This window comes from Vigna umbellata, chromosome 7 (genome assembly GCF_029865625.1).
Source record: "Vigna umbellata cultivar VRB3 chromosome 7, Vumbellata_1.0, whole genome shotgun sequence".
Classification (NCBI taxonomy): Eukaryota; Viridiplantae; Streptophyta; class Magnoliopsida; order Fabales; family Fabaceae; genus Vigna; species Vigna umbellata.
In genome coordinates, this window is record NC_142171.1 from 47287956 (window position 1) to 47345432 (window position 57477).

Below are 57477 nucleotides of genomic sequence, written 5' to 3' on the forward strand. Positions count from 1 at the left end.
TTTTTTAAATAATTTTTAATGTAACTTTAATTATTTCATAAATTAAAATAATTATTTTATTATTTTTATCATTTCAATAATTATTTTTAAAATTCAAATAAGTATTTATAGTAAAACATATTTAACAAAAATAAATTATACATGTTATTTATTTTATAATTATTCTTAATAAAAATTATTCTATAATTTAATAATTTTTTACTAAAACAAAAAATAAACACAGGTATTTCAGTTATTTATTAAACTTATTCTTCAATAAACATTTTTTTATCAATAAAATTTGAACTTCAATTTTTGTTTAAAAGAGTTTAACGCGATTTACTCCAACCAATAATTTACTGGCCGCGGACTACATCATATCGTAAAAATATATTTTAAAAGTTAAGTTAAACTAAATTTTATCCTTAAATTTAAATCTAAGGGTGTTGCTCCCTCCACCCCCACACATCTCTTCCTCCACCTCCCCTTTACTATTTTGCCCCTTCCTCCACCTTTCCTTTACTATTTTGCCCCTCAGTAAAATTTTATTTTTAAAATTATTGTTTTTTAATTTTATTCATTTATAACATATTTCACTGATAACCTACGTAGTTTCTTGTATGAGTAAAATATTTTTCTACAAAGCTTGGTGATCGTGAAAAGAATTATCAAACAATCTTCTTCTTGTTCTCGGTGCAGTACGTGGTGCAGTGCGTTTATGGTGTAGTGTCCTTGTCGTGGTTCCTCTCCAGGTACATAGTCATAATCCTTCCAATAATCCTAAACCCTAAATCCTTCCCATACTTCCAATAATCCTTTTAATATCCAAGCCTATAATCCTTGCATGAGCCGCAAAACGTAGTAAAATAAAAACGAAACGTAAAAGGAACACTACCTATGGACGGATGACATCCTTCAACGGATGTCAACATCCGTTTAAGGCAAAACGGATGTCGACATCCGTTTAAGGCAAAACGGATGTCGACATCCGTTTTGCCTTCAACGGATGTTGACATCCGTTGAAGGATGTCATCCGTCCAGAGGCAGTGTTCCTTTTACGTTTTGTTTTTATTTTATTTGTTTATTTTATTTACAGTAATTTATATTTAAATTTATAATTTTAAATGTTATATATGGTTAGTTTTTAAACGTAATAATTTTGTTAAAATATGAATTTGTTAAAATATGAATTTGTTATAGGTGGAGAAGAAGCTTAACGGAAGAGAGAAAGGTAAACGAAAATGGAAGAGAGGAAGAGGTGCAGAGGGAAGTAAATCAGAAGTTTTAAATAAATTAAAATATTAAAATAATAAAAATAAAAAATTTTAACTTTTGAGGATATAATTGTCATTTTAGAAGGATATAATTGGCATTTTAGAAAATTGGGGAGGTGGAGGAAGAGACGTGTGGGGGTGGAGGGAGTAACACCCTAAATCTAAAATAGCATTATAATTTTTTTTTAATCAAATCTTTCTTACGTTAAAATATCTTAAATACAAATAAAGTTTAATTTTTGTTTTCTTTTTAATTTTTAAAATGCAGTCCAAATACTATCATATGTACTACTTAGAGAACCAAAAGTAGTATATCTTAAAATCAGAGTATTAAAAAACTAACAAGTATATTTTACCTTTATAAAATATATCCTGGTATTTGAAATTTTTAAATTAAAGTGAAAAGTTAGTAAAAATGTTTCAGTTATGTTTTAAGAAGTTAATTTGTTCGGCTATCTAAAAAACAAGGAAACCCAGTAATTTTTGTGCCTCCCTCTTTAGCCCAATATTGAGCTAATTGATCTGTTCAACGTCCTCAAGCCCATTGGGCTCAGTTTACTGAAAACCCATATTGTATAGGCTTTCATATTTAATGTCGACTTCATCACTCAATTTTGTTGGTTTGATTTTGTTTATTGTTATAATAATTAACAGACGTGTTTAAATGGCATTTTCTGTAAGTATTCTTAGAGAAGGAAAATAAATAAATTACAATTTTCCATAAATTAAAATCAATTCATACTTAAAAATAAATAAATAAATAAGAGAGCTTCTATAAATAAATTTTTGCATAAGTTAATTCTTATGGAGAAACTAATTTCAAATTTTCTTTTCTATTTTATTTCCTAGAAGGAATTTATTCTGAATTAATTCAAACAGATCCAATATGTATTTACTTATTTCTAATAACTTAAAAAATTAAGTTTTTGAATATTAATACTTGAATTATTTTTTCTATATTTGTAAATAAGTATAGCCTAATGTTTCAGATTTTAAATAGATATAGTCAACTTATTATCCAAATTTTGTGCATTTCAAATGTTTTGATTTACATATTTTTTTACCAAAACATTTGTGAATTAAACCCGTCCAGACATTGTAAGTATTCATTCAAAATCTACCAAATGTAAATTAATAGTTTATCAAATTATATAAAGGAAATTGATAAAAAAAAAACGACTTAATTAAGAATTGTGTAGAATTTATTGACAGACTAACATCACCGTAAATGATTGATCTTATCTTCACAACCCTTATTTCTTTTACTCCCATTTCACAACTCTTACCATTATTATTTTAATAATTTTTTATTACACTTAATTCCAAAAATACCCTTTATTGTATTTTTTTTTTATTAAAATAGTCAAATTAAGAGTTGCAACTCTGAAAAGTATCAAATATCATTTTTGTAAATTATATAATCTTAGTAAATTATATAATAGAGGGACCTTTTAAATCTATTGAAAACGTCTTAGTATCTCTTCATCCATTTCTTTAGACAAAGAAAAGCATTCTTACCAAAAACAAATTGAAGTAGGACTAGTTCTTAAAAAATATTAAACGATTTTAAAAAATCATTTTTATCAAAGTAAAATCAGTACTTACTTTTTTCCCACATTGATTTTATAATTAAACATAGAATTAGAGTTCAAAACTAAAACTAAAAACTAGTTCTAAACTCATTGATCCGTCACCAATTGAATCAGTATTATTATTAGTTTATTGTATAATCTAAAGCATATCTGAAGCAAGAAATTAGACAGTTGGAAATTTCATTCTTGAACTATAATGTTTGATATGCTTATCCATCAATACTAAAATGTAAGTTTGGTGGTAATAAATTTGTTCGTAATCATGCAGTGTTCATAAACATGCAGAAAGTTAACCAGAGACACAGAGAATAAGATACTAGTAAGATATAGGCTTTATGATGACATTACTGAAATCGGATAAGAAATTTATACACTAAATATCTTCAAAAATAAAAATAGAAGTAAAAAGAAAAAAGAAATATATGTTAAAGAAGACATTCACTAACTAAAAAGAATCAGTAGTGTTTATTAGCCTAGAATATGGTTAGAGTCAGGAATATACATTAAGACCGAAATCCAACTAATATCTAACTACTTCATTAAATTTGACCATACTCTAACCATTAATTGTCTTCCATGATTTAAGTCTCCATATTTCCATGTTATTTGGAATATTGGATTATGAGAAGACCAAGATTGGTTGGAAGTTGGAACAAGAACAGGTTGTGGTTGGGTACTCACTGGAGTAGATGAATCATGTTCCTGGTATGATGGAACTATTATGACATCATCTCAAACCCTGATAATTTTTTTTTTTTAATTTAAGATCTCTTTGGATACCTCCATAAGAAATTTTAGTAACCATTTCATGATTTTTCAAAATTTATGCTTTTTAACTCTGCACAATGTTCTATTTTTTCTTTCTTAGAAAGATTTATGGAATGTTTGTTGGGGTTGAAATATGTTTATGTTGGACATATTAATGAATCTCTCCTTTCAAGTTACCTGAAACTTAATCTGTTCAATTGAAATCTCACAATATACAAAAGGTAATATATAACTTATATCTCTTACCCCTCACCTTCTGACGTTAAAGATATAGGTTAGGTTGTAGAATATGCAAAATAGTTTAATAAGACCAATTGTAATCAAACAATGGAGAGTGTGTAATAAAGTATATATAGACTATATATGTTAAACAAAAAACACTATTTATTTATTAGATGTCGTGCCATCAATTCTACAAAAATAATGACAACATTCATGGCCACTTTTGATGGCGGGTTTAGGTTCATAAACATCTCTAATTAAATTTCCGAATTTCAGGAATAGAAATGGAAATTAAAAATCAAGTTCACTTCAGACTTGCCATGAAAAACACCATAGATGAAGGTGCTGTAGACCTTAAGCAGAAGCAGTAATGAATTGTATTGCCTCTTTGCATATACCAGTCATTGTAGCTTCTGGTCCATAAACCTGTGGGGAAGATAGATAACCAAAAACCTTAGACTGTTTCCTCAAGGCAAGTTTTCCTAACAGCATAAATTGGTTGTTCAATACTATGTCAATAATAAAGACATGGATTATGTTACCTCAATGGGGATGCCAATCTCCTCTCCAAGTGCACGCATTAAAGTTAGACCCTTCTGGTAGTTGGGCCCTCCTCTCCTCACATAGATGTTCATCCTTGCTGCTTTCAATTTTGACTCCTGAATAGCAAAATAACTCACATTGAATAACCCTGCTACAAGAAGATTCTCATCACATATCTGAACCAAGCTCCATGATCAAAGGCTTACCTTCTCTCTCAGAGCCCGAATTATACCGCTAAATGTAGCAGCAACATCAGTAAAGTTGGCTATGCCTCCTCCTATCACAAGAGCTCTCTTTTGGCCATCAGGGTTTGCAGTTGCACACTGGAAAGAAAGAAAGTAGATTATAATACATACAAGATGCCTGTGGTATCAGGTTCAATGTTACTATGAAAATCATAGGCTAATATATAATTAGACACTTCAAACAAGAATTGTCTTATCTTATAAGAACGAATATTGAATCGTTAAATCAATATTTAGGCCAATGATAAAGCAGGGATATAAGTTGATTACATCAATTACAACTCTGGCATACTGTAAGACTTCATCTTCTTTGGGTGCACCACTGTATTCAGCATAGTTTCCAAGCTCAGATGCAAAACCAAGATCTCCAACCTGTGTTAATATTGTATGAAATAAGATGCCACTTAATGCTACAAAATATGGATATTTTCCATGAATTTAGTTTTAATATAGAGAAACACACTGTATCAGCGTAGATGACACTGGCACCTCCCCCAGCTACCATTGTCCAAATTCGGCCCTTTGGGTTCAACACAGTGAATTTTAAAGATGCACTTGTCTGCAATATTAAATGAGCAAGCAAATTAACAATCATAATAAAAACTATAAGCAATAGTATTATTGCATTTATCAATACATTATTGATGACTGCTGTTAGAGAAGTATGAGTATTAAGACCAGGTGATACTGAGAACTATAAATGTTTTGGTTTGGGTAAATAGCTTAATTAAGCTCTATTTGATTACTTTTTATTAACTTGACCGCAAAACTTGATGAAGTTGTGAAGAGCTTATTTTGATATACTACACCAAGAGACTTATTTAAATAAGCCAAAATGAGCTTATATGAGTCATAAGTTATTTTCATAAGTGCAAATATGCTGCACCTACGAGTTCTTTCAATCCCCCCAAGACCTAAGTCATTTTTACTTCCCTGTATCCTCTGGCCAGATTTCAGAATGTTGAAATTGTAATAGTTTTAACAAAGGAAAAATTAGTATGTATTGTGTGTACACACAAACAAACAAATCTTACGGACAGAGTTTTAACTGAATGGAACAATTTTGTAAAATCAGTTCAAACATTTGTGCATCTATTCATTGAATCCATGAATAAAGATTCAATCATAAACAGGCCTTTTCATCTTACATGTTCATTACCCAGCTACAGAATTAGTAAGAAGGAAAAGAAAAACGCATGTACAATGTACACAGAGAGCCGCGCAAAAATGCAGACACACATCTTATGTACATGGTTTTAACTTGATTTAAAGATTGTACATGTGGGCTAACATTTGTGTACCTTTTCATCTAATCCATGAATGAAAGACTCGGTGGCAGTCATAACCCTTCCAAATGGCAGTGGAAATTCAATGTCTCCCCATCTACATATTCAATCACGTATGTTAACTTAAGAATATTAACAGCAAAACATACATCAATTTTTCATTAGGAAATAGGAATATAGTATTCTATGCTGGAAAATAACACTTGGCAATTATTAGAGGGTAAGAAAAGAACCCACTTCTTGAAGTTCTTGAAAGCAGCAGTGTCATCTAGCTCGCCCCTCATATCCAAAGGATAAGGCTTTCCATTAACCAATGTGAAAGGATTCATCTCTAAGAAAGTGAAATCCAGATCTAACACAAATGATAAGCAAATAAATAAATAAATACATGAAATAAAGGGAAATGGTACAATTTCAATGAAATTTTTAATAAAGATTACAGGATCCCAAACCAATAGTGTTTTGATAACTTGGTAGATATATTTTTGTATACCTTGAAACAGAATGAAAACCACTCTAAGAAATTCCTCAATTTCTCCCTTGATCTGTACAAAAAGTACAGGATTTAATTACACCGTCAGATTGGTTTACATCAAAAATCAAACTAAGATGCATAAAACAAGCATGTTAAAGACTCCAAAGTTAATCCGTTCATAAAACAAATTAGCAATTTAATTGAATTTACCTCCAAGGGAAGGGTTGCAACAAGTGGGGCAACAATTTCAGATGTAATAGACACTCCAGTTGGAATGAATACAGTCTTAACCTGAAATATGAATAAGCCACTCAGTAACTTAATTAAGGGAAAAATTTACAGCACAAAATATAGAATATTTAACATGAAATATGAAAAATATGCATGGTAGCATTGCAGTACCTTATCCCAGTTATCTTCAATTTCAATTCCTCCACATTCAGAAAAGCTTATGCTGTTGCCGAGTCTCTCAGAGACTATGTTAAGGTAAAACTCTTCGTCATGTGGGACAAAAGGTTCAACAATGAAAGTTGTTATGGGTCCTATGCATCCACCCATCTCAACCTATATATAGAGAAAACATGAATAAATAAATCAAGGGTTGAAAGGGAAACTCTCAGAACAATGGAAAAATAAAGTGGGAAAATCCCAAGAGTAGTAAAGCACCTCCTTTCCAAGACGCTCTTTCACAAATGAGACGACTTGTGCAAAATCCAAATTCAAAGCAACCAAACCGCTTTTGCCACGCTTTCCAAATAACATGTCAGGTTTCACAACCAATTTAGAAGATGAAAGCCAAGGTTCCTTCTCTTGTAACTCAGTGAAATCAGTTGATGCATTTATCTTGAGACAAAAAGAAACCAATTCATCAATCATTACTCAAGTTTGATATGCACCATCTACATGAGCCACATGCACAATGGTAAAAGATTATGAATTTAACCCGAATGTACCAACATTAAAATGATTTTTTCCCTGTTCTCCAAGTGACAAATCTATTGACATTTATAATAACTACTAAAGTCACACTTGAGATGATTTTAATTGTTTGACAATATAAATGAAGTTATTTTACATGGACAGTACATGGAAATTAAAGTCAGGAATTATTGATTTATAAAAACTGGAAATTTTTTTCATATGCATCTACATAAGCGCTTAATAATCACTAATACAGTGAAGGTTTTTTGCATGTTGATTGTTTGAATAAACTAGAGCAACATAACTTAAATGATATTATTCAATTAGAATTGAATTTATTATAGTTGATAGATCATAGATGAATGTTTATAATTCATTGTAATTTACTCATGATAAGATTACTCACTTGTGCAGACTTGATTGGCAACTCCTTGCCAGAGAGTCTCTTAAAGTGCTCCTTCAACAACCTCTTGGAGTCGTACTCTCTGATCTTCTTGCGCGCCATCTTTCTTACTCTATTTCATCAACAAAACAACCCAATCGTCAATGATTGATCATAAGTGAAAACAGATCTGAAGAACCACAACCACAAATTCAAACACCAAATCCCATCAGAAAAAAATAAGAAAGAACCCATCTCAAATTCGCTTCAGGGGGCACAAAATTCATATCAAAATCGAAGCTTGAAGGCTCGGAACATTGTACGGGAACATGAACATGCAGAAACATGAAAGAAGTGATGAGGGAGAAGAAATGGTGGGAATTACCGTTAGATGAGGAAAAGGGTGTGATGGTTGGTTAGATCTAACAAAGGAGTGAACGAATGAAGAGAGCTTCTGATGGGTGTGTGTATATATATATATATATATATAGTGCAAGATTTGATTAATCTAATAAGAAGAAAAGGGTGAAAAGAGAATGATAGGGTGGTTGGGTTGGTGAAGTGTGAGAATGAAGATGAATTAGGCAAGAGCAAGGCACACACATGAAGGGTTACCCACCTACTACTCCTTCCTTTGGACCAAAGTCTTAGCTTCAGCTTTCATTCAACCACTTGGTTACATAAATTTTCTCAAATCCAATGTATGTATATGGAACTTTTGTTAGCCACAATTTTTAACAAAAATGGCATGTAAGAATATAAAGATAAGAATATGATTGAAAATAAAAATGGAAGAAAGAAAATATATGTATAAAGAAAAAAAAAAATATTTTTAAGAATGATACTTTTATAGTTTTTCAGAAAGGTGTTTTCTTACTTATGGTATTTCTAATTAGTTAATAAAACATTTATTTTCACAAGAAAAACAAATCTTTCTATTGATTATTAAAGTGAAATTTATTTATTTCGATAAAATCTTTGTCGTCTATAAGTTCACAATCAAACTTGATCTCGTTCAACTATGTATTCTTTATTTATTTTTAGACTATTAGTTTAGTTTTGTGGGGTTGGGGACACATGTCAAATAAATTATTAACAGTAAATGAATAAAAAGTAAACAGTAAAATAGAAAAACCATCCAATATAAATTTATCCAAATAAATTAAAAACTAGTTTTAAATGAATATAAATGGTATTAAACATAAAAGTTAAACAAATTTAGTTTTGTCGTTTAACAAACATTATCACAACCAATTTGAATGCGATGCGTAAACGATAAACCAACCTACTTTACACGTGTACATTACAGCCTTGGATGTGAGAAAATTTCAAAATAATATTTATGATGTTAATAGAATTGAACTGGCCTCCTCTTTTGAACTCAATGATACTTGTAATTTGAACAAATTTTGAGTTTGGAAAATGTGTCACCAAATTCCTCCAACACGTGATGTAAATAAAAGTTAAAATCCACAATTTTTTTAACAACTTTTTTACAATAAACTATGTGTCACTATTTTATTAGTTTGTATATTTAAAACAGACTAATCACAAACTACCACATAAGCGGATGTAAAAAAATTAACAATATTAAAGAAATATATTCCTAACCAAAATTACTTATTACTTTTATAGTTTCCGTCTTTAAATATAAACACACTTAATTTAACATAAAGATCAATTATATGTTATATGTGTATTCTATGAATTTATCTATTCCGATTTCCTTTTATATTTATCAAATAAGGAGAGAATAAAAAAGAGTAGAAGCGTCTGTATCTAAGAGTATGTATTCAGGGGAGTACACAAGATAATATAGAATTATAGGGAGTTTCTCTGGATTCTTAGGGTTCATCTTAGGAGTTTATGTTTACATTCTTGTAATCTGTTTGTTTTAATAAAAATGGTTGAGTGTTGTTTATTTTTAGTGTTTATTTATTCATTGCTTATTTAAAATTTTATTTGTTTTTATTCGTATTTATCTGCATTTATGCAATATTCTTTCGACTGCCTTCATTGATAGCATGCAAAAGATAAAAAAAGAAAAGACTTAATACCTTATTTTGTCCCCAGTTTCGCTCGAAAATGTCAAATTAGTCCATCCTTTAAAAAATGTGTCAATTACGTCCTCACTTAATAAAATTTGCATCAATGAAATCCCTTCCGTTAAATCCGTAACGATCGTACTTAGGCGTCCACCCTGACTCTTTTCGGGGCGGTCGATCTGATTTATAGTCGTTGGTCGATCGCTTTGCGGTTTTCTTGACGTCGTGATTGGAGGTATCTTGTTGCTGCTTCTTCCGACAATTTCGGAGATCCTCGATGCGGATGAATTTTGCAATTGTGGATTGCAATTCTTCCATAGATGCTGGAGGGTCAGCATATAGTTGTTCTGCAAAATATCCTGGCCTTAAGCATGAAGGTAGATTGCTGATAATGAAGGTGTGATTGATATCTTTCACACGTCGGGCCGTCTCGTTGTATCGTTGCATGAACGCTTTCAGTGTTTCATCCTTTTCCTGCTTGGTATTTACCAACTCAGCGGCCGTCATCTCCGGTTTTCTGTTGGTTGCGTACTGTTTTCTGAATAGAGTTTCAATTGTCGCAAAACAGTCTACAGAATTCCGTGGAAGAGTGTGGAACCACTCCAAGGCCTCATCCTTGAGGGATAAGGAGAAAGCTCTGCAGATGACAGGGTCGTTATCTGTGTAGAATGCCATGGCGTCTACAAAGTTGCGCAGGTGATTGTCGGGATCGACGGAGCCATCATAACGTTCCAACGTTGGGGGAGGTTTGTCCGGCATGTGCGCTTGCATGATGGCCTCTGTGAACGGAAGCAGATTGGTGAGGCGCATGGAAGTAGGCCCTTCCTCCCCCCACCAGAAGGGTGAGATGGTCCTCCATGGTGACTCGATTCATTATTATCCTGCCGATTAGAGGCAGATACTTCTGGCGGTGGGCGTTGCGCCCTCAGTGTCGCCAGTTCCTCCGCCTGCTTGCGCTGGAGTTCCTGCTGCTCCCGTATAGTTTGTGCTTGTGCCTCGATCTGGGTTTGTAGTTGCTGGATTAAATCACGAGTGTTGAAGTCTTCCATAGCTCCGGTGGTCGTAGTTGGGATGTTAAATCTTGCCCCACGGTGGGCGCCAAAATGTTTCAGTAGGGATGCGGAGGCCGAGATACAAACCTAATAAAACTGAATTGCTTCTTCTTATGTTGTCTGTCACGATGCTTCCTTCCTCTCTTTACGTTCTGTTCCTTGGGAAAAGGTGGGCTGGGTACCTGCAAAGGCACTCCGACGCTCAAGTCAGAAAAGGGGTCACCTGAATCTTTTGGTTCAAAGTGATCAAGCAGAAGAGTAATTTCTCTCTCTTAATTTCTCTAAGGGGAAAAAACGTACCTTTTTTCTGGTGTGCTTTGTATATTTAAAACAGGAAAATAAACCGTTTACCTGGAAATCCGGACAGTTTACCGAAGTGGACTACTTGAAAGTTGTAACTGCTAGGTCGTGTTTGATACTGAGTCAAATACTTGCGTGATTCGTGGCGTGATTCGTGGCGTGATTCGTGGCGTGAGCTAATATTTGTAACTGCTTATTCTTAACTGCTGAATCGTTTACTATGATATCGTTCACTATATGTCGACCACTATTTGTGTCGACATAAACATATGAAACGTCGTGCGAGCGATACATGTCGGGACATCGTTGCTGGCTTGTCGACTACCAGTATGTCGACCTCAACAAAATGGGTGTCAACCTCAACAAACGAATTGACGTTAAGAAGTGTTCGCTACTCCTGCGATCGTGACATTGCGGTCGTAAGATGGGTCAACAATCTGTCGTCCGTGGTACCCGTCGACCGTTGGTGAATTTAGGTATCCTACGGTACATGCCCCCCGAGTCCTAGTAAACGATTACGGATTTTGCGTGTGAGTTTACTGAAGGACGTCGAGTGGTGGTGTACTGGGGAAATGATACGCACCGTTTCGGGATTGGAATTTTTAGGGTTTTCCCGCCTTTATGAGGAAGCGAAGAGACGAGAAATTATAACCGCTGGATGGGACTGGATCTGACGGCGCTGGATGTATCTGTGGTTTTGGCTTCTTTAATACGAAACGAAGATGAAAAGACGCGCTGTGCTTTCCAGAACTTGAGAACGTTATCTGTCTGCCGGTGAGAGCTATCCCGCGTGCTGCGAAATCGTTCAACCTGCTGACCTTCAGACGCAATACTCCAGGTAAATATCCAACTTTGTCTTCGTCCTCGTGTGGTTTGTTGTTAACCAAAAATGGAAGAAAAGGGGCGGAGCACCGGTACAGAACTACCGGGCCCGTCGTCATCGTCTGAATGTCCCGATGTCACCACTTTACCTTTCGGTGAAAACGCGTTTTTTTATGGAGATGTGGAGAGTGAAGGTCCAGAGGCGGGTGGAACATCGCCGGCTCGTGACGGCGATTATGCTTGGGTGGCGCGTGAAGTTGACGAATATAGTAGTTTATTTAGGAGTAGGGCCGTGTTAGCAGATTGGGTAGAAAATAGCTGTATTCTGAGAACCCTAGGGTACAAATCGTGTGTGAAGGTGGTGGCCTGTAGGGAGGATGAGAGGGTGTTTCACGGGAGGGAGAATAGCTCCCATGAGTTTTTTTACTGTTATGCGTCGCCGTTTTACGATTTGTATGTGAGAGTGCCCTTCACAACCTTCCAAATGGATGTGCTGAGGACCTTAAATGTCGCGCCTAGTCAATTGCATCCCAACAGTTGGGGATATCTGCAGGCATTTGCTATTCTGTGTCGAGCCTTGGCTATTAGGCCGACAGTGGCTTTGTTTTTACATTTCTTTAGGTGTCGACCTGCTGCGAAAAAGGGTTGGGTGTCGTTAATTTCTGAGCCGGGTAATGCTTTGTTGGAGCTGTTCCTGCAATCGTATAGGGGTTTTAAAAATAAATTCTTCAAAGTGTCGATCCTTGACACTAGACGGAGGCACTTTTTTGATGGAGAGGGAAACCCCAAGTTTCCATTGTACTGGACGCAGGATCCGCTGAGGTTTACCTCGTGGGCCGAGGATGTAATGACGATAGAGGAATTAGAGGCGTTGAACGTGTTGAGGGCCTTGCCACGCCCCTTTTCTTCCCGTCGGCTCATAAACTGCCTTGAACATGACGATGCTGAGTCGAGGGTGTTTGGTATGATCCTCTTCTTGTTATTTGTATTTGTTGTGTTGTAGTTGTTGACTTTCTAGGTTGACTTTTGTTGTGCAGAGATAATGGGAAGAAAGGGAAGTGGCCGTAATTGGTTCCACGCTATCGACAACGAGAAGACCGAAGGTGATCTTCCTGGGTCATCCTCTAGACGTATGCAGGGGCTACAACGTAGTCAAGTGCAACCAACCGGGCCAGTGGTGGCGGTGGCCTCGACTGACGAGATCACGACCGCTGAAGAGCAGCCCTTGATACGAAAAAGGAAAGGGAAAGTGGTCGACGCTAATGTTGTCGCGTCAAAGAAGAGGAAAGAGATTGTAGATGAGACAGAACGTCCCCTTCCTCTCGGTGTATGGGATCCCTCCTTTACCATGAGCCATAGGGTTGAACCCATTTTGGATAACTCGGAGAAGAAGGTGGTCGAGGGCATGACTGAGCAGCAAATGGCCGATGATTTGTTGGAAATGACGACTCGGTCACATATGCTAGCGTGGCATCTTGCATATGCCTCCGACAGAGGTGCGCTGCGGGGCGAGTTGGACAAGGCGCAGATTCAGCTGAAGGAGCTTACTGAGGCTCATGCTGGTTGTGATGCAAGGCAGAAACGGTCAGAGCAACTGCTGAGAGAGGCTCAAGTGCTGCTGAACGATGCCCGGGATGCTGGCTTGTCATTAAGGAAGGAGCGTGATGAACTGTTGATCGAGCTAGAAAGAGCCAAGAAAATAGGGGCGGCGGCGAGCAAGGAGCGGGATGCGCTAAGGGCAGAAGGGAAAGAGGACCGAGAGCTTATAGAAGAATTAAAGGAGGCGGTGATGATCGAACATACCAGGGGGTTTCGGAAAGGTGTGAGACAAGTTGCACACTTGCTGAAGGTGTCGACTGATGGAGTGGAGTTGGATGTCCGGAAAGATGTGTATGAGGGGGAACTGAAACCCCTTAATGAAATTCCCGAAGATGCCTTTATGGACGAAGAAGAAGATGAAGAGGCGGTTGTGACCGAGGAACCCGTGGAAGCAGTTGCTGTGGATGAACCAGCTGTTGAGGCAGTTAAAGATGTTGCTGGCAACCCACCCGACATTGTAATAAATTAGGAGTTTATAAACTGTGAAATGCTAAACTTGGATTGTTAAATGGTATACTTGGACTTGTTGAAATTTTAATGACTGTGAATGTCGAACTGTATTGAGTTTTGAATGTTTGACGTGGACGTAGAACTAGTTGAACTTCTTTGTATGTAGGGCGTTTAACTTTGCCGATTTTGCAATTTGTTTGTTGTAACGACCGCTGAGTGTCATTGTCGAGTGTGTGGATGACGCGGTGTATGACCGTTGAGAGTGAGGTTCGAGTAGGGTGTTCCAGGGAGAACATCTACCAGAGGGAGTGTATCCCAGGCGGACTGGGTGTTCAAGGGTGAACATCTACCAGTGGGAGTGTATCCTAAGCGAACTGGGTGTTCAAGGGTGAACATCTACCAGTGGGAGTGTATCCCAAGCGAACTGGGTGTTCAAGGGTGAACATCTACCAGTGGGAGTGTATCCCAATTCGTTTGTGTGCAAAAGTGCCCGAGATGGTGACCCTGGGACTCGACATGGTAGAAGTAATAAATGACACTAAGTATTAATCATAATGAAACGTACTCTTTATTTGGAAACGGAATTAGGAAATGTTGTAAAAATAACCAACAAGAAATGAATGCTAACTGAAGTAGTATTTAAGATGAGTGGCATTCTAAGTGTTGGGAACTGGTTGGCCATCAAGGAGCTGGAGTCGATATGCACCGTTCGACATGTCCTCTACAACTCTAAAGGGTCCTTCCCAGTTAGCTGCAAGCTTGCCGTGTGCTCGATTCTTCCTAGCCTCTCCCCGCTTTCGCCACACCAGATCTCCGCTTTTGAAGGCTCTGGGCTTGACCTTGGTGTTGTACCTTCGAGATAGCATTCGCTTCTGCGCCTCGGCACGGATGGTGGCGATCTCTCGACGTTCAGGAAGGACGTCGAGATTCGTCCGCAATTGTTCTTCATTAAGCGACATATCAGTGAGATGACGCCTCAATGAGGGCTCGCCCACCTCGACTGGGAGCATGGCATCAGTGCCGTAGGTTAAGTTGAATGGCGTGTCCCCTGTAGATCCATGGGGAGTGCATCTATATGCCCACAGAACCTCTGGTAGCTCTTCCACCCATAAACCTTTGGCTTCACCAAGTCGCTTCTTCAACTCTGTCAGAATGGCTTTGTTTGCGGCCTCGGCTTGGCCGTTTGTTTGAGGGTGCTCGACTGACGAGGTGACATGCTTGATGCCCAAATTGCTAAGGAAATCTTCTAACTTGCGTTCGATGAATTGGCGACCATTGTCGGTGATGATCTTCTGAGGGAGACCGAACCGACAGATGAGGTGCCAAATAAATTTCTGCACTCGTTGGGCACTGATAATGGACAACGGCTCGGCCTCTATCCATTTTGTGAAGTAGTCGACCGCCACGAGTAGGAACTTGTTTTGCGCCTTGGCGATCGGCAGTGGTCCAACTATGTCAAGACCCCACTGAGCGAACGGCCAAGGAGAGACAATATTGTGCAAATCTTCGGGAGGTGCATGGATGTCGTGACCATTGGCCTGACAGGAGATACACTTCTTGACAAATATTTCACAATCGTGGTCTAGTGTAGGCCAGTAATATCCTGCGCGGAGAACACGTGCTCTCAAGGTCCGCTTGCCAGAGTGAAAGCCGCATATCTCGGTGTGTAGCTCGCGCAGTACATAGTCTGCCTCTTCCTCTGATATGCATTTCAACAGAGGAGTGCTATGGCCGCGACAGTATAGGTCGTCACCTATACACACAAAACGTGCAATGCGTTTGGAATCAGCCACAGTAATGCTATCGCCTTTATCCTGCTTCTCCATGAGATCTTTGACCTTCTGCCGCCAGTCTGTTACGGGTGTCGACACATTGGTGACGAAAGCTTCCACCACAGGACGGTCGAGCGTCATCCTAATGATTGAGGATAACTGTGCTCGCTCCTTAGAATGAGTTAACTTAGACAAGAGATCTACTCTTGCGTTTTGCTCCCTGGGTACATGGATGACACTAAACTCGACGAAATGTTGGAGTAAGGTCTGAACGTTGTGGAAATAGCGCAATAGTTGATTATCCTTGACTTGATAGGTTCCGTTCACGTGGCTGACTACCAATTTTGAGTCCATCCGACACTCTAAACGATCGACCGAGAACTCTCTGGCCAGGGATAGGCCAGCAATCAAGGCTTCGTACTTGGCCTGGTTGTTGCTAGCTGGAAATTTGAATATGATGGCTTGTTCTATGACTAAACCGTCCGGTCCTTCTAGGACGACACCGACTCCTCCCCCCCTTTTGTCGGAGGAACCATCTACACTGAGTAACCACTTTGTAGTTGAGTCCTCTGGTGCAGGTATTAACTCAGCTGCAAAGTCTGCCAAATGTTGACCCTTGATGGACCCGCGTGGCTCGTAACGGCTCTAGTGGAAACTCTATCCTTGATGTAGTTTTGAAGGTAACCCGCACGGATAAGTCGCTCCAGTTCGTCTTTTACCATGTTGCATTCCTCGGTGTCGTGCCCATGGTTCATATGGAAGCGGCATGTTTTGCTGTTGTCTGCGTTTTTTGGGGTGGCATTGCGATCGTAAGATGGGTCAACAATCTGTCGTCCGTGGTACCCGTCGACCGATGGTGAATTTAGGTATCCTATGGTACACTAAACATTATCTGTCTACAAAGAGACAAAAGCAAAAAGAAACTTTTACTTGAATCAAGACAATACCATGAGCGATACAGACATGTCATCTTGTGATGAAGTATCTATGTGTTTGGTATATTCAAATTAAAAGAGCTTAATTGTAAAATGCTACCTAACGATAGGAAATAAAAAAACACTTTGTTGTTCTTAATAAATATTAAATGACATTACATGCTCAATGTTCAAAAACAATAAAAATGATAAGAAAAACATTAATTTACTTTAATTTTGCAGATAAAAGCTATTTTACACGCATCTGCAATGCTACAGATAAAATATCAAATGTGGACATGGAATGTTCCTCTCTTGAAGAAAAGTTGTTTTGAGCAAGCATTAAATGACATAAAATGCTCAACGTTCAAAAACAACAAAAGTGATAAGAAAAGTCATATATGATGCATGCATAGTTTACTCTACTTTTTGAAATATGTTATTCTACACGCATCCGCAATGCTACAGATCAAATATCAAATGTGGACGTTAGAGACGAAAGAAATAATCATGAAATGTTCTTCTCTTGAAGCAAAGTCTAAAAAGATCGTACAACCTACTTCAAGCAAAGGCTGAAAAAGCATGTATGCTCTGACAAAGTTGACTTACACAACGACTGTTGTGAAAAAAAGAAAGAGAAAACACAAGCATCAAGGCTACGAACTACAAACGTAGTCTAACGGACAAACATTCATACCGCCTATAAATAAAAGATATCTCAAGAAGAAAATCAAGAGGATAAAATAGAGGATAGCCAAAGTGCGTAAAACTTATAACGACATATTCTTACAACGACATATTCCTTCTAAAGAAAAAAAAAGGAGAGAAAAAAGTTCAAAGAAAAAAATACATTTGAGCGGAAAAAAAAAATACTTTCGAACTTAAGCGTCAAATTTCTTACTATTTTAATATTATAGAGATAAACACCTGCGAATATTTAAACTGTATTATATTATAATCAAATCTATCCTATCCTAGAGAGATTTAGTCTAAATTGCCGGTAAGCAATAGTTGATTTTAAGTTAATATATTAAAGAAAAATAATAACAGTATTAAGAAATAATTTAATGCTAACAATACAAACTATAAATATCATAAAAAAGAAAAAAAGAAAAAAGTGTATACAAAACATTTTAAAATAGTGATTACTTTAAAAAAATTCAAAAATTCGGTTAATAATTATATTTCTAAAAAATTCAGTTAAGAATTATATTATAAAGAATTAAAGAGAACTAAAAGTTGTGAAAAAAAATTGTCTTTATATTTTATATGTAAATATATATTATAAGAGGAAAAAGATATAAATAATAAAAAATAATTTAATGTTAAAGGAAAAACTACAAACATGACCAAGAAATAAAGAAGAGAAAACAAAATTCTAATAATTTAATACTATTATTTCAAATTAATAGTTATTTTTAAAAGGATCAGTAAATAATAATTATGTTTCTTAAAAGTTCAGTCTTTATATAAATATAGGCATGCAAAATATTTTCACTAGTTATAATTTAATGTATTACAATAATAAAATAAAATAGGAAATGTTTTATACAACACAAAAATCCTATAGATATTGATAATTAAATCTATAACCTTACAAAAAAATACTGTAAACTTATGCGCTGTCGTTTGGAATCATACTGATAAGAATTCCTGTTCGACACTCGACACGCCAGATCTGCAAATCGGTTTAGCGCTGTCGAAAACCGCCGTTTACGGCGGTAAAACTTGTCTCTGCATCTTCATTTTTGAGAATCAAGAGTTTTATCGGGCTTAATTCTCTGTATTGAGAATATCTAGGGCAACACTGAAAGGAAAGGCCAAAAACTCGAGTTCCCAATGGAAGAGTTGGAGCAGTGGAAGGAACAACTTTCTCACTTGTCGCATCTGGCCATGGATCGTCTTCGCGAGGTTCCCCCGAATCAGCTCTACGTTGCTGCTGCCATCGCGATTTTCACAACGCTGCTTCTTCTCTCTGGTAAATTCGCGTTGTTTTTTAATTCTTACTCTTCTAATCGTTTATTGGTGTTCATTATTGATTTGTGTTTGTAGTACGTTTGTTCAAGCGGTCAAAGTCAAACACCATTGTGTTGACGGGGCTCAGTGGGAGTGGAAAAACTGTTATTTTCTATCAGGTATTTGCTCCAAATCACAATTATTGAGTTCATTGCTTCTGATTTTAATCCTCGAATCAGTCTAGTTTAGTTTGTGGCTAGGTTTGGTTTCATTATTCTGAAAATTAGAAAATAAAATTGGCTTTTGCTCGTGGTGAAGAGGAACTTAGGGCCAGATTAGGTCATTGTTGACATGGTTTTCAAATGCATAGCCCAGTGCCTTCATCACAGTTTGAAATTTTAGTAACGATACCAACACGGTGTGAGATGGTTGATAGATAGCGTTGTCATTTAAGTATGTGGTTAGGATCTTTCAAGTTTGTGTGCATGAAAAATATTTGTTGGGACAATTGGAAGAGGTCAGATCCTTAAATGTATCTCAGTACCTTAAGGGATTAATCCTGTGTGGGTTGGTTTCTTTCTTTTAAAATGAAAACTGAAATAATTTTGTTTCCTTAGGTTTTACCCTTGGTTAGGAGGGACTCAGAGTCAAGTTATGTCATTGTTCACAAGTTTTTGAAATGTATAGCCTGGTGCCTGGATTGTTTGTTGTGAATTATAACAATGAGAATGAAAATGCATTAAAGGAAAAAGTTGTAATTAATTATGACCGATGGAGCTTATATGAGGACATTGTCTAGGGTCAAAATAAAAAAGTTCATGATAACATTTAAAAGTTCAGCACAGTTTTGAACCACATTTTGTGTTTTTCTATTGTTATTTCAATGTGCCTTGAGTTTTTCTTTTGTGCCGACTAATGTTGTATTCATGCAAGAACTGTTCAAAATCGAATTGTTTTTGTAACATTAGCAGTAGATTACATATTGGGATATAATCAGACTCCTTGGAAAGTGTTATTAGGCATTACTTTTTCTTTTATTGACATTTCCATATTAACATCATGTCTTGATTCACATTTCATGCCTACTGCAGCTTAGGGATGGCTCTACTCATGAGGGTACCGTTACATCAATGGAGCCTAATGAAGATACTTTTATTCTTCACAATGAGAAAACAAGGGTAACATTTTAGCTTACTACACTTTGAATACTTGCTTAAATTACAAAGTTAAGCCATTTTTTGAAGATGCAATAAATTTTGCTTCTCATCGATGTTCGAGATGTAGTTGTAGCTTAAATTTATTTGTTATATCTAATGTTTGTTTGTTGATTGTGGAATCGGACAATAGAATAGAACAAATAGTGTCATATTTTCTTTTTTATTATGACAGAAGGGCAAGATAAAACCTGTTCATATTGTTGATGTTCCTGGGCATTCTCGACTCCGACCCAAACTGGATGAGTACTTGCCTCAAGCAGCTGGGATAGTTTTTGTGGTTGACGCTTTGGATTTTTTACCGAACTGTCGAGCTGCTTCAGAGTAATTCCTTCCTCCATCTAGTTGCGAGATTATCATCTTTATATTATCTAGCACATTTTGTCAATATTAGCAAGAACCACTAGTAAGCCACGATGGGACATATCAATGTACTAAAGATATTTTAGCATTATGATATAAAATAATTTATCATTTTCTACCACTCCTGTGGAAGATGTCAGCAAGGCAGATACAAGGGTACTAACATTGTATTTTTATTTATAGGTATCTGTATGATCTATTGACTAAAGGAAGTGTTGTGAGGAAGAAGATTCCAGTGCTTATTCTCTGCAACAAAACAGACAAAGTCACTGCTCATACAAAAGAGTTTATCCGAAGACAGATGGAGAAGGAAATGTATGCCTTCAAGTTCCAAATCTTTTTATCTCTGTTCACTTTATCAATCAGCAACTACTTTATGATTTCGTTTTATTGTCCAGTCGATAGTATTTATGCGCTCTCTCTGTGGGATGGAACGTATACACATTCATATGTCAATGCTGTTATTGTTATTGATTGGTTCATATTGAAGAAGTATTTTCTATTTCCTTTTAATTACTATAATATTGAAATTTCATTCACCTACTTATGTTTACGCTCTCAATCAACTGATCTGTTTTTTTTTCTTATTTTGAAAATGTGCATTGTTATTTGCTTCTAATATATGATAACCTGATTGTTTTCATGATTTCGCTGTCAATTCTATTGTTGACTCTTTATATAATTATTTTCCAGAGACAAATTTCGGGCATCAAGAAGTGCGATATCAGATGCTGACATTGCAAATGAGTTCACCCTGGGGGTACCTGGTGAGCCATTTTCTTTTACCCAGTGCTCTAACAAAGTAACAGCGGCAGATGCTTCTGGTTTAACTGGGGAAATATCTCAGCTGGAAGAGTTTATCAGAGAACATGTAAAGCAATAAGCTAGATATTGCGTTTAAAGCTCACGGATTTTTGTTGAGTTAGTGAATGGGGTAGTGCTGTTTATCTTGGTTGTACTTATTCCAAGTGCTGTCTGGACGAGTAGAGGCTTAAAAGAAAAGGGATTTTGGGGAGTAGGAATCAATGAGGATTTATTTCATTGTAGGTTCTAGCACATTGATCGGATTATAATTTTTCGTTTAATTGTATCGCTACTTGTATTTACCTTATTTACTGTTCTTTGTCACATTGGTCGGGAACCAATTTCACCAATTTAGTATAATCCGAATTTAATATTTTAAAATGCATATAATTATTTAATCTATCGGGTTAGTCAGATTTAGGTTAGAGATCAATTCGTTTGGATTTTTCGAATTTTTTAATTGCAAATTTGTACTAAATTAAATTTTTTAATGAAAAAAACATTTTTATTTTTAAAAAATGATATAAATTGTAACATCTCAAATTTAGTAGTATAAAAGTACTAATATAAAAGCTACATATATGATAATTATAAACTTGAGATTTCTTATAGAAGAAATATCCATACATGAAGAATTTCAAAAGCTATCTATAATGTTGCTTCTCCCACACTTTCACGCTGATATTACTCGAGATATGTCATATACAAAGACAAATAACATAAAAGAAAAGTAAGAGTAAGTTAGAATACAAACAATTAATGATATATATAAACATTTAAATATTATATGCATGATACACATATCACACTAATCAACTAAACAATTTATACATGATCATACTTTTGACTAGATTGTTTAGACTTAGAATGAATGTCGAACTATGACGGGTTGTGCAGTTGTGGTGGCTTCTACTGCTTTGCAAAAGTCATTGCTAATGGGTTTCACCTTATCACGCTCATAAGGTTAGTCTATTCCACGCCTTGGATCATATTGGAAGCACCCAATACTAAGACTTGTTACCAATTAGGAGCATTGGTGTTTTGAAGTTAATAATTTTGATGATGCTACAAAGTGAAAAATATGAAGACTGTTGCTGCATAAGTTTAAAAGCATATCTGCATAATGATCAGCAAAGAAAAAGAACAAGAGCAAGACTCAGACCAAACGACAGATAAGTAGACGAAGATCGAACGATCACTATCAGTCAACGGCCGAAACGCAAATGAAGGCTGAACGATTAAAATCAGATGAAGGCCAAACATAGCTAAAGGCAGAACACTGTTCATGGCCGAACGCAACTAACAAGACCGAGCAGTAAGGATACGAGCTTTCCCAAGCAGTTAGGACACGAGCGTTCCCAAGCAGTCAGGACACGAGCGTTCCCAAGCAGCGTTATTGACCAACATAGGACCAAGCGGTAAAGTTATGACCAAGACCGAGCAATGAAAGGCACTGAAGAATCAAGACGAACAGTGAAAAGCTGTAAGGAACCTAGATGAACGACAAAAGGTGATAATGACTCGAGCCGGAAGCATTTGAAGCCCGAACACAAGTTGAAACACAGACTGAACGACAGAAGGCCATGAGGGCTCAAACCGATCACTGGAAAGCTGTGAGGAACCGTGCCGAACGGCAGAGGGTGATGAGGGGTTGAACGGAACAACATGAGGATGTGTCGAATTAAACCGAGCGGTAGAGGGAGATGAACTGGTGCCGAACGGTCAAAGAGTTGAATATCCTAACTGTTCCAAGTCTTGCAGATAATCGATTATCACTTACAATAATCGATTATCACTGGCAGTTGTAATGCGTCTTTTCAGTTTCGGACCAGTAGGCTATATATCTCTTTGCCAAACACTATAGAAGACAACTTTGTGAATTTGAGAATACAGTGAAATTTGAGGAAGTTCTCAAGTGCTAGTTCCTGCTCTTGTCAAGTCTTGTGAATAGGAGAAGCTCGCGCTTTGTGTGTAAAAGGTCGGAGCGGTTCTCTTGAAGTTGGCAAAGCTGTTGCTTCCGGTTCGTTTGTTGAAGGAAGCTCTTTCGGTTCGTTTGTCGAAGGAAGGTGATTTTGTTATTGTTATTTTCTATTCACTTTCATTGTAATTGTTAAATTGTTTTAGTGAAAAAGTTAATCACTATTCATAGTGATTAACGACTGGACGTAGAATCTTTTGATTCGAACCAGGATAAAAATCATTTGTGTGATTTTTCTACTCCCTACACTCTTTATATTTTCTGCTCATCAACTGTTCGATAAAACGTTTAAGAGAAAATTAAGGGAACCATTTTTTAAAGTGACCAAACAAGCTGTTCGCTTTTAAACAAACCGTATGGAACTCTGATTTTATATTTCCGTTGTGTGACTCTACGATACCGATTGTTCCAACAAGACCTCCTGCTACTTCACCGCATGTGTCAATCCTCTCTATGTGAGAATGAATGACCATTAGAGTGTCAGGATAACCCTCAAGACTGAGCTCCCTGCATTCAGACTAAAGATGCTTGAAACTACACCAAGAATTCCATCTTGGAACTCACTTTCACAACTTTGAACACCTTTGAAACCCTATACATATGTCACTTTACTTTCATATTGAATACCAAAATATATAATCTTTAATCATACCTTAAAAGAGATTAAAAAACCAAAAAAATCATTAGAACACACTGGAAACCATTCCATATACGTTAATAATACACAAGAACAGACCAAGAAGAACCACCAAACAACACAAAACCCCTTTAAACTCATACTTGGGCAAAGAAAGTAGCTTTGAAACCCTTACCGACAGCTCCGGAAGGTTCCAAAACCCCCCAAAATAACCTAAAGAACGTCCAAAACTGATACTCAGAACCCCGGATTTGGTATTTTCAAAACTTGAAAAAGAAACTAAAACTGGTACGATAACGCTCAGCGCCCATAAGCTACCTCTCAGCGCCCAAAAAGCTACCTCTCAGCGCCCAAAAGCTACCGCTCAAAGCCAGAGCCACCGGAATGGTGGCGCTCAGCGACAGAAAGCTGGCGCTCAATGCTAGCACCCCTGGAATGGTGGCGCACAATGCCAGAAACTACACCTCAGCACCATATCAGTTGACAACACACTGTTTTCATGGACTTTGATGTACTTGAGACTTGTTCTAATGATAAAAGGGTTTCTTACACACTAAAATTGATATGAAAACAGATTTATAACTAAAACAAGGCACCTCTTTGATTATTAGACCCAAACCAGGTGCATTAAAGCCATATGACAACTTCAAAAGTACCCTAACTCAAATCCATACTTTCTAACTCAAAACTCTGCAAAACTAAAGGTATGAACAAGTCTTAAATGATTCAATAACAGACTCCAAAACATCACATTTTGTCTAGACCTTGTAATCAAAATACCATTAATGAAAACCCCTTAAAATGAATTAAAATAATACAAAACACATCCAAAAGATGACCAACCAATTTCATATAAGAATTTTGCTTTCATGACACTCATACAAGTCTTAATCAACACTTAACCCCTCTCAAAACATACTTTAACCAAAAATAACCCTTCTCCTAACTTTTTACATATAAAAACCCTCTTTTTAGCCTAAAAACCACGCATTTCTTCCGCTGAAATGCAAATAGAGCTTTATATAATTTGTCAGTTCTTACTACACCCAATTTAACATCTTTAAATTTATCACATACAATCTTAACATCAAGATTACATCGCCTCTCACCATAAAAATCAGTTTTCACATCAACACATATTATATACAATCCACTCAACATACTAAAGTTCTCAATCAAATGCATTTTCACAATTCAATCAATAATTCACCATAGAAACCTAACTTAGAATTCGTTTATCAAATAAAATCATGTAAAACTAACTTCCCTTACCTTACATTGACGATACAAAGCTTTAAGAACATCCCGATTACTTCTCGCACAAGGAATTTCTAGAAACACCTACGAATCACCAAATTGGAAACAAACAGAGTCCTTAAAACTCTAAATCCACCAAAAACAAGAAAAGAATGCTAAATGATACATGCAAAATAGATTCCATACATGATCATGGACTAAAGCAAAAAGGTAAAAATGAGTAGAAATTTACTTGTTCTAAAACATAAATTGATCGGTTAGATTTATAGACCTTGACGTCGTGATCGTCTAGACACCTCCTGATCGTCAAACATATGACTTAGGAGCAAAAACACTTAGAAAGAAAGTAGAAAACTCTAAACAAGTGATTTCTAGAGAGATGATAAGTTTTAAAATAATGAAATTCGTTTATAACAAAACTATTTATAAATAACCCATTTAATATTAAAATAATCGAATCTCACTATTTTTAAACTACTACCACTTCTAAAATACCATTTTTTAGAATTTTACATAAATTAGTGATTTTTTAATGAAAAGAAAAAAATGGCGCATATAATTTTAATAATGATTAATATAATGGTTTATGATTTTATATAAACTATTATTAAATTTTGACAAAATAATATCATATTGAACATAAAGTTTAAAATATATTTAAAAATTTAAAATATTAAAATATAAATTTGGATTGACTCCTTGATAACTCATTATGTGATCATATAATTATCTATTAAATTTATTTAACCCATCGATATCCATAAATTTATCCCTGGTTTCTTTGGGCTATTTTTCTCCTTTGGTCACTTTTACTTTACGTTAGGTGACATAACCAAGAAAAGTTACAAGGGGGTCATACTTGCAAAATGGAACTCCAAACATATCATTGTCCCAATGATGCAATCATCTAACTGCTGCTCATTTAATTATGGCTAAGTATTTAAATGATTTAAGTGATGAATTTCTGTTGATGAAAACACGTGCATAAGAATGTGGTAGGCCCCAAAATCTCAAACCGAGGCAATATGGAACTGGTTCTTCCTTCTATCTACTAACCACAATAGTTGGTGTTTATAAATATTTTTTGTTTTCTCATCCTATACAAGCTTCTTGGAGGTTTCTGGAGAATGCATGAAGTTGGAATTTGAGTATCTTTTTTAAATCTATTTTTTTATTCTCTCATCGAGTAAATGATTTCTCTCCCTGCTGTGTCTGTTTATGACAATGAAGAGTGAGTAATTTTAATTGTTGATGCGAAAATCAATTATTTATATTCAATTCACGATTTCCTATGGAACGTGCTAATATATTGGCACTCCTGTTTGTCGTTTTCTCTTTCTTTTTTTTTCTCATCACAATATGAAAAGAATTGGCTAGTTAGCTGTCGAGTTACCGCAAATTTTTACGGAGACATTTTCTTGGGAGAACATTACAAAAGCAGACAAACCAAAACAATCAACTTTCAATTTAAAAACAAAGAAAACAGCACTCAGATGGAATAAATTACATGCGTAGTTCGCAGATGTATTAGATTAAACAGAGAATGTATATTAGACTTGCTTATTATTACAATTCGAAGGTTTAATATGTAGACTTAATACAAAGCACTTTCAAAAATAACCAAAAAAAAAGAAATAAGTTCTCTTTGTTCTTCCAAACAATTAGGGTGATAATCAAAAGTGAAGGTATAGTTGATGTTCAAGGAAGACGTAATTAAAAAAATACTTGTAATTTTACATTGTCATCTAATCACAAAATATCATATAAATTTATTAACTTTTATAATAACTGCTTCAAAAAAAACCAACTTTATTACAGTTTCTTATTAATTATCAAAGTACAAATTTTTATATTACGATCCATTGAAAATTTAACTCGTGTACTTTCTCTGAAGAATCATATTGACATAGCTACGCAGAAACTATTCATATACATACTGAATACTAAAAGAACAGCACTTTTTGTAAGACTTTACTAGGGTCGATTTCATCAATGTAGGAGGATACTGTGGAATGTTTATCTTGGATGGAAGATATCATAAACATGGTTAGAGCAGAGCAGAGCAGAGAAGTTCCATGTATTCAATCTGAAGTAGCAAATAAAAACCACATGCCACACAAATCCTAAACACTTTTGCAGGGAGGTGGTGTTTATCTGATCTTCTAAGTTAAAATCTGTTTTAGCCATATTGAAAGCAGCTCTACTCCGATGACTGTTCATGAATGTATCATCACCGTACAAACTGACAGGAACTAGGAAACAATTTTGACAACCACAAGTGTTTCAACTTAACTATCAAAGCAAAGACTGCAAAGCATGGAATGTGCGTTACACCCACACCTATGTACCTAAAAGTACCACAAGAGAGCCAGATAAATATCATATCATCATCTGAATGCTTAAATTAATTTCATTTCCTAGTGCTGCATCTGGTAACATGTAAGATAAACATGCAATGTTACATGATAAATTGCTCCTTGCTTGAAGTTTACGATTGTCATATTTGAAGGGGTGATCTAATGTAAAATAGTGTTAAAGTTAAATTTTAATTTTACAGATTCTATTTGAGTTGTGATGATGCACTGAATTTAAGAACATACCATAAGGCTGCATATGGGGATGACAAGTCAAGGAAAGGATAAGGCCACCTGGAACAACGGATAGAAAATTATGAACAGAATTTGGTGAAGTGAAAAGCAAAAATCAGAAAATGGGATACTTGTTTTTACCATAAGGAAACACAAGCATGGATGATCCACTGAAAAAGCACAAACATAGCCGTCCACAAAATAAAATATGCAAATCGAAACACTGGAAATCTCTGCATGTGTTAAGAAGTAGACGTAAATTTGAAGTAGGTATTTAATGAGAAATGACTAAGCAAACAAATAAACCGCAATAAAAAATCACCATGCAATTCAGTAATGCTTCAACGAGGAGGAATACAGCGTTTAGGGAGTGTAGACAAACATCCATCTGCAAATTGGGAAGTGCAACCATTAGGATTCATTATGAAAATATCTTCTGAGTAGCAGAGGACCAGCCTATTCTATTAGAACCAAAAATGTGAACAATTTATACATTCATAAATCCCACTCATCATTCTTTGGCTTCTTTAGCTTTATCATAATTAAGGTATTTCAAACAACCACACCTATTTATTACATCTTTCTTGAGGTAATCAACGCTTAGCACATGCAGAAAAGCCCAAATCCTTTGATGTTAAGTACATGTAGCATGTTCGAGTTGAATATCATATAAATAAAAGACAACTACAAGCAAAATTTTAATGATTATTTTTTTAACAAAACTGTTCCCTCACATTTAAGGAAAATACGATACAGTTGTGTTAAAGGGTATGATGAGTTGCATTCTTGCAGCAGGAGAACCGACTCATTACTAAATCAATAATTTCCATAAGCGTTTTAACAAAAATGAAACTAGAAAGAAAAGGCCAAACATTCTCCAAAACTTTTATTAGTATCTTAAGTATAACTTTCTTCACCAAAAGATAAATGGCAGATCAGGGACAAGATCAATAATACTCACAAATTCCAGACGGAAATCTGATTTTGTCATAGATGGATAAAGGACGAGCCAGAATACAATGTCCGTGAGCACCACAGCACCTCCACAAGTCTATATATTTTAAGGAAAATGAAAATAAATCAGTAGATTGCCTCCTGAGTTCAACCAGTTAATAACACAATGATAATCAACATGCAAGTACTTAGTTTTTTTTACAGCATGCAATAGTGTTTAATCAAGTAGCAGAAAAAAGAGCAAGGTAAATAAGAAGACGTTATAAAAAACAAAACTTTGACAGAGAGATTGCATCACAGATTTTTACAAACTTATGTTCGTTGTTGTGGAAACCTTCATCTGCAAATTTATATTTAATAATACATCTTTTAACACTGTTCTCTAAAAATCAAACAGGTAACCGGGACTTTCAAACTAGAATTTAAATGATTAATTAGCTATCTGGGTAAGGATAGCTTACTACTACCATGGACATAGAGCAGAAGTCCTTTTCAGCCATGATGGATCAAATATTATTACATCAGGAACTTTCTTACCCAATGTTGTTCATGAGAAAAAAAAAAGAAAAAAAACGAAAAGGGGGGAAAGGGCAACTAAGAGGACAAGAAAAACAATTCTCTAAAGATGCTCAATCTGTAAAACAAATTTAGTTAAACAACTCTGTCCCATAATAAGTTTTAGTAGGTGAAACACCCTAAAAATGTTTGGTAGAGACAATACATGCAGACAGAGGATGGTGACTACCTAAAATGCCAATGAATTAAGTTTCTCAAAAGACTCTCCAGACTATGATCAAATATTTGACGTGTCATGATTAATTTTGGAAAAATTCTATTTGGCTACTCGGAAAATCCAGTTTAAAAATGTTGTTCAGCCAGCAACCCATGCTTTGTCCATCTCAAACAGATAAAATTTTCCTAGATAAGCCTGATAACTTTTCAAATTCACATATCTTATGTCTAGTTTAAGGCTGCCATCTCCAATCATACTTTCTTTTTCACAAAACTAATTCCCTTTGAAAATTCTCAGTTGCATTGCATGTCCTAACTAACAAAAAATCTAATTAAATGTCAATTTGCAATTGTTAAAATACATCACTATATAATTTAGAATAATGTAAGTATTAGGAACCCAAAATTGAAAAGAGACAAAAGATATCCTAACAGTAAGGCACACAAAAAAATACTCCAATAAAATACAGAAAGAAAATTACCTGAAAAATTATTTGAAAAATATAACCCCATACACCAGCAATATGCCGAGTGCGAGGCTCCTGATTGGTATTGGAATTCTTATACAGGTTAGGTAATTCAGGAGTACCATCGAGTGTAGGAGCCACATAAGTGCCTTGTTCAGCATCCAACTGTTCCTGATTGACTGTGTTGCCATCAATTGTTTTGTGTTTATAGAAACATCCATATATGGAGACACAAGATCCAAACTGAAAGTGAAATTGAGAGCAGAAGTCACTTGGAGAAGGAATAAAATGAAAACAAGAGAAAAGAAAGTTGACTGGCAGATTCAAAATTTTCTCCTAAGGAGCATATAATCCTGTAACTTATAAAATGTATCATAACCCAACTAGAACAAGTTCCACCCTAAAATTAAAAAAAAATGCAATTTTATTATAATATCAGAAGATGGGTTAGAGATGATAAGTGTTACCCCAAAGTAAATGGTGACCAGGGTAAACGTCCACCTGTTCAACAAAAAGAAGTAATCAGCATATTTCTAACCAACTAATCAAGATGGCAGATTAATCAGCATATGTTTGATCATTTTCTTCAAACATGCACTCTTTCATCACAGGAGTCTGGAATACTCCAATACAACATATGTTTAAGAGAGATGTGTCATTTTTCACTTTGTTGGCAGCATTTTAAAGAGGACAAATGATTGAGGTAGAGAGAAGGAACAGAAGAATTGAATCCAGCCAGCCCGGTTTAGTTCATAGAAAACTGAATTTTGAGATTTATGCACACTAGTTGAACAAAAAATTACAGCAGAAGTTGTCCCACGATTGTAACAAATTATACATAGAATAACTATATCCAAAGCTTAGGAAAAAACACAGACATGGCAACAGTTATAATTTCCAAAATATAGGATACGTCAGTACTTTGTGTGTGTGTATATATACATTGAACATTATGAATTATTTTAATAGGCAATAAAGATTAAAAATTATCTGCAAAAAGTTAGTTAAATATAACAATCTAAGAACATTTAAGACATGATCTAATCCATCCATCTAAAATCCAAAAAGTGAAAAAAAAAATAATTTAATTCATTTAAGACATGTCACTCCCTTATTGACTACCATTATTGAAAAAGTCATCTTCTAAGTTAGGTTCATCTAAAGACAGTTGTTCTAAAAATAACTGTTAAATAAATGAATATATATGATCACTTATGTTGCATCAAGACTAGAATAGATAGGATATGTGAATGTAAGCTTACTGAGTGTAGAAGAAAAATATGCCACCTCCCTCAGCAACCAGATTGGTAGTGAGCAAAGACAAAAGCACAACAAAAGAAAATATCCTGTAAGCAAGCAGCCAAGTAGGATGAATTCCTTTAAGGCATGTATTCCATGTTTCATCCTCGTAAAGAGTCCCAGCTGTTTCCCTCTGTCTTTCTCTTCTCTCATTCCTTGGCTTACTGCATTCTTCGTACTTCCATATCAAAAATGATGCTAAACCCATAGTCATTAACATAAAGAGGGCACATAAGAAGAACCTCCAATTCAACCAATAACTTAGGAGAGTAGTATCTGGCGACAGTGCCATAGTGGATCGTCCACTATGCTGGATGGATCTGTTAATATTAAGAAATTGGTCAGTCACTTATATTTGCTTTGCTAAACGAGTTCCTCCAATTTCATGATTTTTTATGCACCCAGTTAAGATTCGATACACGAGTGATGAGCAAAACAATATTCTGCCAAGATTAGAAGAGTTAAGCCAAGTGCACGATACAGAGATTAAATTGAGAACCTAGATTCCTTACTTGAAAATTTTCACGAAACATTAAAAAAGTTTGATACTTTATCAAACTGAAGATAGAAAAACAGATTACAGATTCCCAACCGAAAAAAAAAACAGAACAATGGATAAGTAAATAAGCAAAGAAGAGTAGAAATACTCACAGAGAAAATTGAGAAGTAAAATTAAATACGGAAGAGGCGTGATTTCTGAAAGAAGATGCTTTGCTTCTTCCTTGTATATGGGTAGGTATCAAAAAGTGAAGAAGAAGATATGTTAAGAGTGATTAATGAACCAACAAATTGAATTGATGTTATCAAATAATTAACAGTGAGAAAGATATTCAATCAATTGATATGGTTGATCCCAATTTGCAGGTTTGAGATCAACCAAAATTCACCGGAGAAGCTTTTGCTCTGCTCTTTACAATGCAACGAAAGTATTAAATATTTATGGATAAATTTCCATATTTCTGTGTTGCATATATTTATTATTTATTTAAGGTTGGTTACTTTTTGTTGACTTTTCGTGTTGCATGTTCGTTCTGTTGAAAAAATGTTCATTTGTTAATTGAAAAACAAAATATTTCTATGTTTAAGATGTTTACGATTCTTTTTAGATAAAGACATTCTCTTTTCACGTAAATAAACAGAATTAGAAAAAATTTACGTTTTGAACTAATAAAAAATGTTAAATATGTATCTAAAATTGAAAATACCAATTTTGAAAATATAAACCTTGTTTAAATTTTAAATTTAAAATAAAAGGTATTTTTACAATTAGATAAAAAATATAATATATATATATATATATATATATATATATATATATATATATATATATATTTTAAGCTAAAATATAATCTATGAATGTAAACAATTGACGTAGAAACCATCTTATCAAAAGCAGACGGAAAAGATGTGGTGGTGGGAGTTCTTGAACTAAATAATAACTACAAAATCTATTTTCGATAATTTCATAATAACTTGCTTAAAAACAAGATTTTGTTATTGTTTAAAAAGATAGAATATCAACTTTTTTTATACACTTGATTTGTCGCTCACAATCATTTACTTGATTTATTTTAAATTATAAAACACAATTTATAATAAAAAAAATAAAAAAAGTAGCATAAAATACAAACACATCTTCTATATTTTTTATTGTACGTAGTTAATTTAATTTTAGAAATAATAAATTCAAATAAATAATTATTGAAAGATAAAAAGATAACATAATTATTTTAATTTAAAAAAAAAATCACTTAAAAGATATATATTTATTATGTCCAGTAAAAAGAAGAAATCTCTTTTATTAATATTATAGATAATGAACATCAATTAAAAATTCGTTATTATATATTATGTTATTTCAAACACTGTCAGGATTCCCCAATACATATTAAATTTTTTCTTTTTTTAATTATATTTTAGAAAATAAAAATAAACAATATAAGTATCAGAAGTAATTGCATAACAACACATTTCAAATCACTCCTTATTTTATTTAAATAACTATTATTTCCTTAAAAATACAGACACAAAATATCTCTTTTCCACTAATATGTGATAAAAACAATATAAATATCTCATTATTATTTAATAGATTTGGTATTAAAAAAATTAACATTTTAATTTCCAATATTATATTAAAGAATACAATATTTTGATTTAACATTCATGTACTCAATCCATCATTTCGTAAACTCTCAAGGACATTCAAAAAGTATAGCACACAACTATATACAAGTGTCCATATTTAATAATATGATAGAACAGTTACTATAATACGAACATCAAACTTACAGTTATTACAAAATACCCATTAAATTTTTCGTTTAACTTTGCAAGATCTTCCTATACCACTACCGAACGTTCAACATATAACCGAACGGTTATATTTACAGAACAAAAAATGGTGAACGTTCGGTTCACCAAAACTATAATTACTATACGACCGAACGGTCATCAACTATTCAGCAGGAGTCTCACCACCCAGCTCCTGCTCCAGCGTAAGCTCTTCCCCTTGTGCTCACATCCAACAAGGATGATCATTGCAATAGAAAACCGAACGGTAACATGGATAAAACAGAAAACAAGGGTAAGCTACTATAATTCAATTAAGCATGTATTCACACATGTAATAAACTACAAGCTCTTACAGAACGAACGCTATAACATACAGGAGCCAATATAGATATCACACATAACTGAAATATAATAATACTATACAACCGACACTTGACTTGACCATCCGGATTGTATGAATACGTAGCTTGAGGTCGTTCGTGCACTCGGGTGGTGGAGTAACTGGAAAACCATCAGCTGCCACCCGAGGTTAGTCTGTTATAACTCACCCAAGAACCTATGGGCTAGGACCTCCCGCCATTCTCACACAATGACTTACCCATCTCTACTTGAGAACTGGTAATCATCAGAATATCAGGATGAACTCCGTGAATTTCACTATCCGTATTCATACTTTACCACAACATTATCCTTACACTGAGACATTCCTCCCCGGAATTCTCTTCCACATTACTTGAAACATAAACTTTTACTTGAATACCAATAATACTTCCCATACATAATAGATCATTGCGGTAATAAACAACCAGCACCAAGCCATAACATCAGCATTGAAAGATCAAACAACATTTCACATAAGAAGATCGAACGCTCAAATAACACCACCCTTAGTTACCAACGAACGGAAAGGATCTAAACAACAGACGAATATAACCGAACGTTTATTTAATAGATATGACTTTGACATGAGCCGAACACAACTTAAGGACAGAACACTCTAATTAAACCAAATACTTAATATAAGACTGAACCATATTTAACTATCCTCAATACTCGAACGAACGGTATTTCAATATCCTCAAAGTAATAACGAACGATATTCTACTATACTCAAAACAAGAACGAAAACTATTTCACTATCTGACAAAACCGAACGCTTAGAGCTTATATCGAACACTTATAACTACTGATCCTTGGTGTAAGACCAAACGACATTTTACTTATTTTACAAAAACCGAGCGCCTAGAGCTTCTACTCCTACAAACTATTCATCAAATCTAGTACTTTTAAGGAAACCGAACGTTAAGACATTTTAGCTGAAATACCCATAAACCGAACGTTAAGCCTAGTCTAAGTACGAAGTCTATAATAATAATATATGAGCTATCACAAACTAAAATACCTAATCGAATAAGACTGATTATAAAAGTATATAACCATCAACACTTGATATATTAATCACTTCCTATAAAACGAACGACTACAAACTGGTAAGGCCAAAATGCTAACTCTATTGATAGTTTTTTCACTAACCATAACCGAACGGTTGAAACCGAACACCCAACTATTCTACGAAATTTTGCAGAATCCTTATCGACTTATACAGAACCACCAAAATCCAGAAATCATATAAGTCATACGCTCATATACAAATCATCAATCCATTCATTCCATACATACGCAAAATCAACACATGCATAATTAAATTTAATAGCTTCCCTTACCTCTTAACAGACCGATCGCTCACAATACGAACTTTGCACCACGACCAACACTCAACCTCCCAGATTCACTGTTTGAGTACAACAAACCACCCAAAAGACCAGAAACGTGATCAGAACCTTATAAGAAGAAGAAGATAAACACATGCAACAAAAACTTGGTTTGCATGTGCCCCAAACTAGACTTTATTAGAATCAGGAAGACCTACCAGTTCAAACCACTAAACGGTCGGTTGAAAGGAGGATCCTTGCCACCAGTAACCTTACGTGCACTCTGATGAATGATCAGATGGAAGAAAACGTGAAATTCAATGGAGGAAAAGCTGATAATTTTAGAGAGAAGTTAGAGAGAAGGAGGAGAAACTAGTTCAGAAGATTTGGAGGAGAAGATCGCATGCAGAGAATGGAACCAACTTTGAAATTTTAGCTTATATACTCCCTCAGAAAAACTGATCGTCCACTCTTCTGCCGCCACCTGTCTTCCACTTCCTGAGGCTCGCTCTCCTCTTGCAGACACCCGTTTCCCATTACGATGGGAAATTTAATGGTTCTGACACAAGGAATCACAAAAGAAGCGAAGATTTATTTTTCATATTCATTTGAAAAAACTACAACGAACAAAACTCATGACATGACAGTGATAATAATTTTATGGATGATGTTCATAATTTTCTTTTTAATGAAAGCACTATAAACAAAACAAATTAAGTAACGTGAATTTTGTATCAAAATCATACGCGACATTTTGAGTTCACCAATTCTTTCTCCCTCTTGGGAGCCTCAAATATTAGAACTCAACTTGAACATATGAGTTTAATTTACAGTCTTATTTTAGACAAATTAAAAATGTAAATGAAGATTGTTTTATTATTGTAATTTTGTAAAATTATAAATACAATCATGGCGACTGTTACCTTAAAGTACGAGTAAAATCGACTAGTGTTGAGGATATGATGATGTACCTTTGTTTCGGTAAGTTGGATTAAAAACTCTGACTCCAATGTTAAAATTGCATCTAACACATCATGAAAATGTCTACTAACAGTCGATCTTTAATTATAGTAGAAAAATGACACACTATGATTTCTTCACATTATATTAATAACATGTAAAAATTTAGCAACTTACTCCTTTAATGGGCACCATATATCGTCCTTCACTAACCCAATTGCCCTTAACTACTGACATATGTTAATAAATGTCTCTAATTCCATTTGAATAATGTCATTGCATCGATTTATATGTACTATGTAAGACATCAATTTCTCTCTTCTACACTATTTGTCTGGGACAAAATCCTGAACTCTATTTCTAGAACTGAAATGTATATTCAATATATTCAACTTATGCACAACACTGCATAACATTATCAGTGCAACTACTAGTTGCACAATTGTAATTGTCAGTGTAAGTGTGCAACTGCATTAAAGTAGACATCAACAACATCATTTACAACATCTTCAACATCAAAATATGACACATCTAATTCCTCTTCCATCTATATTACCGCATAAAAAATATAAGGATATTACATACAAATAATAAAGATGAAGCCATAAAATAATCTTCTATACCATATCAAAACCAGGTAAATTTATTATCCAACTCATTCAAAATTTGTATAAACTAAGATACATATAATACATATTTATAGTATTTAAAAAAAATCCATTCATACAACTCAATGTACATATTATATGCAATTTTTCACTCAATGTAAATACTTTTTCATTGAAAAATGAAAATATCCATTCAGAGTAATATATTACATACATAAAACTTGCATAACTTACCTCTCTATAACATTGTGTACACAAGCTTGTATGAACTCACTTTCCATCACCAAACAAAAGGCACATTACACCTTCTTTCATAATTTATCATCTACAACAAAGAATGAAATTCAAATCAAAGCAATATCATAATTTTTCATGAAACATAACACATGGAAACATTATCACCTCCACCATGAGCACACTTACAAGAACTTCCCTAACCACAAACTACCAAATTCCACATAAATCAAACCACTCAACCACCTCCAACGATGAAGTCACCTCCACCACGAACAATCACGACCACAAGCCTTCGGTTCAGCTCTCAAACCACCTCGTACAACATGTCTAATGCTTCCTACAATGCAACACATTTTTTAGAACAAATGAAAGCTTTGGAATCAGTTCCAAGCATGAGAGAACATATTCCAACACCCTAGAATTGGTTCCAAACAAAAAAAAAAAAGATTCCAAGACCATGAAATTAGTTTGAACCAAAAGAGAACAAATTCCATTCTTCTTGGAATCGATTCTAAGTTTTCACAAATCTGGTTCTAAGTCTTCATAGATTCGGTGCCAAGCATGTATATGCATGTCATTCGACCTACGTCCATGAACTATGATGTGAATCCAATTAGGCTATTATGATCAAAAGAGATGTGTGGTAACACCCCAAAAATCAGGATGTCACGAGTTATTACAAAAACTGTATATTTCAAAATTTTCTTATAATGCAGAAACATATTTCTCAAAAATCTCAATATTTTAACACGCATAATTAATTCAAAACGTAATAGTTTCAAAATCCATGTCTAATTACATTATTAAAAGATAATTAAAATAACTAAGGAAGCAAAATAACGCCAATTAAATTGTCTCAAAAGTATAAACACAAGAACTTTAAAAGAAATCCCAAATATTTCCCTGTCATCTTTCGAATCTATCATGCTTCTGGAACATCTGTAACATCATATGTTCACATGTAAGACATTATATGATCATCGTTGATAATTTCATTCACAAACACAAACAAGTATGGGGTAAGTTACCAATATTTTTGGGTAAGAGTTTTGTTGTGTGCATGAGCATATGGTTTATGTAATATTTGTGATTATGTGTGGTTATTATTGGGTAAGAGTTTGTGTATGCATGAGCATATGGTTTATGTAATATTTGTGATAGATTTTCCCTATGAATGTATTATGTATGTTTTGTTGGGTTATCCCAACATAGGGTTTGATGCTAAGAGAGAACAAATATATGTTGTAAGAGTTGGGTTATTAGGTTCTCCTCCTATATGGAGAATAGGCCAAATAATGTGGACCATTAGGTTTCACTTTGTTTTAATGGAGATAGGTCAAATTAGTAGGACACATTAGAGTCATTTGAAAAGAGGGAAAAGGCAAGTGAGAGAGAAAGGAAGAGAAGAAGTCATTCCTTCATAACATAAAACCTGCACTGGTGTTTTCATCGTTGTGAAGTTCTTCACCGTTGGATCAGGTTGATTTTTGGACAGTGGGTTCTACAGATATGGTTCTTTATTCTGACCCTTGGGATTGTCAATAGGAGGTCTAGTTTGGGAGAAAATAACCTTGCATCAAAAGTTTTGTTTTGGAGCATTTCATAAAACCTACACTAGTGTTTTTGTCGTTGTGAAGTAGTTTACCGTTGGATCAGAATGATATTTGAACAGTAAGTTCTAGACGTATGGTTCTTTATTCTGACCGTTAATCGGAGGTCTATTTTGGGAGAAAATAGCCTCTCATCAGCAACTTTATTTTGGAGATTTTTCATCTTCTTGGTTTTGATTTGTAAGCATTATTGTTAGTTAGTTTGGCTGATTGAAAACTCTATTTGGTGTTTTCATCGGAGACTCTTTTGCACTCTATTATTAGGGGTATAACATGTCAATGATTGGATCGGGATGATTCAAGTGATGTATTATATGTGTTTGAATATGTTTACATGGGTATGAGATGCTTGAATGCATATATGATGTGTTAACTATGTTTCCACGTGATCTAGGGTTGATATACGTATGTTTGAATGTTTGAATCATGTCCAGGATGTGTTTCGATTCGATAATAATCGATTATCTACGTGTTGGTTTTGAGTTATTATCGATTCACATTAGTTATTTGTGATGATAAGCGATTATATCCCTTTTTGCGTGATGTTTCTGGCTAAATTTCACTTAGATAATCGATTATCTTAAGTGATAATAAATTCATAGTGAATTTTGGTGAAAAATGGAAAAGTTGATGCAGAATAGACGTGAACCAAACCTGAGGAGTGGTGGAACATGATGATAATCAGAGATTGATGTTAGTGGTTATGTTTAGGGTTAGTTTGACTTGTGGTTGAGAGTGAAGCATGAGTGAGTGTTGTGATGTACCTCAGTATGTGATTGATGAGCATGAGAGTGGAGGATAAATCTACTTCTTGTACCTCGTGAATCCTGGTTCTATTTACGGATAGGTACTTCCTTTTGTTTTGTGTGCATTGGAAGGAGATGATCTGTAGGGGATGCTACAGGTGGGCTATAGGAGCAGCTACAGTCAGTGCAATAGAGTACAAGAGTGAGATGAACTCTTTCCACTATGGTATTATGGTACGGTGATGCTCATGTTGTTGTTCATGATTGGGATAGTCATGATGGTGACGTATCTATGATGATGATCATGGTACTTAAGATGCTTCAGGTGATGTTATGTTGATAGTGGTGTTATTATAATGATTATAATAAGTAGCTAGAATGTATGCTAATAAGTGGATAGAACAAGGATCTATGTGTGAGATGTTAGTAATGATATCAAAGGTTAGAGATCAAAGATCGATGATCAAATTTCAAGGATTAGGGATTGAGGATCGAGTAGTATGATTAAATTGTTTATGTTAGAGGATTAGGAATCCTATTGTTATTACTACTATGTATGGGGTGTTGGATTATGGTGTATATAATCAGAAGGTATGTATCTTGTTGTGTGTTTGATTATGGTTGGTATAATCAGAAGATATGTATCTTGTTGTGTGTTTGGTTATGATTAATATAATCAGTATGTATGTATCTTGTTGTTATGATTGTTTTATCAGTAGCTTACCCCATACATGTTTATGTTTGAGTGTTTGTGAATGAAATTATCGGCGATGATCGTATAATGTGTTATACATGAATATATAATGTTACAGATGTTCTAGAGGCGTAATTGACTCGAGAGATGATAGGGAATAACCTTGGGATTTATTTAAAGCTATTTTGTTTTACAAGTTAAGACAATATAATTGGAGTGTTTCATTCGTTATTTTATTACTCGAAATAATGTAATTGGATAAGGTTGTTTTTCAAAGTATGTTTCTGCACTATGATAAATTTTGAATTTTATTGATTTTTTTTAATAACCCGTGACATCTCAAAAATCGAGTTATTACACAATCATCGTAACCATCACGATCACGTAACCTCATCAAAAGCATCATCACCATTATAAGTATCATCATCATGAATATCCTCGTCGTGAACACACCATCATGAATATCCCTATCATGGTCATCACTAAGAGCATCTCCACACCATGATCTCCATCATGAAAGAACTAGTCACACTCATGTATCCTACCTCACCACACATGTAGCTTCCCCATACAGGTCACATGTAGCTTTTCCATACAGGTCTACTCGAGTCATCCTGTCTTTCGGCTAAAGGACCTGTTTTCCTATCACACACGAACTAGGCGAAACATCATTCTCTCCACACAAAGAAGGTTCAACACTTGAACACCACTCCCTTTGCTACAATCATAGCAAAAGAGAGTCATTATCCCGTGTCACACCAGATAATCCTTAATTCCTCATATCACATGTCCATGCCCTAATGTCAAACAAGAGTCCAATCTGACCCAAACTTATCAAACAGTTCCATTACCTACTCAATATCACGTTCTACAACCCTTGAAGCATGTCCCTCCTCCATTCTTCTCTAAACACACTTTTCCAGCAAAAATACTCTAGGATAATCGATTATCACCTAATGATAATCGATTATTCCAGAAAGGTTCACACAACAGTTTTCCATATATACAACGTATGAAAGGGTAATCGATTATCATCCCAGATAATCTATCATTCCAGTGACGAGACTCAAAAGGAAAACAACGCGCAAATAATCGATTATCATAATGATAATCGATTATTGTCGAATCTAAACTCATTCTGGACAAATATCAAGTGTTCAAAATAAACATACATCATCCCAAACCACGAGGAAACATATTTAACACATCATACATGCATTCAAGCCTCACATACTCTTATAAATAGACCCAAATACATACATTACATCACTTGAATCCTCCAAAACCCAAAACAAATCCAACATACTACATATAATCATCATATCACTCTTTACAACATATATTTGCATGGCAAAACCACCAAATAACATACAGTTATCCCCTCTCGACATCAATACATATTATCATGGGAAAACTCCACAAAGGCATACATACTTTCATAGGAAAAGCCCATCACAAACATGATATAAACCTCATAAGTGTGAAAAAGAGTTGTTTTTACACTTATAAATGAACTCAATCTGGTACTTATTCATGTTGTTACTCATTGAAAGTTATAAGAGGTAGTAGAACGTTATGTTAAAATTGTACAGGAAAGGTTGTATTATTTGGACTGTTGTCAGCAAATTCTCGGAAAGCGAAACCCAAAATTCACACTGCCAGAAGGAAGAAATTTGCATAGCGCACCAGTACTTGTGCGCTGTGCGAATAACATAAGTTGAAGTGCATCAATTAAGAAAATTTGCACAGTGCATACAGACATGTGCGCTGAGCGAATTAATGAAGTTAAGTGGCTTAAAAAGATGTGACAAAAAGACAAAAACTATCTTCAGGAGACATTCAGGAGACCTTTCAAGACATCAAGACTTCACTTTCTGCAAGGAATTGCTGTAAAGAATACGTTTGATATGTCTAGGATAGGCTAATTTTTTCGTTCATTGAAAATTGTTGTATGACAATACATTGATGTAAATTTCATGTGCAATATACTCTTAACTTATCTTACTGTATTACTTGAACGATTTGGTATACTTACCAAAAAGATATCAAGTTTTTGGCTATGATCATCCAAAACATATTCTCACACATACATAAGTATCAAAACAAGCATTACCTTTCATGATAATCAAGAACATACAACATACCACAAACAAGGTAAGCTTCCTCATACCTCTCAAGAAAATCAAGAATATACCCACATTCATCATACAATGAAACAAAAGTAAGTTTCCCTATACCCCTCAAGAAAATCAAGAATATATCCACATTCATCATACAATAAAGCAAAGGTAAGCTTCCTCGTACCTTCTTGGCCAATATTAAGGCTTTCTCTAACAACAAAGATCACACAACTTTAATCCCTTTTTTTATCCTTCCAATCCATAGAGATTTCTCCCCCTCACACGTGCATTCTCCCTTCTCCAATAAATCTCTCTCTCTCTTTCTCTCTCTCTCTTCTCTCCTTTTCACATTAGGTTTAGGGTGCAAAAGTGCAAACCCTCTCTCCTATTCTCACTTTTATTTTTTTCAATCTATCTCCATCTTTGTGTTTTAATAAAATCTCTTTTAATCTCTAAAACCCACCAAGATTATATACGTCCTACCTTCTCTCAACTGATTTTTAAAATAACAACTATCTTTCACTTTGTTTACTTATCTTTGCATGCTTTATCTTCTACACCCTCCCTATTTTAATTTCTGCCCTTACTAATAAAGTTATAAAGACCTTTTTGCCCTTAGGCAAAAATACAAATAAAACTAAGGTTTCCCTTAAGCTTTCTTCCTAGAAATTGAACCCACAACCTTTTAATCATACACAACCTCTCTACTTTCAAGTCAACACATCACATTGATAAGAACACACATATATCACAATCCAACAAACATACTAAAACATGTGTTGCACTTTATTAAATTGAAATAAAAGAATAACATAACAATTATGTTCTAACCAAAATGTACACACAAGAACACCAATTACCAAACCCAAAAACTCCAAAGTCTCAAAACTATTTTATTTCTAATCACTATATTTTCCACGGGTTTTACAATATGTTTTAGAGTGTCGGGTTGTTATACTGCCCACCGAGCTTCTATTATGTCAGGTTGGATATATGTTTTACTATTAATTTGTATTAATTTGAATTTAAGTTTTAACTTTTATTTACTTATCCATTGACTTTACTTGGATATATGTTTTAAATATTTTTTGTATTTTTTTTCCAATTTAATTTGGATTTCATTTATAAACTTATAAAATATTTTTTTTAAATATTCGCGGTTGAAAACGGATATCCAACGAGTATCCGAGGGTTTTTTTAAGGCGGGTAGCAAGGTGGGTAGCGGGTACAATTTTATCCAGCGGATCAGGTTATGGGTAGGCTCTATCTGTGCCCGACCCGACTCGTTGTCTTCCGTACTCTCTACTCTCTATAAAGATGTTTAATACATTTTTTTTATATTGTTATATATTTTTTTAATTTTTCAAATACTATTAAGAGTAAATAGAAATACAAAATATTATTATCAATCATTCTTCATTATTATATTATATTTATCAAAAATATTTATTGAATTATTTAAAATGATTTTCGATATAAACGATTTGATAATATTATTTATTGACTTCCTTTACTCGTGCATCCACTCATCATTTAAATAATAATTAATTTTCCTATATCTTAAGTGTAATATCTATGAGTAAGAAGATTAGTAGTACACTTTTATAAGTAACAAAAAAATACTAAATGTTTCGGTAGGATTGAAATCCCTGACCCAAAATATTAAAAGTTGTCCGCTCCATCATCCAGTTGCACTGTTCTCTCTCTTCTCCTTGTCTTATCCGTGGGGGGTGCCTGCAAAAGACACTCTGACGTTCAAGTCAGTGACTTTGCGTCATAATCTTGTAATAAAGATTAGTGATCAGAGTTAAAATTACTTGTCTTTTTCTACTAGACAAATATTTATAAATATTACAATGAGCTTACCATTAGGTCTGACTCATTAATCACCAATAAATGAAATTATTCCTATTAATTGACAATAAATGACAATTATTTTCATTAACTTCCCATTGATTGTTCATATTAATTTCCAAACCAGTCGGTCATTTTCTCACTGGATGGTTAGTCGCCGGGTCCTTTGGCTGACCGGGTGGTCCTACCGTAGACAAGCCCCCCAAGCCCAAGCACGATATAATGTGCGAAGGGATTATTGTGAGCTTGAGTATTTTTTGATGCGCTTTAAGTCTTCGTTCCTTTCTGCACCGAGCTGTGCACTCTAGGAGCTCACTTAGAACGCTTCCTAGGTCGAAGAGACTAAGGTGAGAGTTCACAAAGAACGTTCCTCCCCAAGCAGTGGACTCTAGGAGTTCACTTAGAACGTTCCCTAAAGATCAAGGTGAGAGTTCACGAAGAACATTCCTCACCAAGCGTTTTAGATCTTAGGAGTTCACTTGGAGTGTTCCCTAAGATCAAGGTGAAAATTCACGAACAACGTTCCTCACCGAGCGACAGGCTATAGTTGACCAAGTGATTTGTTTACAGAATCTTGTCATATGCACATTCACGATATTAGTCCGTTAATATCGAACTAGTTTAGGCTATAAAGCCTAGCGAGACCATTCGGTCTTCGATTTAACGTTTTTCCTCAATGTCTTGAGAAATCCTAGTTTGGATATATAACGACCGAGACCTTAGTGCTCAATGTCTTGTGAACCTGCGAATATTAATTTTTGTCCATTTTCGAAGAAGATGGTTGTTACGGTGAGTTGCGCCCACCATGTCTGTGCACTTCATGATACTCTGAAAAAATCTGTAAAAGATAATCAACCATATGCACAAACTTTTCTGCAATCACTAAAATATGGACGAGACCTTGAAACCAAGTTTTGCTCTCCCGGCAAAACCACACCAAAAGTGTAGCTAACTCGTAGCTAACTTGTCGCTCATGATACTGCTTATGAATTTTGACACTTCTTTGTTTGTCACCTTGTTGGCAACACCTATGCGTATTAGGAAAACAACAGAATTTGGAGCTCTAGAATGGGGTGTGACTGGCTTTACTAACCACCATAATCATGAACTTTTAGAACCGAACCAAGTTCGATTTCTCCCTGCATACAGAACTGGATATTTGCCTTTTATTGATGCAAACAATGCTTGGTCATATGCTTCACCAAGCCAATGGTACAAAATCTTCGGCTATGGCATTGTGGTCTTTCGCCACGTGGATGGCGCCATCCTTGCTCTGAAGGATCCCAGCAAGAAGATCAATGGTCGTATAGCGATAAATTGTTTTGCATGTACCAAGGCTATGTCTGCTAGTAAGAATTTGATAATTCTGAACCAAGTAAATCCCAACCGTCGTCCCAGCAATGAAAAGGAAGCTACTCCTAAGTATGCCCATTATAGTTGCTTGAGTGGTTGGTTGAAATGAAATATCTGGTATTAATATCACTTTGCAAGAATCACCATTACAAATAAGTTAAATTATAATAAGACTGAATTGTACTAAAGAATTGTTTTGTAGTTTTATTCCACCACCAATTGTTTTGTGGTTCCAGACTTGCATGGTGGAGGGCTGAGAGGTAAGAGCTTTTGGAATAGCTCTGGTGCTCCTTTGCACAACTGACGATTCGAATGGCTTGGCAGTTACATTAGTAAACTTCGGTTAGAGGAGAGCGAAGGAGAAAACATGACTCCGCCATCGCCCCTGCCGCACGCACCACCAAAGGAACTCCTCTGTTGATTGAAGCTAGCGGATCGCCTGGGTTTTCGATACCCAGCGTCGCGCTTCTTGAACTTTGATTGATTGAAGGACATAAATTCCAACCCCTAATTCATCAAAATCAAAGTTTCTTGAAAAGACAAAAAGAAAGGAAAAAATAGAAATTTTACTTTTCTCCTTACAGGTTTTCCAAGAAAAGTGGACACAGAAAAGCTTTTGAATTAAATTATTTAGCCAATAATAAAATAAATTTAGATTGCATAAAGTTTAACGTTCCAAATGTTGGTCACTTGAAATAATCAGAACATCAACACGTGATCAACAATCTCTGCATCATTGCACGACACAATCTGGTGGACCTTTTGATCTCATTTCTTTAATAATATATGGTGTTTTCCAAAGCAATGCACACTAGTAAAAAATTGGGTTTTTACAGCGCACATTATGCCACGGTTCATCGGAAACCGCAGCATAATGGTGCGCGGTGGCAGTTTTGTAAATAAATCGAACACATATGCCGCGGTTTAGAGCGGAACCGCGACATATACTCCAGTCAACCATCCCCTTTGACGCCACGTGTGAATAAAAATTTAAATAACAGAGTATATGCCGCGGTTGTCCAGAGAACCGCGGCATATACCCCTGCCAATTTATTGCAGGGGTTGACTAAGTCAGAGAATTTCAAAAGTTACAAGGGTATATATGCCGCGGTTGCTCAGAGCAACCGCGGCATATACCGCAGTAACTTCTCAACTTCTCTGCCAGTCAGAGAATTTCAGAAGTTACAGGGGTATATGCCACGGTTTCGCAGAGTAACCGCGGCATATACCCCTGTCATCTACTAAAATTTCCCAAAAGGCAGTTGGGGAGACAGTGTGTTCAGCACGTTACAGGGGTATAGGCCGCGGTTCTACGAGCAACCGCGACCTATTCTCCTACCTGAAATAAATTTAAAATGAATTTTAAATATTTCGAGGAATATACCGCGGTTGCACGCTGAACCGCTGCATATAGTTTGAAAATAATTTCAAAAATGTCATTTAGGTTAATTTTTTTAATCAGTATAGGCCGCGGTTGCTTGTGAAACCGCGGCATATATCCCTTTTATATCGCGGTTAAGTAGTGAACCGCGGTAGATTCCCCAGTTCAGAGTTAAAAAACAAAACTTGGAACAGTGTCGTCTTCTTCGCGTTTTCTGTTCGCGTTTTCTTCTCCTCCGACAGCCATCATCTCAGATATGCGTTTTTCACCGTTTAAACTTGAAATTGTTCGGTCATTTCTCATTTGTGACGATAAAAAACAGTTTTAGCCGATCAAAATCGTTTGAAACGACTGTCATTCCTCTCCGCTGCCATTTCGTTTTTTTTGCACCAAGCGTTTTCGCCGCCCCTGTTCCAGGTATTTATGCCCTTTTGCATTCTTAACATGATTTCTTCATTAGATTTTGCATAATGCTATAGTTTTGGTAATGTATGAAATTTCTATAGTTTTGGTAATGTATGGTATAGTTTTTGCTAAAATTTTGGTAATGCATGAAATTGCTATAGTTTTGGTAATGTATGGTATGGTTTTTGCTATAGTTTTGGTAATGTGTGTTGTAGTTCTTGTATTATTTATAAACCTTAAAATATTATTCACTAAGTTTCAATGATATGTATGAAATTGCAAGTTTGATTTTTAGTAGCTTATCTTTTTATGTAATATTTAGGAATATGGATCGAAATTGGATTAATTTACCACGTATTAGTGCTGAGTACGAGAGAGGTGTAGAGGAATTTATACAATTTGCGTAACGTAATGAGGGGAGAAGTGATGATGAAGTGAAGTTTAGATGTCCTTGTGTGAACTGTTTGAATGGGAGAAAGTTGAACGCAACTCAAATTAGAGAACATCTTATATGTGATGGTTTGCTAAGATGCTATACAACATGGATATGGCACGGCGAAGAAATGCATTTTCCCACTGACTCTCAAACTGTAAATGTTACTGATTCCACCATGGAAGAAGATCGACCGGATGAAGACAAATTGGAGGACATGATCCGCGATGTTGGAGCAGAAAATTTTGCCAAAGCTCATGTGTATGAGACGATGTCGACTGATGCGGAAACACCTTTGTATGTCGGTTCAACTAAGTTCACACGTTTGTCAGCGGTGTTAAGGCTCATGAATTTGAAGGCGAGCAATGGATGGACTGATAAGAGTTTTACAGAACTGTTGACGTTGTTGAATGAAATGTTGCCAGATGGAAATACACTGCCCACTCGTAATTATGATGCGAAGAAAATTCTTTGTCCAATGGGTATGGAGTATAAAAGGATACATGCTTGTCCCAATGACTGCATTTTGTATAGGAAAGAGTTCGAATTTTTGACAAAGTGTCCAAAATGTGGCTTATCACGATACAAGTCAAAAAACAATAGTGAAGATAGTGGTCAGATAGAAAAAAATGGATCTGCTTTGAAAGTAGTTTGGTACCTTCCAATAGTGCCCAGACTTAAGCGTTTGTTTGCGAATCCCAAAGATGCTAAAAATCTTAGATGGCATGCAGATGAGAGAAAAATTGACGGGCTGCTTCGTCATCCAGCTGATTCAAAGCAATGGAAAAATATTGATCGACAATTCCCCAAATTTGGTAAAGAGTGTAGAAATCTTAGGCTTGGTTTAGCCACTGATGGAATGAACCCATTTAGTAATCTGAGTACCAATCACAGTTGTTGGCCAGTTATATTGATAATTTACAACTTATCTCCTGCATTGTGCATGAAGAGGAAGTACATGATGTTGTCTATGATGATATCTGGTCCAAAGCAGCCTGGAAATGACATAGATGTTTATCTAAGCCCACTAGTTGAAGACTTGAAGGTTTTGTGGGTTGATGGGGTTGAAATATTTGATGCATTCGCTTCAGAGACTTTTATGATGCGTGCAATGTTATTTTGCACCATTAATGACTTTCCTGCTTATGGTAATTTGTCAGGATACAGTGTCAAGGGTCATAAAGCGTGTCCTATATGTGAAGAAAACACTGCAGCTCATCAATTGAAACATGGAAGAAAGACGGTGTATCTGCGTCATCGGAGATTTCTAAAACGTAATCATCCATATCGAAGGTTAAAAAAAGCATTCAATGGAGATCAAGAGAGGGACGAAGCACCAAATCCACTTACTGGCCTTGAAGTTCTTGAAAAAGTTAATAAAATACATCATGTATTTGGGAAAACATCGAAGAAGTCATCTGTAACGACCCTTTGGAAGAAGAAATCAATATTCTTTGATCTTCCATATTGGTCAAAGTTAGATGTTCGACATTGCATAGATGTGATGCATGTAGAAAAGAATGTGTGTGATAGCTTGATTGGTACATTACTCAACATTCAGGGAAAGACAAAAGATGGAGTGAATGCTCGTTTGGATTTGGTTGACATGAATATCCGAGAAGAGTTGGCACCCAAGGAGATTGGTAAACGTACTTATTTGCCCCCTGCATGTTACACAATGTCTAGACAAGAGAAGATAAGTTTTTGTGTATGTTTAAAGAGTATCAAAGTACCACAAGGATACTCTTCAAATATGAAGAGTTTAGTGTAAATGCAGGACTTAAAGCTTGTTGGCATGAAGTCTCACGATTGTCACGTCTTAATGCAACAGTTGTTACCGGTGGCTATTCGTGGAATTTTGCCCAAAAATGTTAGGCACACCATAAACAGGTTGTGTTCATTTTTCTCGTCAATATGTAGTAAAGCCATCGATCCTACAAAGTTAGATGAACTTCAAGGCGAGATTGTTATCATCTTGTGTCAACTAGAGATGTTTTTCCCTCCATCTTTTTTTGACATCATGGTACATTTACTTGTTCATTTGGTTAGAGAAATCAAGTTGTGCGGACCGGTATACTTAAGATGGATGTATCCTATTGAGCGTTATATGAAGATTTTGAAAGGGTACGTTAAAAATCCATATCGTCCTGAAGGTTCGATGATTGAAAGGTATATTGCTGAAGAAAGTATCGAGTTTTGTTCAGATTACATGACATCAATGAATCCAATAGGAGTTCCTCGCACAGCATGGTTGAATAAATTTTCTACAAGTAAAAGCATCCGAGGTGTCAATGTGGTGACAAAAGATCGCGAAGAATTGTTGCAAGCGCATCTTTATATATTGAACAACACAGATGAGGTGATCCCTTTTTTGGAAGCACACAAAGTCATTGTTAAGAATAAAAATCCAAGACAATCAGAGAAATGGCAATTGATGGAGCATAACAAAACATTTATGTCTTGGTTCAAATCCGAAATTGACAAAGAACCACATTCTTCTGAAACTTTATTGTGGCTTGCAAATGGTTTGAAGTTTGATGTCGTGTGTTGTACAGGTTATGAAGTCAATAATTGCACATTTTATACGAAGACTTTGGATGATAAAAGCACAGTACAAAATAGTGGAGTCAGTTTAGAAGCTGAGTCACTTCAATTTTCCACATCAAAAGATCAATCTCCTTTACTTGGATCAATGAGATATTATGGTATAATAGAAGAGATATGGGAGGTTGATTACACCAAGTTTTTTGTTCCATTGTTCAAGTGTAAGTGGTTTGACAATAAGAGTGGTGTGAAAATAGATGACTCGGGTATGACACTGGTTGATTTTCGCAAGGTGGGTTACCGAGACGAACCGTTTATCATGGTACATCAAGCATGTCAAGTTTTTTATGTCAAAGATCCTGCGTCTGACCATTGGTATGTTGCTCTTCAAGGCAAAAAACAAATTGAAGTTAACGAAGATAATCTGATTAATATTTATATTGCTGACAACCATTCATTTCAAACTACAACAAATTTGGATGACCAATCTGTAGTTGACGATGATGTACATGCAATTCGGTCAGATCAAGATGAGGGAATATACATATGATGAATCCATATCTTTATGTATGAATTTTCAATTTCTGTATAAGTATTTTATTAATATAACATAAGTTTTCCTTTTATACATTTCCTATGATTACTATTACATGTTTTGTTAATTTATATGATATTACATAAGTCTTGAAATAAAATTTAATGTTGTTATTTATTTTGACAGATATATGGCTGATCATCCACATTCTTCAGGGGATGAGGCTCCCCCAACCAGATCCACTAGAGGACCCACTAGGATGAAACAACTATTGATCAGGAAAAATAGTGGTGAAAGAACTCCGGTGAATGTGAATGTGAAAGACCTTAGAGAGGAGATCAGGGCCGAGGTGAGGGCTGAATTCCAGATGTTATACCAGCAGCAGTTTCAGAGCATGCGCCCGGTGCCATCTCCTATTGATCAGGAACATGTTATCCCTCCCCCTCCCACAGGTAAACTTAATAAACATTTATTTGCAATTATTTCTATCTCTTGTATAATCTAACATTTACTCTGACAGGGAGAAGCGGCAAAGGAAGTTGTTCCGCATCAGCCATCCCAGAGGATGACATGGACGATGGTAGTCCATGTCTGCTATACATTTTAGAGGATACTGAGATGGTGCTGGTAGCTCGTGGAACAGAGTTTAGGTCAGCGACTGTATGTCATGGTATGCAACTATTAGAGGATGAGGTGAAGGTCTCAGTGGATGAAATGATCATACCAGATGCCTCGGTTCCTCTGTCCACGGAAGAGATTTTCACTGTGGAACAAGCATATAAGTCGTTTATCACTTGGCCTAAATTTTTGGTTAAACCAGTTTCTGACCCCTCGGTATGAAATTCTTCTTTACACTTCTCAATTTTAAAGGTTTTTGATGTCAAAACTTATCTTATCTTTTCATGTAACAACAGACGCAGACACAAGAGAAGATTCCTCTATCTGAGGATGACCCTCTTTCTTCATTACATCTACTTGCTGACATCCTTGATGATAAGCCTTTGGAGGTTGAGTATGATGCTAATGTATTTGGGGCAGGCTCTGAGGTCCCAATATACCTTAATAGCCAAGATGTCCGTGAGCTTGCGTCGGGAACACAAGAGTTGAATATTTCAATTATTCAACTATGGACGATGTAAGTCTATGACCAATTATTTATATATAAAATTGATTTATATATCAAGTATCCTTATATCAAAGTTAATTTTTGATTTCAGGTATATGTCTGGCGTCAGTAATAAGTTGGGGCGTTCTGATGATTATGGATTCATTGATCCCCAATCAATTCATGAATCAAATGATTTTGAGCAGATCAACATGAGTCTGATAAGAAGTTTTGGAAGGGGCAAGAAAATATACTTTTTGCCTTATATATCCGGGTAAGTGAACTTTGTTAACATAATAATGTTCCATATGTGATTTTAATATTTAATAGTTACGTTATTATGAATTTCAGGCGCCATTGGCAACTTCTTGTTATGTCTATGCAAGACAACTATGCTTTGTGGTTCTGCTCATTGCACAGGCCTCCTCCCACACAACTCAAACAAGCAATTGATTGGTAAGAACCTCAATGTTTGGACTTTCTTTGTTATATAAATGAATGCTAAAACCTTTTTTTATATACAGTTCTATTCCAGCAAGTATGATGATGGGTGGGAGATCAATTGTTAATAGTAGAAAGATTGCTTGGATTTCTCTCAAGGTTTGACATATGCTAAAGTCATACTTTGTTATAATTGTTTTATTTTAATGTTATTCACTAACTATTATCAACTGTGATGATATATTGTAGTGTAACAGACAAAATGGGTCATATGAGTGCGGATACTATGTAATGTATTGGATGACCCATATTGTTCGTTCTCACATCACAAGTCGCTGGGAAACGGTAATATTTAACTTTAACAAATTTTGATTTTTTCCCAAATGTTGAATTCATATACACTAATTAATATGAATTGTCTTTTGCAGAGATTCAAGACTACTACACCAGTTCCTGAGAAGTCACTATTATTCATTAGGAACGCTGCTGCGAAGTATATAATTAGATTATACAATAGCTCTTAGATTTAAACATTGCATTTGATTAGATTGAATTTTCCTAGACTTTGTAGTTTATTTGATGTTGAAATACATTTGAACATGTGTTTGTTATGTTCAAATTGAATTTGTGTACATGTTTTTATATGCAGGTCTGTTTTTGTGGTAGTGGATATCACAAAAACAGACCTGCAATTTTAAAAAACTGCAGGGGAATATGCCGCGGTTCTAACCACAACCGCGGCATATAGTGTTTCGTTTTTTTTTTTAAAATGAGACATATGGCCGCGGTTTTAGCACTAACCGCGGCATATACTAGAGTATATTGTCGCGGTTCAACCGCGGCATATAGTGGATAAATTGTTTTTTTTTTAAAAAAATTTGAATTTTGGCAGCGGTTCCGTAGACAACCGCGGCATATTCCGCAACCTATATACCGCGGTCATAACCGCGGCCTAAAGTCTCTGACTTACTACCGCGGCTGAATATGCCGCGGTTCGTAAACCGCGACGTATAGTGAAAAATAACTGCGGAAAAATCCCCTCGCTGCACTAGTGGCAGCTTGCTACTAAAAGCATTATATATGTTGGTGGAAATGGCAAACACACTCGTCACAAACATTTAGGACAGCTATAACAGCAAGGTAGGAGAATACAAACAACACATGCTTATTACGCCTCCAGTGGTCAGGCCGCGGGCGGTAGGTGGGACAGATGGCACCAAAGAGTTGTGGCTTCGTCGCCAGGAAAATAGGGTTTGGTAGTAGTTGCCACAGGCTTTGTCGAAGGGTACATCCTGTCCGCGGACAAAGATGCCTCTTTACCCACCTTTTCTGGAATAATCTCACTCATGGGATATAAAAATATAAGTTAGATTATTCAATAAAGAATAATAAAATAAATTTAAGATGATGATAAAACAATAGTTATCAAAACAAGTGTATGTTTGAATAAAGCCGAGTGCACGGAGGTTTCAAAGTTGGTTGACATTGGTGGCGAGACTTTCTGCTGCCACCGAACAGGGTCAACATGTAGGGGCTGGCCGAAGTAGTCATGCTGAAACCGAACGCTGGTCGGGTTCCTAGTGGCCTTAAGGGTATACCGTTCGGGTCTCACGGTGGACGCCAAAATATTTCGGTAGGAGAGGGTGTGCTGTTCCATCATCCAGTTGCGCTGTTCTCTCTCTTCTCCTTGTCTTATCCGTGGGAGAGGGTGCCTGCAAAAGACACTCTAACGCTCAAGTCAGTGACTTTGCATCATAATCTTGTAATAAAGATTAGTGATCAGAGTTAAAATTACCTTTCTTTTTTTGCTAGACAAATATTTATAAATATTATAATGAGCTTACCATTAGCTCTGACTCATTAATCACCATCAAATGACATTATTCCTATTAATTGTCAATAAATAAAAATTATTTTCATTAACTTTCCATTGATTGCTCATATTAATTTACAGACCGGTCGGTCATTTTCTCACTGGATGGTTAGCTGCCCGGTCCTTTGGCTGACAGGGTGGTCCTACCGTACACTAAACATTATCGATTTATTCCTTTAACAATTGTATTATCACTTGAGTGAAGATATATAGATTTAGTCTAACATCTTTTTCACATTTTATTGTTTGAGTGATCTCTTGTTGCTTGTTTCAAATGAAAGATAATGGTCTCAATATGCTCTTTTATTTTAAAGATTATGTTGAAGCTTGAACTATATCAAATGCACAAAATTGACTAATTTCTTTTGATTGTTGTTAGTTGAAACAAAAAACACAAATTTTATAAATAGTATATGAAAACATATCAATTACAACATATAATACTTTTAAAACACTTATTAAGGTTCAAATATTTTTATTAAACTTTTATAACTATGTACATATATGCACAATAACATATTTAGCATACAAATCAATTCATTTGTAGGACAAATCAAAACATATAAGACATTATTTAAGTAGGTGTTTCACAGTTAATTCTACTAACCCATAAATAAACACGACTCTTTCATTTTCAGCAAGAAATATGAAATAATATTGGTGGTTGAGATATCAGAGCGACTCAAAATTAATTTGATTTACTTGTAGCAGTACTATTTAGTTGATTTAGTGTTTATAAATGAGAAAATGACAAGTACATTTCAATGTATCTATCAGCAATTTCCAACCTGCATTTTTGACAATCAAATCCAAAGACATGTATGTGATTTAACAACTTGTTAAAGAGTATATAAGCAAAATGGTAAATCTATTATTTTGCGAGTAGATTAACTTTTTAACTAGTTAGAACTAATTTCTATTTTAATTAATAACTAATTTTTCAAACGACTAATTTTTCAAATGACTAATTTTTCAAATGAAAAAAAAAATTGCTCATTAAGGAATTAAAATTGCCATCAATATTTTCCATTTTAATTCAAGCTATGTGACATTGAAGTTTTAAATGACCACATAGTGCTATAACACCCAATTCGTATCTGCAATAACACTTACAGTCAGTAAATGCATGCACGACAAAGGCCTTGCACCCAACTTATATGGCATTACTCTAAGAATCTCATTACCACTCCTTTACATTCCATAAATTAGCTTTTATCTTGAAAGAAAATGTAGATTGCCTCGATAAGTTCAGTAAAGCAACATGGATTTAACTAGTTAGAAACAGGAATTACCATGCTACATTTTCAAACCAGTCAGTAAAGGTACCTGCTGCTATTTAATTTAGTTGAATAGATTTGCCCAGGTGAACTACAAGTGCAATCTGACACATTTTAGGCTTCATTAAATTTTCAGACCACTATGGCATTCCATCTCACATTTGCTGGGTTGAGGACAATTACGTTTGAGACTATGTTACTGCACCACAGACCTAATTTTATGGTACACTATATTCTAACAACTAAAGGTTAGAAACTTAAGTTCAAAATTTCAACAAGTAGATGCATATCAAAATTTGCATACAACATGAATTAGATGGGAGATAATCACCTAGAAAGAATTTCATCATCAAAAAGACTATTCTGAAAAATTTCAATAATCCAAATGAAACCTCGATACGATGATACAAAACTTCTAATAAATGGATGGAAATTTTGAAAATTATATAGACACTCACCTCTTTCTTTCTAGGTGTCGGTGCTATTAGTGGCCCAAAGCGTGAGTGTGCCAACTTATTCTCTGCTTGTTCTAGCTTTCCAGCTACAACAAGAATATTCCAACTTTGACACTAATACTTTCAAAACAAAGTTAAACAATATTTACTAGGCATTACAAAACCTCCAAACACAAAGTAACCTAAACCCCAAACAAACCAAACACAGAAATCGATCTCATCCCCAAACCTAAAACCCTACCGAAAAGAGGTAACTCAAAGAGATTTAGAAGTATAGTTGATGGAAGAACGATTTGGCTTATTCGGGTGGTCGAACAAATCAACCAAACTCTCCTCTGATTTGGATCGTAAAAGCACGCAACAATGGAAGATGTGCTTGGACAACGTAGCGGAATGGGTTGAAAAATGATGATGATGACTGGAGGAAGTTGCGACTCTAGAAGCCACTCTTCAAATGGTGTTCGGTGGTTGGATTGAAGTAGATTAGATGACTCGGTGATGAAGCTAAGATTGAAATAGATGAAGGTTGAGTCGAACAGTGGTTCGGTGATGAAAACTAATGAAGCGGTAATGGAGAAAATGGAAAGAGGGAAGTGGTTTAAGTGTTGTACTGTGATGCAGATGGTGTGGAGGAATGCTAGGAATGGAGCCTAGCTAGGGAGAGAGGCTAAAGGAAACTCTCAAGCTCTCTCTCGGTGACCTTCAAACAGAAGAATGATCCAGAATGAAACCAACAGATTCTATTTCTTCATTTAATTCAAAGGTCAAGTTTACAAGCAACGGAGCAAGCTATTTAAAGGAGAAACAAAGCTCCTGGTTCACGCCTATTTAGCTAACGTTAACTATGATGCAATGGAACAAGTGCTAGTTGTAAAGGGTGAAGAAACGTGAGTGGCTATGTGGCCAATCAAGCAAGAAGCTGGTGAAGAAACGTGAGTGGCAGCTGGTGCATTTGTTGACGCTGGGCTCAAGCCCTCATCCATTGAGCATTAGGATTTCTTCAACTTCAACCAAGCTGCTGGTTGGAATGTGACTCATGTGGGCTTCCAAAGCAGCTTGTTATGCATCCAAGTGAAGATTCTAACATTCCTCCAAGTGAAGATTTGGCTTGCTTCTTCATTCTTGATGTTTCCTTGCTTCTTGATTCGTTGATCCATGATTTCCTAACCTTATTAATCCCTATAAAACAACATACAAACATATTAAAGATAATCCTTCTAAGACTTAGAGAAAGAAAATTAAGAAAGAGTCTTTAACAGTCCTTCTTCACTTCTCTTTCTTAGCCTTAGCTTAAGTTGATACTCCTTTGAATGAATGTCCTAAATGGGTTTCCATCAATAGTACAATGTGCGTCCTGGTCGAGAGAAAGATTTTGAATATCTTCGTTGGAGCTGCAAAGAGGCATGGTTCACGCATGGGGATGCAAAGAGGCACGACACAGGGGATGTAGTATGAGGAAAAGAAGCATAACTAAAATCATAAAAACCTAATTTAAACTAAGGATAAAAGGAAATTTCAACTTTTTAGCGGGTTGCGGGTAGTGGATACTCACGGGTACGAATAATGTAATACCTGAACCTGACCCGATAACGAGTGGGTATTAAAAAATCCGCTACTCGCTACCCGCGGATACCAACTATCCACAACAGGTTTAATCCGTGGATACCCGCGGACACGAGTTTTTTGCCATCCCTAGTAGAGAGTGTGAAAAGGAGCAACATACCTTTTTTAGAGTCTTAGATAAATACATTTCCATTTTATGAGAACAATTATTATATATTATAAAATATTCTAAAATGAATTTCTTGTAAACTTATTTTCGTTTTTGTTTATGCATACATACACCCACATACATACATATATACGTACATATACACATATATACATACATACATACACACATACGTACATACACACACATACATACATATATCCATACATACATACGT

General features: G+C 35.3%; 3 protein-coding genes across 3 annotated transcripts; 1 reads left to right on the top strand and 2 right to left on the bottom strand.

Annotated features, from left to right (window-relative positions):
* Positions 1-3979: 3979 nt before the first annotated feature.
* LOC124820455 (ATP-citrate synthase alpha chain protein 1) lies at positions 3980-8283 on the bottom strand. Its single transcript, XM_047292151.2, has 13 exons — positions 8073-8283; positions 7712-7820; positions 7051-7227; positions 6787-6948; positions 6595-6675; positions 6403-6454; positions 6147-6261; positions 5925-6006; positions 5087-5182; positions 4894-4995; positions 4585-4701; positions 4378-4494; positions 3980-4261 (listed from the first exon to the last, which is right to left on the bottom strand). The coding sequence occupies exons 2-13, from the start codon at positions 7808-7810 to the stop codon at positions 4190-4192; spliced, it is 1272 nt and encodes a 423-aa protein (XP_047148107.1). The 5' UTR covers positions 7811-7820; positions 8073-8283; the 3' UTR covers positions 3980-4189.
* A 9963-nt stretch (positions 8284-18246) lies between these two features.
* On the top strand, positions 18247-21285 carry LOC148196453 (uncharacterized). Its single transcript, XM_088093979.1, has 6 exons — positions 18247-18619; positions 18694-18776; positions 19689-19775; positions 19987-20135; positions 20358-20489; positions 20868-21285. Exons 1-6 carry the CDS (start codon positions 18481-18483, stop codon positions 21055-21057), a joined length of 780 nt encoding a protein of 259 aa, XP_087950105.1. The 5' UTR covers positions 18247-18480; the 3' UTR covers positions 21058-21285.
* Positions 21286-26642: 5357 nt separating this feature from the next.
* LOC124842050 (uncharacterized) lies at positions 26643-31824 on the bottom strand. Its single transcript, XM_088095038.1, has 9 exons — positions 31542-31824; positions 30854-31210; positions 30059-30092; positions 29607-29834; positions 28400-28489; positions 27761-27826; positions 27580-27671; positions 27451-27498; positions 26643-27198 (listed from the first exon to the last, which is right to left on the bottom strand). Exons 2-9 carry the CDS (start codon positions 31180-31182, stop codon positions 27081-27083), a joined length of 1005 nt encoding a protein of 334 aa, XP_087951164.1. The 5' UTR covers positions 31183-31210; positions 31542-31824; the 3' UTR covers positions 26643-27080.
* Between the last annotated feature and the right edge of the window lie 25653 nt (positions 31825-57477).

What these genes read in the sequence shown, in the direction of transcription:
- LOC124820455 (XM_047292151.2), bottom strand. Translation starts at nt 7,810, where the DNA reads ATGGCGCGCAAGAAGATCAGAGAGTACGACTCCAAGAGGTTGTTGAAG. An exon ending in TGCCAATCAAGTCTGCACAA is followed by an intron (nt 7,228 to 7,711) that starts GTGAGTAATCTT and finishes TTTTGTCTCAAG; the next exon opens with ATAAATGCATCAACTGATTT. An exon ending in GTGTCATCTACGCTGATACA is followed by an intron (nt 4,996 to 5,086) that starts GTGTGTTTCTCT and finishes ATATTAACACAG; the next exon opens with GTTGGAGATCTTGGTTTTGC.
- LOC148196453 (XM_088093979.1), top strand. Translation starts at nt 18,481, where the DNA reads ATGGAAGAGTTGGAGCAGTGGAAGGAACAACTTTCTCACTTGTCGCAT. An exon ending in AACGCTGCTTCTTCTCTCTG is followed by an intron (nt 18,620 to 18,693) that starts GTAAATTCGCGT and finishes TTGTGTTTGTAG; the next exon opens with TACGTTTGTTCAAGCGGTCA. An exon ending in AACTGTCGAGCTGCTTCAGA is followed by an intron (nt 20,136 to 20,357) that starts GTAATTCCTTCC and finishes TTTTATTTATAG; the next exon opens with GTATCTGTATGATCTATTGA.
- LOC124842050 (XM_088095038.1), bottom strand. Translation starts at nt 31,182, where the DNA reads ATGGCACTGTCGCCAGATACTACTCTCCTAAGTTATTGGTTGAATTGG. An exon ending in ATATTTTTCTTCTACACTCA is followed by an intron (nt 30,093 to 30,853) that starts GTAAGCTTACAT and finishes TTTGTTGAACAG; the next exon opens with GTGGACGTTTACCCTGGTCA. An exon ending in TCCCCATATGCAGCCTTATG is followed by an intron (nt 27,199 to 27,450) that starts GTATGTTCTTAA and finishes TGGTACTTTTAG; the next exon opens with GTACATAGGTGTGGGTGTAA.